Source organism: Lacerta agilis, chromosome 1 (assembly GCF_009819535.1).
Source record: "Lacerta agilis isolate rLacAgi1 chromosome 1, rLacAgi1.pri, whole genome shotgun sequence".
NCBI lineage: Eukaryota > Metazoa > Chordata > Lepidosauria > Squamata > Lacertidae > Lacerta > Lacerta agilis.
The window spans coordinates 81,635,515-81,706,918 of record NC_046312.1 but is presented as its reverse complement, the minus strand read 5'-3'; the positions used below and the strand labels follow the sequence as shown (position 1 = coordinate 81,706,918).

General features: G+C 46.2%; 2 protein-coding genes across 6 annotated transcripts in view; both read right to left on the bottom strand.

Annotated features, from left to right (window-relative positions):
• Positions 1 to 12,940, bottom strand: part of RPS6KB2 (ribosomal protein S6 kinase B2) — a 15,395-nt gene extending 2,455 nt beyond the window's left edge. Inside the window, exons 1-11 of one of the 2 annotated variants that reach the window (XM_033159239.1) lie at positions 12,802 to 12,940; positions 12,394 to 12,428; positions 10,179 to 10,302; positions 8,021 to 8,089; positions 7,783 to 7,930; positions 7,582 to 7,639; positions 4,183 to 4,283; positions 3,725 to 3,815; positions 3,492 to 3,582; positions 2,869 to 2,976; positions 1,561 to 1,623 (exon numbers count right to left, since the gene is read on the bottom strand). In XM_033159239.1, coding sequence (XP_033015130.1) covers positions 1,561 to 1,623; positions 2,869 to 2,976; positions 3,492 to 3,582; positions 3,725 to 3,815; positions 4,183 to 4,283; positions 7,582 to 7,639; positions 7,783 to 7,930; positions 8,021 to 8,089; positions 10,179 to 10,302; positions 12,394 to 12,428; positions 12,802 to 12,876 — 963 coding nt within the window. In that variant the 5' untranslated portion in view covers positions 12,877 to 12,940. Of the gene's footprint in view, positions 1 to 1,560; positions 1,624 to 2,868; positions 2,977 to 3,491; positions 3,583 to 3,724; positions 3,816 to 4,182; positions 4,284 to 7,581; positions 7,640 to 7,782; positions 7,931 to 8,020; positions 8,090 to 9,372; positions 9,479 to 10,178; positions 10,303 to 12,393; positions 12,429 to 12,801 lie in introns of those variants that run through there. The other variant, XM_033159248.1, reaches the window with a different exon arrangement.
• Positions 12,941 to 23,609: 10,669 nt separating this feature from the next.
• On the bottom strand, positions 23,610 to 56,968 carry CARNS1 (carnosine synthase 1). Of its 4 annotated transcripts, XM_033159224.1 has the most exons (11): positions 56,609 to 56,968; positions 45,556 to 45,575; positions 44,357 to 44,609; positions 43,960 to 44,049; positions 33,215 to 33,702; positions 32,718 to 32,919; positions 31,497 to 31,582; positions 30,772 to 31,003; positions 28,906 to 29,177; positions 25,502 to 26,732; positions 23,610 to 25,442 (listed from the first exon to the last, which is right to left on the bottom strand). In XM_033159224.1, coding segments are annotated over exons 2-11 (2,862 nt in total). In that variant the 5' UTR covers positions 45,562 to 45,575; positions 56,609 to 56,968; the 3' UTR covers positions 23,610 to 25,440. The 4 variants fall into 4 exon arrangements, with proteins under 4 accessions (XP_033015115.1, XP_033015094.1, XP_033015100.1 ...); XM_033159203.1 differs by having other exon boundaries at positions 25,370 to 26,732; positions 56,609 to 56,967; XM_033159209.1 differs by lacking the exon at positions 56,609 to 56,968 and adding an exon at positions 56,314 to 56,387 and having other exon boundaries at positions 25,370 to 26,732.
• Between the last annotated feature and the right edge of the window lie 14,436 nt (positions 56,969 to 71,404).

Here is a 71,404-nt window from a genome sequence, read left to right as displayed (position 1 = left end):
TAGCCAGAGAAGCAGGATGGCTGCAGTGCTCATAGACACCACAGTGGCTACCCATCACTCAAACACCAAACAAAAAGCTGACTTCCTCTTGTAAAATTCCCATTTGTGGCCAGGCAACAAATGTAGGCCTTTTCAAGTACAGAATTGGGGCCCAATCTACAGGTTTCAGAAAACGAATTAGAGGTACAGCCTTCTAAAGATGGTGCCACTTCAGAATGTGAGTATTGGATCAGGGACTGGAGTGTTTCCTGCAAGAACAAAATTTTCCTATCTATAGAAGTTAGCACATCAAAGAGAAGATTCTTGGTGCCACAGTCCATGGGTGGCCGTACTGCATGCTTTTTCCTGAATGTAGAGCTCAGTCCTGATTGACTTCAAATTAAATGGGTGACTTGAACAGCAGAACACCATATACGGCTAGGGATGAAAATCAGTGCTCACAAAGTTATTGAGAAATGGTGGTGAAAAGGCTAAGCACAGACCACGAAAGTCACATTACGTTGCCAGATTTCCCTCCCCTTAACATAGTAAGTAAAGGTAAAGGGACCCCTGACCATTAGGTCCAGTCGTGTCCGACTCTGGAGTTGTGCCGTTCATCTCGCATTAATGGCCAAGGGAGCCAGTGTACAGCTTCCGGGTCATGTGGCCAGCATGACAAAGCCGCTTTTGGCTAACCAGAGCAGCGCACAGAAATGCCGTTTACCTTCCCGCTGGAGCGGTACCTATTCATCTACTTGCATTTTGATGTGCTTTCGAACCACTAGGTGGGCAGGAGCTGGGACTGAGCAATGGGAGCTCACGCCGCCGCGGAGATTTGAACCGCCAACCTTCTGATCAGCAAGCCCTAGGCTCTGTGGTTTAACCCACAGCGCCACCTGCGTCCCTCTTAACATGGTACTGCTTACACAAATGGTATAGAACATAACATTGGTGGGTTTCCCAGCAAGTTTTCTCCAACAAGCTTCTCAGCTACTAAAACTGGCATGCAGGCAAATCACCAGATATCAGTAGTACAGAATTTTATGAGCTTGGGAGGGGATAAAGGGAGGGGATAAAGGGAGAGGGATAAAGGGAGAAGAGAAGAGGACAGGAGCCTGTAAAGGACTTCAGGTTGCTTCTATCTGGCCTATCCTGTCCAAAGAACTCAGGACAGATGCACTTAAGAAATGAAAGTACCTCACTGAAATCCTATACCATGAAAAGCTGACTTCTGCAACCTAGATGGTTTCATTTAAGCACATTTGCAGAAATATACTCTGCTTTAAATCATTATTGGAAGAGGCAAAGAACTGCAAGCTGCTGAAGATTTGGAAATGCTGCCCAGAGCACAGACCCCCTCCCTGCTCCACTCCAGAAATTTCACCAGGCAGTGCTCACATATTTTAAAAGGTTAGAAACTTGCCTTTAATATATTCTTATAAGTGTAGATTCTCAGGAATCTGAATTCTTTGCTCAATTCCTGCCCCAGCAGGCCTGGAAATGTGCTACACTTTTGTCTGAGTTCACTAACACCATCTCCATCCGGAGCACAGCCTGCCACTGCCCCCTTGTCCAATTTACCTGTACATCTGCAGCATCGCCTGGCCCACCCCCGATCCTCTGGATGGCATGCCTTTTGAGGAACTGGGAAAAGAGAGAGAATGCATGGAAGAAATATTGCTCGGGTAAGTTCAAAGGGCAGAAGCAGACTCTTGAAGCAGATGGGACTCACAACCATAGCACTTCCACAGTAACCTCCGTTTTATTCTACTCAGGACTCTAGAATGCAGGGTGAGGTTTGAGTCCACTATTATCAGAACACTTTTCACATGAACAGGAGTCTACACAACAACTTCCCCACACACACTATGGCAGCCTCCCCCCATCTAGCACCTCCAGCTGTTATGGACTACAGTTTCCCTAACAGCAAACAACTGGAACATGCTGACATGTCATCACCACTATCCATGGAGGCACAAGCTTCCACCTGCTTCCATCCCCAACACTAGCCAGTACCGGGCACGCGGCCTGCCCCTCCTCACTGCCTCTTGGTGCAATGGAGCACTCGGTGTGAGAGGTGCTGCTGCCCTCCACCCACTACATCCCCATCCATTTCAGCCCAAGTCCACTGGAGCAGGGGATGTGCCTGTATGCTCTGCAGCATCAGCTTCTGCACCAAGTTCTTCCTGAAGCTGAGAGATAGTGGGCAGGCCATACTGGAGAGATAGCTGGCCTCTCCCCCATGACCGGTGATACAGGAAGGGAAGAGGTGGTCACACAGCAGCCAGAGGCAAGAGAAAGGGATGGCAAGCCCCCTCCTCCCGCTTCACCACTGCCAAGCTTAGGAGGAAGATGATCGTCTGCATGGTGGTATGCAAACTATGCACACACATGCACACACACATAGTTCTAGCAACTCTGGGAAGAAGGAAATGGTAGGTCATGTACTGAAAGGTATTGGGCAGTTCTGGTTGATGTCAGCATTGCAGGGGGTTGGACTGGGTGACCCTCAGGATCCCTTCCAACTATACAGATCTACGATTCTGCTCTGGAGAGCCCTTCTGAGCTTGGAACCAAGAAGGGGACAATCACTGGGCTGGTGCTGAACCTCAGGGGTTCCTACCTCCAAAGCTGAGTGTCACATTGAATACAGACACTCTCCCCTCCCCACCCCATCTCTCTCAACAACCAGAAGTTTTGGCCTGGCTGCCAAAGTATGCTGGCCCCACCTACCCCTTACATACCCATACTTATAAGTAATGCATTTCTTAAAGCATATATGCAACATTTGCAAGATGCCCGGGGGAGGAAGGTGTGATAGCAACCTTCGCAACAAGACAGTCAAAATGCAATCTGCAGGGCCCAATCCAATGACAGGTGGGCTGGTACCTTCTTGATCAGGTCACGGGCATCGGGGGTCAAGTAGGGTGGAAGCGCCAACTTCCCTTTCAGGATCTTGTCCATGGTCTTTTTGCGGTTTTCAGCAGTAAATGGCGGCTGCAAGGCAGGGACACAGAGGGTTCAGCACAGGAGGAAGAATCTGCTTGGAAGCTCAAGCAAGTGCAGGTGGCCAAGGTGGGGTGGGGAGAAGGGAAACAGCGAGGGGAAGGCTAAGGGTGCAGCAAGGAAACCGACAGCAAAACATTGGTGCAAACCCCTTGAGAATAGAAGGTGGAGACAATGAAGTTGTGCTAGGCCCTGGGGCAGAGGCATGAAGACACACAGACAAGGAAGCAGCAGCAGTCCCCCCACACCCCTTCAAATGCCTTACTAGACAGTACTAGCTGTGAGATGTTGCCATTCCCCCCCCCCAGAACCTGTTCAGTTGGTTGCTTAGTATCCAAGACCACTGCCAGCTGACCCAGATACAAGGCTACCTGCAACCCGACCCATCATTAACCACTGATCTACAATTCCTCCCTCTCTCCGTCATGTGTGGCATCCCTTCTGTTGACACCCTGTGCCCTGTTGCTTCCAACCCTGCCTTCAAACACAGCATGAGCGAGACTTGCCGATCCAGTGAGCATGTCATACATCAGAGCACCGAGGCTCCACCAATCCACTGCTCGGTTGTGGCCGCTGCGCAGCAATATCTCTGGGGCCCTGGAATGCAAGTGGGGGGGCGGGGGCAGAGGGAGAAATAATATTGTGACTGTAGTCATCTAGATATATTTCCCACCCAAACTGAACCGGAAGAAAGCCTGTGCTGATTTCTCAAAAATGCCCAGGAGTCCAGGTCACCTACATGTATTCTATGGTGCCACAAAAGGTGTGGGTGACAGCACCGTCGTGGATGGACTCCTTACAGAGGCCAAAGTCCGTCAGCTTAATGTGCCCTGCAGAAGAGGAAACCAGGAAAGTGAGTTCCTGTTACTACCTTAGCAGTAACTTCGAGATTAGGTTATTTTAATGTGCTCCGTGTGGGGATGCCCTTGAGGATAACTTGGAAACGTCAATTGGTCCAAAATGCAGTTGCTGGAAACCACAGAAGGGAAGAGTTCTTTTGTTCTTGAAACTTGTGGTGGTTGGGACTCTGATAGAGAACAGGGATGGGGCTCTGTATTCAAAGGCTGAGCGGAGGATAATAAATTAGCATTATTAGTAATAAATAAATAAATTGAGGGTAAGAAGCATACTGAAACCAAGGCACGCACCCACCATCCACGCACACTTCTTTTGCACACTGGGAATACCGCTACCTACCCTGGCTGTTCAACATGATGTTCTCAGGCTTGAGATCCCGGTAGATGATGCCATTAGAGTGCAGGTGACCAAGGGCCAGAGTGATCTCACTCAGATAGAAACTGGAAGAAGAGGGGAAAGTACTCAGTCAGCAGCAGGAACACAAGCCACCCAAACAGTTCAGAATGGGCTTGCCATGTCAATATTTGAGGAACCACCACTCAAGGGTCCCAACAACAGGCAGTGCAAACCACTAACAGAAAGCCTGGTGTCAATCAAAAGGGGGGGGGGCAATCCATCTGTAGGACTGAAGGACCCAACTGCCAAGAAAGCAGCTGGATAGGAAGTTGCATCTTCTGGTACAGCTAGGAATACCTGTTTGGTGCAGGTAAGTCAAGGTTCCTTTTGGCTTGGGGAAGTGGAAAGAATGTGATGATTTCTGGAATTTTAATGAGCAGGGGCAAGGCAGCCCATATTTACTCTGCTTTTGAATTATGGTGCTGGAGAAGACTCTTGAGAGTCACATGGACTGCAAGAAGATCAAACCTATCCATTCTTAATAATAACAACAATAATGATAATAATGATTATATTTATTTATTTATTTATTTATTTATTTATTCATTCATTCATTCATTCATTCATACCCCGCCCATCTGGCCGGGTCTCCCCAGCCACTCTGGGCGGCCTCCAACAAATACCAAAATGCAATACAAAGTCACAAATTAAAAACTTCCCTAAACAGGGCTGCCTTCAGGTATTTTCTAAATGACAGGTAGTTGTTTATGTCTCTGACCCCTGATGGGAGGGCGTTCCACAGGGCGGGCGCCACTACCGAGAAGGCCCTCTGTCTGGTTCCCTGTAGCTTTGCTTCTCGCAGTGAGGGAACTACCAGAAGGCCCTCGGTGCTGGATCTCAGTGTCCGGGCTGAATGATGGGGGTGGAGACGCTCCTTCAGGTATACAGGACCGAGGCCGTTTAGGGCTTTAAAGGTCAACGCCAACACTTTGAATTGTGCTCAGAAACGTACTGGGAGCCAATGCAGATCTCTCAGGGCTGGTGTTATGTGGTCCCGGCGGCCACTCCCAGTCACCAGTCTAGCTGCCGCATTCTGGATTAATTGCAGTTTCCGGGACACCTTGAAAGGTAGCCCCACGTAGAGCGCATTGCAGTAGTCCAAGCAGGAGATAACCAGAGCATGCACCACTCTGGCGAGACAGTCCGCGGGCAGGTAGGGTCTCAGCCTGCGTACCAGATGGAGCTGGTAGACAGCCGCCCTGGACACAGAATTAACCTGCGCTTCCATGGACAGCTGCGAGTCCAAAATGACTCCCAGGCTGCGCACCTGGTCCTTCAGGGGCACAGTTACCCCATTCAGGACCAGGGAGTCCCCCACACCCGCCCGCCTCCTGTCCCCCAAAAACAGTACTTCTGTCTTGTCAGGATTCAACCTCAATCTGTTAGCCGCCATCCATCCTCCAACATCCTCTTAAGGAAATCAGTGCTGAGTGCTCACTGGAAGGACAGATCCTGAAGCTGAGGCTCCAATACTTGGGCCACCCCATGAGAAGAGAAGACTCCCTGGAAAAGACCCTGACGCTAGGAAAGATTGAGGGCACTAGGAGAAGAGGACGACAGAGGACAAGATGGTTGGACAGTGTTCTCGAAGCTACCAACATGAGTTTGACCAAACTGCGGGAAGCAGTGGAAGACAGGAGTGCCTGGCGTGCTCTGGTCCATGGGGTCACATAGAGTCGGACACGACAAAACAACAAACAAAGGCCTACAAGTTCCCAAGAATCCTTTCTGAACATCATTGAGTTGTTTGCTCCAACGTGCCTCAACAGCATAGTTGAGCAATCCAGTATTTTATGCTGGTGTTTATTGCACTACCTCATGCCCTCCCACTTCCAGCAACAGTTAAAGCTCTGGAAGCCCCACCAAAGAATCATCAGGGTTGAGAACAGCTACATGCATTTATAGGGCACTCCTTCCTGTCAGGCCGGAGGCAGGAGCAGCAACATGCCGCTGCACACAAATACAATGACCCTCTTTCATTGGACAACAATGGCAAGAGCTGCCTTATTTGAGAATGCTCGATCTGCTCTTCTTCCCTGTTTGGCAAGTGCTTTTGAATTTCTGTCGCAGCTGCATTTATCCCACTGTGCATTTATCTCACCGTGTGCACTATGGATTTTTAAAACAGCAGCTTGTTTGATGTTATAGTGCAGGCAGGAGATAAACCAATGCCATGGCTGCAGGAGCAGTCATTTCAAGGGAATTGTTGCAGTTGTACCATGCAAAATTTTCCATGGGTTCATCTTATGATGCAGCTGTACGTTCAATGGCCCGCAATGCTGTGGGCAAGACCAGTCACAAGGGGTGTTAGCTTAAAATCACTGCCCTGGCCAGCTGACAATTTTGTGTTGTCTGATGCACTGGACTGTTCCCAGAGGGCTGCCAGTCCTTGAATACGGTAGTTGCTCATGGGATAAATCCCCAAAGAAACAACTCTGAGACTGAAGCTGTAATTTTTAATAGGTACCCAAGTCAGATTAGGTGTGCTCTAAAAAATCCACATAGTAACACGCCACTGTGGATGTTCAACTGACAGTGATGCTTAAAAAGACCAAAACAATCTATTTTAGAATAAATTGTTACAGGTGAAGGCAACAAAAACTCATATGAGGGAAAGGACACTGATTAAAGCAGCACTGCTAAACACACAACAGTAAACTATGCTCAGAAGACTGGGATTTATTTCCCAGTAAACACACAGGGGATTGAGTCAGCAATGGAACAAAGGCAAGGCAGGCTGCACCCTATGATGTTTGTCCTGAGAAGATAAACAACAAAATCTCTCTTTTTTTCATGGATCAAGTAAAACCAGATGGTCCAACCTACTACTCATATGGCAGATTAGTTTAGTAACGTCATCCAGATAGATAAAAAAAGAGAGCCACATTAGAAGACAAGGTTTTTGTTTTGCTTTAAAGAAACCACACCAGGGTCATTTTCCTATATTTATCCTGCATTGTTCAATGAGCACAAAGCTACTGAATTGTCATTGTTAAGGATCTGGGCCAATTTACCATCCCATGTTCAAACAAACGATTAGGTTAGGATTTTCAAACAGTCTTGGCTTTGTTTTGTTTCTAAAGGCATCTCCATTAAACCCATTCATTCAAACCCTACCTACAGAACTGCTGCAAGTGATACAGAGCAGAGATGGGCCACCTCGGCCCCTCCAGGTGTTGTTTGGCTACAACTCCCACAATCCCTGACCATGTGGGTGGCCACAGATTTCCTACCCCTAACATAAGAGATTATATGGCCAGTGTATGAAGCAGGAGAGATCCTGCAGCTAACCCCAGCCCTCCCGACTACCCCCATTCAGTTTAGCGCGGTGCTTGCACTGACCAGGCTGTGTCCTCCAGGAAGATGCCTTCTCGCTCCAGCTGCATGAAAAGCTCCCCACCTAGAAAACACAGGAGGAAGAGATACCATCAGTCCACACCCCAAAATCCACCTGGAGTTGAAGGGATTGGCTCCCAGGGAGTTGCACCAAGCCACTGGGACAGTCCCCTTTCCACTGATGGAGGCTGATCTTTGTTTCCATACCACTGAGACATTCCAGGATGAGGTAGAGTTTACCACCAGTTTGGAAGGCATAGATGAGGTCCACAATGAAGGGGTGCTTGATGACCTCCAGGATATTTCTCTCTGCCCTTGTGTGGGCTGTGTCCTTGGCATTACAGGCAATCTTGGCCTGCAGGAGACACCGAGAGAGAATGAAGGTCCCCCGCTACGGGATGAAACGGGACACATACCCTCTACTGCAAAGAGAAAGGCAGCTTACCTTCTTTAGGACTTTCATGGCAAATATTTTCCCAGCATTTGTGCCCTGCACCTTCCGTACCTGGAATACCTACAGTGGGCACAGAAACAGTAAGCAAGATGATCAGACCGTGGCAGACTGAAGAGAAGAGCCACATGAGGTCCCACCCATTTTCTAGCTTTGCCAGGTATCATTGGCCCTCAGACTCCCACATCATACATCCAGTCTCTGCAACCTTCATCTCCTGTGTGCTCAACCTTTATGTAAGAGAAAGGCATAGGGAACAAGCAAGGCTCATCACACGGCATGCTGGCACAAATCCAGAATGGATCAGGTATATCACAGCCCTCAGTACAGAGCCCTGGGTACTCTGCACACACCTGCTTCAGGGTAGGCATCTAACGACGCTACTGCCAATAACTCACAGCATTGCCCCCTCTTCCCCAGGGGCTGTTTCAGAACTCAAGGGGCAAAGGGTAGAGCAGCTTTTCCCAACCTGGTGCCCTCCAGATATGTTGTCGCACTATAATTTTGCATCATTGCAGACTACTGGCCATATTGATTGAGGATGCTGGGCGTTGTAGGCCAAAAATCTCGAGAGCACCAGGCTGGAGGAGGCTGGGCTAGAGGGAGGGCAATCCTGTCAAGGACTCAAGAAACCAGGTATCTGGAAACTAAACCAGAGAGGCCCCAATCCTGTCAGCTACAGCATTGGAAGCCCACCTTGCAGCATGAGGGTTGCTTGAACATGATGCAATTCCATGATGCAATGATGCATGTGTACATTTCTATGAACTGTGCAACCATGCAGGAAGTCCTTTGGGGAAGGGATGACAGAAGCATCTTTTTTGTCGTACATCTCCTTGAGATGATTGAATCGAAGGCCCTTAATAAAGTACAGTCGTATCTTGGTTGCAGAACAGAATCCGTTCTGGAAGTCCGTTCGACTTCTGAAAATGTTCGACAACCAAGGCGCGGCTTCCAATTGGCTGCAGGAGCTTCCTGCACTCCATTGGAAGCCGCATAAGCGGCGTTGCGACGTTCGGGTTCCAAAGAACGTTCACAAACTGAAACACTCACTGCGGCGTTTGGGAGCCAAAACGTTAGACTTTCAAGGCATTTGGGATCCAAGGTACGACTGTAATGATGGTGATAATGAATAATAATGGGAGATAGATAGATACACAGCCAGCATGTCTGATTTAGCTCCCATCTGACTGCCCAGGGTGAGTCCCCAGCCATAGTCATATACCACACAGTCTATATGACAAGGAAAAGTGGGCATGTTATGGTTTCCCAGTCTATTTGCCTTAGCAGATTCAAGGAAAACAAAAGAAAGTCTTAAATCAACATGACATGGCCTTAACAACAACCTGTATTTTAACTGGTCAACTTTGGCATAAGTCAAACGCTCCCTGCCTCCTACATTTCTCTCTTCCTGTTTCATCCATCTCACTTCCTCCATAAGCCTGAAATTACCTAAGAACCAGATAAACACAAAAAATGGTGATCACAAATAAAACTGAGCAGAGTACACAACAGAAAATTTGTAGTCAAATTGCAGGAAAGTACTTACCTTGGGTAAACATAAATTTTAAAGAGGTGTTTAAAGATCACTACTGCCTCCACCTCACAAGTTACCAAAGGGAGGGCAACCTAGAGGATAGCTCAGCAAATGGTTATTTGCTGGTCATGGAAGGACAAGCAGGGGCTTCATGGGAAATTGTAAAGATTGGCTTCTACTGCCAGTGAGAGGCCACCTGCCAGGTACCCTGGTACCCAGTTGTTTAGGGTTTAAAAGTCAGCATGGAAACTTTGAACTTATTTGGTAGCCAATTGGGAGCCAGTGCAAATATTTAAAAAGTGGTGGAAAGCTTCACATCCTACTAAGCAGCCTGGCAGCTCTTAAATAATATTTGTGAATCTTAGGTTGTTTTTACTCTCACTTTCACACTTATTTTTAATATTTGTTTTTGCAAGTTGCTTTGAGTTGACTTTTCTGAAAAAGAACAACTAATAATTAATAGCAACAAAACAGATTGGTTGTTTTTGTTTTTGTTGCTATTAATTAGTTGTTGTTCTTTTTCAACAACGGGGGACAGGGATATGCATATTCCGAAGCATAACTGCCCTACTTTCCCCACCCTCCCAACACACACCACTCCAAAGCACTGCTCACCTTGCCATAGCCACCCTTGCCCAAAACGCGTAGCAATTCGAAGCAGTGGGGCCCAATACGCTCCGGGCCATTGTTGACAATACTCTCAGAGATTTCAATTTCCTCATAATGACCTGGCACCAGTCTGTGGAAGGGAAAGGAGGACAAGGGAAATAAAGGAACAGGATATGGGGCAAGGCAGAGAAGCTCCTTCAAAGTGAGGTTTGACAGTTATATATATAAAAAGAGTGAAGAGAGCCATTGAAACCACAAATTGTCATATGTGTTCTATAAATGTATAGGCATGTACTCCAAGATACGTTAACTCAAGAAAGTTCACAGAAAGCTAATTTCCCATTCCTCTTTCCCCCTGCAAAGCCTCAAATGATTAAAGCAGGGCCTTACTGAACCATGCAGAATGGAGCATTATTGTAGAGAGGCAGGACCAGGAAATTTACCTTCTGTGAAGTTCCTTAAGTCACGTTACCTTAGAACACAAGCCAAGGGTGTTTAGAAATGAAAGAAAACCACTACTCCTCTGGCAATCTGATAGTCTAGATCAAGGGCAGGCCAGCTGGATCCTTACCTCCCCCACTCACTGCAGGCCAACTCTGACAGGGGAAGAGACTGCGCCTTCAAAGGGCTATAAATGCTGATCAGGGGTTACAACAAGCCTCTTTGAAGACAGTTTTCCTCTGCAAAATACCAGAAGAAAAATATCTGTTTGCAGACATGGTTTGAATCCAAATCATGCTTGCAAACAGGAAACTTTAATGAGGCTAGTTCTCGGCACCAAACAGCTGGTGAGGAACTCTCTAGCCCAGGTGATCCCAGTGAGACTTGCAGAGAGCACCACTTGCCAAAGGACAATCAGGAGTGCACTTCTGGATCTCAATTTGCTCCTTTGCAGCTATATCTTTACCTGCCCCACACATGATGTCACATATGACATCAGGTGTGAAGCAGGTGGTCGTGGTTTGGGGTAAATGGCCACAAAGGCAAAATCAGGACCCTTGCTGAAGTCTAACTAGGCATGTGGACTAGAGGTTCTTCACCACTAAAGAAATGGCCACGTGACTTGATTCTCCTGACAGAGGTGGGAGAGGAACAGCTCTTTCACATTTGTGTACAAAAGGCACATTCTGACTAATCTATACAGCAACTGCTGCTTGCTCACTGGAACAGAACAAAAGTTGAAAACTAAGGCAAATAGGGTAGATAAAGGTTCCCTGATAGACAAAGGTACTGAAGGGTATGGGTACACTGGTCCACACTTTGCTAAAGTCTTGTTACTGTAGCTACAGGCACAAGACTAAGTTCACATACTCAAGATCTCATAACATTCCTAGAATGTTAGCCCTGAACCTACTGCCAAAGAAATATAAACTATCTGTAAGCTATCTGATGGCTAAATGGAATCTCTGTGTCCTGTTAAAAATGTCAAACACTGCTACCATCACCTCCATGCCCTGCTTTGTAAATGCCCTGAAGCATCTGATCTAGCTGAATGTTTTTTGGGGGGAAATATGCTCAACTACATGGGCCTTAGTCTCCAATTCAGCAAGATAGTAAGAGCTGTCTGACAGTGGAATTTGCTGCCAAGGAGTGTGGTGGAGTCTCCTTCTTTGGAGATCTTTAAGCAGAGGCTTGACAGCCATCTGTCAGGAATGCTTTGATGGTGTTTCCTGCTTGGCAGGGAGTTGGACTGGATGGCCCTTGTGGTCTCTTCCAACTCTATGATTCTAAGGCAATCATATTACCTCCAATATATAACCTATTAGAGTGGTAAAGGAACAGTGGATTGCATTGTCAGTGAAAATCGAGTGGCAGTAGTTTTAATAAATTTTGCATGTAGCATCCTGGTTAGCTTTGCTTCTCCCATCCCATCCCTTTGTTGCCACCCTTCCATTAAAAGTCTGACTGTAAGCTCCTTAAGGCAGGGCCTGTAATTTGACTTACACATTGCTTTGAAGTGCCGTCAGTATAACAAAATGACAACATGCCTTTGGGCTTAGGGGAGCCTCTAAGTACTAGATGCCAAGACCATCTGATTAGCTGAGACTACAGATGGGCCCCCTGTGACTCACCAAGGCAATTCTTGCCAGTCTGCCTATCTCTCAGACAAGAAACCTAGACAAGCTGGAGAGGCAAGAGGGACAGGGTAAGTTGGTTGTGGTCAAGGAAGCACAGCAAAATCCTCCCAGGGAGGCAATGCAGAACTTTGTATTATACTCACTCAGAGCCTGTGTGGCGAAGATCTAGGTCCACCTCCTGAAAAGAGGGGTGGGGAGATAGAGAGACAGAGCAGAGGTCAATCAGTACCAGGGAAAATGGAGTGTCCCAGCCAGTGTGGGAGCCGTATTAGGCACTAAGGCTGTAAATAAGCTCCACTGAAGCTCAGAGGAGCTGCCTTTTCAGTAGACATGCATAGGACCGCACTGATGGGCTGCAATCCTATACCAACATGCCTTAAAGGAACCCCCCTTGAACTCCGTGGGGTTTACTTCCGAGTAAGGATCTATATTATTGCGCTATTACTTACTGGCTTAACTTGCTTCTTCCCTCCCTCCTTTCCACTCCCCAGCCTGCCTTCCTTGCTAGGCCCACCCCCTTTTCCCTTCTATCAGTCTCTAACCCGCCTCACCAAGGCCCCCAGTTCAGGCTCCTCCCCGTCGCTCCCCTCCTCCGTTTCCAGGTCGATGTCGAAGACGCCGGCCATAGCAGGGGATCCCCGATTACCCCGGCAGGCCTTCCGGGCCCCGCCTCCCCGCGTGTCGTCATCTCCCCAGCGACGCGGGTGCTATCGTCATCATGGGACCGAGGCTTCCGCCCTTTCTGCGGGAGCGTATCATAGAGAGGCGAGAGAAGAGCGGCCGCACTCGCACCTCACTCCCGGTTTCCTGTTTTAACCGTGCGGGGGAAGTGGTTGTCTCCATTTTACACTGTGAATAACGAGGGCGAAGTGCAACACCTTCTTGCGCGCTGCACACGTGCACCCCTTTCCACACACATACACAGCTGTTTGTGGTGTGCTGACAGAAGGGGCTCCAACTGTAGCACCATAGTCTCTTTTAACCCCACCAATCATCTCGGGTTGCATAGGGAACGCGGGAAGCAGCGTTATACTGAGAAGACCAATGGGTCCAACTAGCTCAGTATTGTGCACACCGACTGATAGCGACTCTCCATGCTTTTTTGGTTTTCTAATAATTTATATACCGCCCTATACCTGTGGGTTTTCCCAGTAGTAATGTACAGCAGTGAGAGCTGGACCATAAAGAAGGCTGATCACCGAAGAATTGATGCTTTTGAATTATGATGCTGGAGGAGACTCTTGAGAGTCCCATGGACTGCAAGAAGATCAAACCTATCCATTCTTAAAGAAATCAGCCCTGAGTGCTCTCTGGAAGGACAGGTCCTGAAGTTGAGGCTCCAGTACTTTGGCCACCTCATGAGAAGAGAAGACTCCCTGGAAAAGACCCTGATGTTGGGAAAGATGGAAGGTACAAGAAGAAGGAGACGACAGAGGATGAGATGGTTGGACAGTGTTCTCGAAGCGACTGGCATGAGTTTGACCAAACTGTGAGAGGCAGTGAAGGATAGGCGTGCCTGGCGTGCTCTGGTCCATGGGGTCACGAAGAGTCGGACACGACTGAACGATTGAACAACAACAATACCTGGAGGTGTCAGAGCAGTTCACAGAATAAAATCAAAATATAAACCACAAAATACATAATAATAAAAACAACAACCCACTCCTGGGGTGTCTCCCAGTCCTACTGGAGATGTTGGGGATTTAACTTGAGACCTGGAGGCAAAACAGATGCCCTGCCACTGATAATAATAATAATTTATTATTTATAGCCCACCCATCTGGCTCTGTTTTGAAGCCGCCCCAGACATCTTGCCTGCTGGGGGAAACCTCAACATGATACTGAATTAACATTTACCTCTCGTTCAGAATGTTACAGCATCCAATCTAGAATAATAAACTTGACCACAACCAGCTTACCCTGCCCTTCTTGCCTTTCAGGCTTGTATTTAGTAAGGCATATATGCTTCTTAAGGTCAGGACAATTTGGGGCATCTTTGCTCTCCATCCTCATCTAGATTTGGGCCTGAAAGGCAAAGTGTGGGTGCATGAAGGGTAAGTTTAAGTCAGCACGTGTGTCATTGCACAGCCTGACTAGTGATCAAGAGGCATGTATGTGAAGACATCAGCCTTAGCTTCTGGTTCTCATGCTTTGTGGAGTTTGAGCCAGTTCAAGATAGCCTTAATTTTGTTGCTAAACCTGCAGGGTTTGTTGTTAGCTGAATTACACTGCAAATCCATGGTGCCCATAAGGGAATCAAAGCTTTCTACTTTTACTAGAAGTTTGTGCTATGTGTCATTTGATATTTTTCTATCTGCACAACTCTTAATTTCTCTGCAAAAATTCCACCTCTTCTATGGAGTGAGGTTGTTCAACAGTGGCCTCTTGTGATAGTTCCAAGTACTGCTATGTTATCCTTTACGCTACGTCTACATGGATCAGAAATTACCGGTAGTCTTGCTGAACCAGAACTCAGAATCCATCTTTAGGTCAACCAAGAATGCATTTGAGAATCTGCTTACTTTTTCTACCATATATTTGTCTGGGGGTAGTATAGATGTTACACACCTTAGATCAAGTTGTGACACCATGCTGCCAGTAGGTTAATGTGCTAATACACCACAGCTATAGCCTGCTTTGGCAAGCTTAGCGAATCTTGCAGCACAAATCACAAGGTATGTTGAGGAAATGAAAGATGTTTAACATATCTGCTGACTGTTGTCTATTTGCATAAACACATGGTAAATCTTAGGTGTGAAGAGCTGTAGCACCGAGAACACAGAATATATTCAATCTTTCCATTCCATCTGCCTGGTTTCCACTCACAGGTGTGACACTTTTGCAAAATACAGTATATATTTGATTGTCAGAATACTTTTCCTGCATGTACTGGAAACAATTTCAGAATTATGTGAGCACGCCCTCAGGGTTTGTTTGTTTTACATGTTCAACATTTTAGGAGTGTGGGTTTGTCTGTGATGTCCACGAAGTCATTGACCATATGAGCATCACTGAACTGGGTAGATGTGTGTGTTTTTTTAAAATGTGCAGAAGGATGTACATCTGCATCCAGGCCCATCATGTGTAACACACAACAAACTGACTGTACAGAGAACTGGATCAAGGTCATTGTCCTTGGAACAGTTCATCTAATGTTCCCATGAGGCTTTATCTAGCTAGAGAGATATGTGGTGTGCAAAATAATGTTCTGAATTAAGGGCTAATACAAACAAGAAAATCAAATGATCAAACGTTTATTCGGACAGGTAGAGGTGCATGTTAGAATTTCACCCCGAGACTTTGTGCTTGTCCTAGCCAGCAAGAAACGCTTTACAAAGGCAAAGTGGTGCAGTTTAGTGTTCAGGTACCTGTGGCCCTAAAGCAGTCTCCAGCAGTTTTGAGTTCTGCGCAGGCACTGAAGTGACTCCTTCCTGCTTCAGCTCTTTGGTAGAACTTAGGCCTCCTAAACACATTTAGTTCTCGCCTTTTCAACAAATCACAGGACAGGTCCTTAACTTTCCTTTCAGCTCTTTGTGCTGGCTCCTTGAGCTTCCTTCTCCAACCCTCTGGTTTGCTTTTCTCAGTTATAACAGATTCCTGGAGCTTTGCTCCTGTCCTGGAGAACTAAATGTTGAAAAGAAGACTCATATCACAGGACTAGACTTCTGGAAAGTTCTGTTCTGTAGAAGGCAACATCTCAGAGAGACTCCAAGGTTGAGAGGAGGTGCCCTCTGCTAGGCCCAACAGATTGCTAGGCTTTGCCGACTGAACAAGGTAGGCCAAGAGATACTTTTGATATTAATTCATTTGCATCCTGGACCTTATTCCAGTCAGTGTTGTAAATAATATGTGTGTTAAGAGGCAACAAACATTCAGTTTTAAGCAACCATTTTGTGAAGATCTCAATCAACCCTTATTGTATTATATCATAATGGTAAGACAGAAACAGAATCTTCAACATACTTTACAGGGATAACAATTTATAACAGGAAAACGTTTAACCACAAAAATTTTAACTTAGGGTGGGGGCTCAGAGTCATAGTTTTGCTTTCTGTGGCAAGGGAGTCTCAGAACCCACCTATATGTTAAGAAAGTGAGATAATCTCTTCCCCAAAATAATTGGGTGGGAGTGTCCCCTTATTCTTCCATTCATTCATATTCACCTCTATTTTTTTTTTTGCTCCATCACTCTCTTTTTCATTTCCCAAGATTTCCTATGTTTCCTTCCTTCTCTGTTGTTTTTTATTCCTTACTCTCTCTCTCTCTGTTAATTCTTACTTTCTTCTTCTATCTTTCATGTTCTTTCAGTTAGAAAAAGTTCAGGGGTGAACAGTGTACCGGCTGCTTGTTCAGTGGGACAAGAAGCTTAGAGTAAACCCTGGTGCTATGTTGAATGCAACTCATAGATTGCCTTGGACCTAATATTCCACTTTTTATTTTTAAGTGTGGTTGTGAACCTATCACCACACATCTGGTTGGACATATATTTGCTTTTGCCTTTCCCAGTGGCAACATTTTATCAGCATGCTTATTTTTTTACACAATAATTTAAATTGTGCTGAAACACCATTTCACAGCACCAAGATGAAAAAGCACTTTAACACAATTTTTAAAAACAAAAACCAGGGGTCCCCCCTCCCATCAGCAGCATTTTAGTAGTTTCTTTCCCACCTCATCTTCTAATTTGCCATTAAACACTTCTAATTTGCCGTCTCCACACCCAAGACTATGTCAAGCTCACTAGAATGGGAAGAAGATAGTGAAAATGTATAGTGACAAAGAGTGCTGTACTCCTGAAATCTGAAAATTACAAGCGTACAAAATTGAACATGCAGCTTACAATAGGATAGCAATGGTTGTGTAGTGCTAGGAGCTACCAGCCTTAGACATACCCAAATACATCCGAGTTCAGTGGAAACTATTGCATAGTAAATGTACTTAAGATTGCAGCCTAGTAAGAGTGTGCTTAACATTAACACATTCTTGAGTTGGTTTGTTTTTAGAAAGAGGCAGTAAATTAAATCTCCTAGGATAGAAAGCTAGAGCAATCTATTCTTCAGTTTTCAAAAACACTTGTGCTGGTATGGGCTTCCTAATTAGACCACTGTGGAGTAGGAGTAATGGCTTATTCGGGACATACTGATGTTTGAGTTAGAAACATGACTAGCTCTAAATTATTTTTTTTAATGTATATTATGTTTGTACCCCCACCTTTCTTCCATCCTGGAGTTCAAGGTGTAATGTACATGGGGTTCTTGTCCGATCTCCCATCAAAGCAGTGTTAGAAACTGAGATACGAAAGCTAGGAGCTAAATGGCACCTTAAACCTAGGTTATGGGCACAACAACGGAATGTCTAGGCGAGCTTTTTTCATAACAAGAATACAAAGCTGAAAATGAACGAACTGCAGCTAAAATATTACATTCATTTTTCACGTGGTCTAGTCCTTCCTCTGCCCCCCCCCCCCGTAATATTCTTAAGAGGGTCTCTTCTCCAGTCTTCAGAGAGTAAGTGGAAGTGGGGAGGCATAAAAAGATCCTCCTTTCCTTCCACTCTACAGTTTTAATCTGAAATCTTAGGCACAGTACTGCACCCAGAGCTCAGAAACTGTTCGCGCTAATGAAATTCCCTGTTGCAAAATGCGCCTAGAACAATGGGAGTTTCAAAGACTGCATCAAAGTACTGACTAGACCCAAACCAACTTAGGTTTAACAAGGTTTTGTATCATATTCCCTTCAGACCATACCTTGGAAGCACATCTACCTTCTGTTACACAACCTTGTTATTCGTCTTTAAAAGATCATTCACGTAATACTTGCCTTTCTGCAATCTGCATTGGCTTTGTAGGGCTTCAAACCACTTCTTTTGATTTAATCCACAATGGTTATGATGCCAAACAACCAAGCGCGTAGTGTACACAGACAAGATTATTACTGCAGTAGCTCTTAGCTCTAAACAGCTCCTGAGTATATAAAACTTCGAGCTGGAAGCTACTATTGCAAAAACAGTGGATAAATTTGGTGTTTGCATTAAAATGATGCCTGTGAATTAGGAGATTGCAGCTAAGTGCTATGTGGAGTTTATTAGTTGGTGTGTGTGTGTGTGTATGTATGTAACTAGAGACATGCATTTGAAAGCTTAGTGGGGAGGGATCCACAGAATTCAGATTCCAAATTGGAGTTACTGGGTCTCATCTGGGAAAATCATGTTTTGGATAGAATCATGAGTCCACTTTACAGTGGATTCCTTTATGAGGTGGTCTGAGTGCTACAGCACTTCCTCTGTTCCCTTTTTTTAAGATCCAGGGAAGTCTGCCAGCCATCCACAGCCTGGAGTGGTTAGCAGGGCTTCTTCCCACTCTCACTCTCAGAGGGAATTGTACATTGTACTGGGACAGACTGGACTTTAATGGGTCTGTCTACCTCTAGAGATCAAGTAAGCTTAGAAGGTTTGATTTTGACATTGCTGTGGAGAAGAGTTAATTGTGCTAGAGAAGTGGAATTAGGAACTACTGTAGCTTTCTGGTAGCCCGTATTTGCAGCTCAAAGCCTCCATTGTTGATGAACTAGAATCAGAAATATTTTTTACTGTAACATGACATAAAATGAAGCTGTAATCTGTGTAACATGATGAGATTGGTTGTCACCTGCTTTCACAGATGCTAATAGATGTTAAGAGGTATCCATAACATTGGTTGAATTCCACATGGAAGCCACTGTTCTATGATGCAATGTCACATGGCTTGGACCTGCAAGCTGAGATTCCTGCATCGCAGGGGGGTTGGATTTTATTAACATATGCAAATATGAGGGTGAGTCAGATAGCTTGGGGAAAGCCTCACATAATCTGCCCTGACCACATGGTTGCAAAATTCACACACCCTGTGGAACTGTATTGCAGAAAGATGACTTCCACATGGGTGCATGTGAAAAGCACAAGTAGCAGGAATTCCACCAGCCATATCAACTCTGATGCCTGTTGCTGCTTTTGGAAAATGGCAACAATCTTTACCTAATCAGAAAGGAGGGGAAATATGTAAACTTTACATGATCAGTGTGTGTGGGGGGGGGGGGTTTGACATTCTGTTACTTCCAGCCGTCTATAAATTCCAAAAACAATCTCCCATGTACTTCAGCAGTTATCACCAGTACACTGAATACAGCTGCACTGTGATGTTGGGATTTTTTCAAAGATGTTAAGACTTGTAGGTATAGATGGGTCCCCACAAGAGTCCTGCTGGATCAGGCCAAAGACTCATCTAGCCTAGCATCCTGTTCTCACAGTGGCCAAGTGGATGGCTGAGGGATGCCCACAAGCAGTACATGAGAGCAGAACAGCACTCTCCCCACTTGTATTCCACAGCATCTAATAGACACACTACCTCTGATACTAGAAGTAATACACAGCCATTGTGGCTAGAAGCCATGGAGAGACTTATCCTCCATTAATTTGTGCAAACCCCTTCAGTGGTCATTACAACATTGTCTAGCAGCAAATTCAGTAGTTTTATGTATGTGTGCTGTGAAAAAGTGATCTATTTTGTGTGTTTCTTGTACTACTTTACTCATACTCAATCTTCTTTGTGGCATTTTTTTTGCCCTATATGAAAGTAAATAAAGTCCATTCCCTTGTCTTCTGAGCTAAACATTTCTAGATGAAACTTATTTCCTTGACTCTTTACTGTTGGATTTTTCCATGGTCGTTTTAGCAACACTCAAGAGTCTTCTTTATTATTACCCTGTTGATTTTACTAGCCTTCTCAGTGGCTTTTGATACCTTGGATCAGATGGGAAGAACGGCTAGCTTTTTGGAGCTGACTTTTCAGTATTTTTTCTTTTTGTTTTCCCACCGTCAAGGAGTTGTCATTTGTGATGCTCGTTGGCATGGGGTATTCCAGACTTTGTGTTCTCATTAATGCCGCTTAATGTCTGCATCATCTGTTGAAGGCACTGGGACAGCCTTGGAATTCTGTTATCACTAGCTAAACAGACAGGACTGACAGGCTGACATAACCAGTGTCTGGAGGTTGTGAAGGAGTGGACTAGAGGGGGAAAGCCAAAGGGATCCAGACAAGATGCTGCTGGTGGGGTAAACCTAATGCTGTGGAAGTGATTAGTGTGCCCATGATAGATGTGGTGGAGATATCCATATTTGAATAAATTTGTAATCTAGGTATAATTCTGGATCCGACTCCTGGATAAGGAAGTATTGGTGGTAGCCAGAGGAAACTTTTACCAATGGTGACTGTTACATAGACTCTGCCACTTTTTGGAGAGGGACTCCCCTACACTTATGCATGCTTTTATAGCTTCTTGACTACTACAATGTGGCCTGTGGGGTTTCCATTTAAGATCACTCAGAAGCTGCAGGAATATGTTCTTGCTAATCTCCTGATGGACTCTGGGAGGCATTAGCATATTCAGTTAGTCTTGTGGCCTCTGCATTGTCACTGTTAGCTTCCAGGCCCAATTGGACTTACCTTTAAAGCCCCTCAGGGCCTGAGACTTGACATGCCTTTGGAACCATCTCTCCCTGCATCAATCCAATAAACAGCCTTGGTTCCGTATACCTGAAGGAGCATCTCCACCCCCACTGCTCAGTCTGGACACAGAAATCCTCCTCTTGAGGGTCTTCTGGCGGCTCCCACACTGTGAGAAGTGAAGTTACAGGGAACCAGGCAGAGGGCCTTCTCGGCAGTGGTGCCCTCCCTGTGGAATGCCCTCCCATCAGATGTCAAGGAGATAAAGAACTACATAACTTTTAGAAGACATCTGAAAGCAGCCCTGTATCAGGAAGTTGTTAATGTTTGCTGTTTTACTATGTTTTTATATGCACTGTAAGCTGCCCAGAGTGGCTGGGGAAACCCAGCCAGATGGGTGGGGTATAAATAATACCCCTTGTATCTTGACTTTATGAAGTCCAAACATCAGCTGTTAAGAGAAGGGACTTTCTGCTTTTTAAAAAGCTGTAAGACCTACTGGTTTTGGCTAGCAGTTTACAATTAACTGCTTACTCATTAGCATGTGTTGTTTTTAATTCTTCAGTTAATTTGTTAGCAGCATGAGGGCAACTGACATGCAGAAACCCAAGACCCCATAAGTTCTAGGAGTAACGTTGGGTGGGCTATCTTTCTACAAAAGTAGGTTCTCCACACCATTGGTAGAGAACCTCTTCCACTATGCTAGAAGCCCCCTTTTGTGTCCTTCACTATGGCATTGAGGCTTATTAATATAGAGACACTGCGGATGTGGTCTTTTTTCTTAATAAACATCATTTGCTGGTTTGGCACTCCAGATATGTTGTCCAGTTCTAAACATTCTGGTGGTATCTCAGTCAATCTATTGCCATATGACTTTATAGAAGTCAGCAACTACAGACTCCTGGCCCAAATCCTGCCTTTAGAGAGGTGGCCCCTGGCCCCTTCAATTACCAGCTTAGATCTGAGGAAGAGATGCATCCATTGTAATGAAGTTGCTTTAGAGGTGGAGCACTGGCCAGCCACCCATCATGATCTTCTTAAAGTGTTCTGCAGAAAGACTAGGTATTCACCAGAGATTTATAGAAATTACATTGTGATCTGAGACATTTGGTAGGCTCCCAGATCAAGTGCCAGTGGTAGCGTGGGTTTTTCCCTGACATGTTACCTAACTCTCTAACTAATAAAGACCGATGTAAGTTTCCTCTTATTCTTCGCCTATGTGGGTTAGCATGCAGCTTGATCAGCTCTCCGTATTCCACCGCTAAAGCCCTGTATGGTATAGGGTTACGCATGCTAAAAGACACCCAAGATTGTGAACATTGTTTCTACCCACGTGGTCAGCAATGACCTTCATGCTGGCACTCCTGCTGAGAAACTAGAGGAGGAGAAGGCTCAAACAGAAGAGAGGATAAAAAGTGGGGAGTGCATTTCAAGGCAGCACAAAAACCTGAAAGATTTAACTGGCCTGACAGCGTGCTGCTTATTCAAAGCCGTTTACAAAGCACACTGATGTGTTTGGTAACCAAGAGAACACAAAAGCACTGGCCCAATGAAATATTTTTATGTGCTCTTGACATTCTTCCTCCCTCCCCGAGTTTTTCTTCCCTTGGCACATATTTTGAGTGAAGAACTAGCATGGATTAGATGTCAAAAGACAGGGCTCCCTGAGTTCTGAGCTCTCCCAGTATCCCTGGCAAGAATGGTTAAGGCTACAGAATGTCAAATGCCTGGGACTTGTGCATTCTCCATGGCTGAACAGAAGTGGCTTGGCAGTTACTTCCTCTTCCTCTCCCTTTCTCCACTGCTCAGTCCCTCTGCCAACAGCACCCCTTACCCCCATTTCATTTTACAGCTTTCGACTTTTTACCCTCCGGCAGTTTCCTGCTGAAGCACTTTTCTCACGCTACATCACTGCCAAAGCATTACAAATTCCATGACAACATTATGGAATTACTTCATGAGCAGAAGTTAATGCAAATGGAGAAAGTTTGCCAGAGCTCCCCCCCCCCCCACCCCTTCCCCTCTCTTCAATATGCCTACTGCATTCCGGTCACGTAATTCGGTTTCTTCATGGTACGTTTTGTATCTAGAATTCAGGAGCACGCTGGTCTTAGTTAAGTACAGAGATTGTTTTGTGAAGAGAAGGCAGGAAATGTGTGGGTTAGATCCAGCAAATGAAGCTTTGGTTCCGATGGCAAAGCCTGAAAAGTGTCAGGCTTCATTCCAAAGCGGCAGAGAAGACTCATTTTTCACAGGAGGTCATTCATAACTATGTAGGCGAGGGGTAGGTTAAAGCAGAACCAAGGTAAGAGAATGACAGCTACACCTACCTCACCCTCCTTATTGGAGAATGTCAAACCCCTCCCCTCGATCATTTTGGTTAAAGAGAGCCGCTCAACTGAGTAGATCTGCCTAAACCTGCAAAGTGCTTAAGACAAAGGGAGAGCTGCTCTTTCCTTTCAGGAATTGGGGGAAGGGGATAAATTCCAGTTCAACTGCTCTAAACACCCTAGGTCAGAGGAGAGAATACCCTTAGGCAGAACAGTGCAGAAAAGAACATCTGGTCTGGGTGCTGAATGAAGCCAGTCTTTGTTCTTCACATAAGATGATGAACAGCCAAACTCTGGAACGCTATTTCCACCCCCCCCCCTTTCGGGAGCAGCTTCTTATAGATGCATCTGGAAGCCTCCCTGAAGTGAACAGGTCCATGGGGTGAGAGGGGGTGTGGCTGTGGAGAGACTTCTCCATCCAGCGAAGTCCTCCAAAATCCACTTGCTTCTCAGCGAATGTTCATTCTCCGACAGGTTTTCTTTCACCAGCCAGTAAGCAATTGGGTATTGAGCTCTGGGGCAGGTGCAAATAACACCTCTGCAGTCTGGATGTTTTTACACGGCATTTTATTGTGGGGGAGGAACTATTATGCCTGCCTGGTTACAGAAGTGTTGGGAAGGATAGGCAGGCAGGAAGGCAGGGTCACCAACCTATGTTAGGAGGGCACACTTAACTAATGGTCCTGCTGTTAGTCACCCAATCATGGGCACCCTGAATCTCTCTGTTCCTGCCTCCCCTCTCCCCCAATGGGATCAATATGCCTGTCATTTTAAGCCTCACAGGCTCCGGAATGTCATCCCAGGCCCTTCAGGTGCTCCATCCTGCAACTGCTCTTTCAAAAGCTGCAGGAAACCCATGAGCTATTAAACAAGTGTGGTAGGCTGATGGACCCTCTAGATGCTGTTGGACTGCAGCTCCCATCATCTCTGATCATTGGCCGTGTCTGGTTGGGGCTGACAGAAGTCATAGTCCAACTGCTTCTGGAGGGCCAGAGTTTTCCACTAGGGTGCTAAACAGACAAGAGATGCTCTTCCACCATGCCAGTCAAAACTGCTTTTGCTTCTTTTTCCTTTATGCTGGTTATAGGCATTTTAAGGATGCTGGTACTATATTGGTAACGTCACTTATTTGGGGATGCTAGGACTATGCACAAAGCATTACTACTTCATAATTCAGAGTGGTGGCAAGGTCGTGGCTTGTTATTGCAGAAACACTCAGGAATGCTGGCACTATGGTTTCTTAGTAGTGTAGGGTCTTCAGGGGCATTGAAAGGGGCTTCCGCCGGAAGGCTGATTATTTTAAGGTAAGTCAGGAGTGCTGGTGCTGTTTTTCACTGGAGATTCTCATATGCTAATGGGTTACTGGTGGGTGCTTGGAAGCGCTGTCACAGCGATATCCTACTGTAGGGTCTCTCTTGGGACACTGCAGGGAGATTGTTACAGCAGTTTCTCTTGCAAGCACTGAAAAATTGGTTGGCAGCTTCTCCCAGCACTAAGCATGCATGTCAGAGATTGCCACCGCATCACTGTTTGCCCTCTTGTTATTTCTATGGTCATATTATGAGCACAGTATTGTGCATGCTCATTAGCTCCTAAAAGGATCACGCGGCGCTAGGATGTTATTGCGGGGGGTTGCAAGTGCTGAGTCAGTGGAACTAGCTTGTTAATGTCTTACATTCTACTGCTCTGTAAACATCTGTTATTGTAGGCTTGCATATGGTCCTTTTGTTACAGTAGGTTGGCAGAGGAGTTTGTGGGACTTTCCCATAAGTAGATGACGTTTGCATATGGGGGTTCGATATTTGGGGGGGGGGGAGAGTGCTCAGAGTCAGCATTGCACTATTTTGCTTTTGCAGGATCACTGAAGTATTGTGGCTGGTGAGGACTGTAGTTTGTTTTTTTGACCCCAGCCCTCTTTCCACTGATTTTGGAAGTATGAAGTAGGATCTCTCCAGGGGATGCCTGGCTATGAGCCAACAACTTTTCCCCCAGCAGAAGAAAGGGAAAGTGAAGAGGCGAGATCTTGCCTCTGTGTATGGTGGTGGGGAGGAACAATGTAGGACCCAAGGTTATAGTCAGGGAATTAAGCAGAGCTGCAAATAAAGGAAGAGATGACTTCAAGAAGGGTGGCAAAGAAGGGTGGGACTCTGCATTGAATAGGACCCCCCCGCAAATGGAGGATGTGAACCCATTCAAGGGTGTGAATGGTGTGTGTGTGGCACTTACCAGAGATGGCACCAGATGGTGCCACGCTCCTTCCTGAGGGAGACAGCAGCCACTTGAGAAAGACTGTAGGAAATAGGGTGTATGTGTAATAATGCAAACCCCAGTGGTGAGTTGGGAGCAAGGGAAGGCTAATTTAGGAGCGGGGGCAGGCAAGGCTCCCTCTCCGGAGCAGGCCCAGGCTCAGCTCCAGACGGAGGGAGCCATATCTCCAAGGCTATTTGAAATGTGAGAGGAAGTGGGCCACAGGGTAGTGTGGGGAGTCGATGCCCAGCACCTGGCAGATGCCTAGCAGCTTGAGGCAGGCCTCGCGGCGGCTAGAGCTGGCACAAGCCACGTTGCAGTAGGGCTCCTCATACTCGCTGGACACGAGCTCGTCATCGAGCAGGTTGAGGCGGATGACGCCACGCTCATGCAGGGCCTGGAGCGTCTCCAGGCTGGCCGTGGACTTGAGGGCCTGCAGGTGCTGCGACACCAAGCACATCACTCCCACCAGGTGCGTGCGGGGGCGCGAGCGAGCAGGCAGGAGCGGGACCACCCCGCAGGCAACCATGACGGAGGCCAGCATGATGTCTACGCCGTAGATCTCCTGAATCCAATCGCGGAGGTAGAAGCCACCCATGCGGGGGTTGATCTCGATGAGCTTGGGGCCGGACGCGGTCAGCTTGAGCTCCACGTTGAACACGCCGTCGGTGAGGCCGCAGCCTAAGCAGCACTGGTAGGCAGCGCGGATGAGCTGCGCCTCACGGTCAGGGGGCAGGCAGGTGGGCATGCAGGCTGCCGTTTCAGTGAAGTTGGGCACCCGGGTGGGCCCGTTGTCAGAGACAAAAGCCCCCAGCATCCGCCCTTCATACATCACCAGATCCACATCGTGCTCAGTGCCGGAGACATACTCCATCAATAGCATGGCGTTGCCCCAGCCCAGCCCGATGCCCGGGTGGTCTGAGTCATCCTGCAGGTCCCTGGAGATCTTGTCAAAGTGCAGGTGGCACTGCTGTGCATCCTCCACCAGCTTGACCCCCACAGCCCCAGCCCCGTACTCTAGCTTCATGACCCCAGGGAAGCTGATGTGGCTTGCAGCCCGCTCCACATCCGTGTGGCTCTCTAGGTGGCAGCAGGGCACGGCATAGAGCGCTGCCGAGGGCCAGCGAGCCCCCTCTTTGCGACGGCGCAGCAAGTGCAGGTGAGTGCGGCTCTTCTGTTTGGCCACGCGCATGGCTGTCGGGGAGCTGCAGCGCAGGCCCAGCCCTTCACACACCAGTGCCGTCAGGACCATGCAGTCGTCCCAGTAGGAGAGGCAGCCGTCCAGGTGCAAGCCCCGCTCCTGCACAAGCCCCAGCAGCCTCTGGGCATGCTCTTCATCCCTCTTGTGGTCTGTGGTGTCATAATGGATGAAGGTCTGCACCAGCTGGGAGGCAAAGTGGTTGGGGTCGGACTCCACCAGGTGGATCTGGGGATGGGAAAGATCAGAGAGAGCAAGAAAGAAAGAGGGGGTGGGGTGGAGATGGAGAGAGATAGAGAGAGTGGGGTAGGAGAGAGGTAGGAGTGGGAGCAGGGACGGGGAAGAAGGAAGGGCAGACACAGAAGGGCAGAGATGCAGAGAAGATGGGAGAAAAATCAGAGAAGCATCACTACTGACAGTACCAGAGAAGGACAGCTCCTTGGGACCAGGCACGGCCCAACAGCCCCCTGGGAAGTAGGCTCCAATCTATGGGCAGCAACTCCCCATCTTACAGGCATCCCATTTGTGCTCTCGGTGGGACAGTTTCCATTGGAACCCACAGGTTTGGTGGCAGGGGAGGGAGACAGGATCTGATCGTTCTCTACATGCCTGCTTCAGCAACAAGAGAATTTAGAATGAGGAAACATTGTCCTCTAGGTGTAGGAGGAGGAGGTGCTGGGGAAGGAGCCTGGCTAGCAAGAGGGCAGAAACAAAAAGCTGAGCCAGGTGGTTGCATGGGTGTGTGTGTGCAAAAGGGAGCCACTCTTCTGCTCTGCATCTCCACTGTGCCTCCTTAAACTGGATTCAGTTTGCATCAGGGAGGTGCCTCCATTCAGCTCACTGGGCTTTGTGAGCCATAAGCATATCCATTGTGTGCCTTTAAGTCTTACGTTACACCACTTAATATAAATAGCTTAAGTAAATAACTAAACAAACAAATAAGCGGATGGGTAAGGCAGTTTCACCGCTGATGATTTTAGCAGGGACATATAGCAACTCCAGAGACATGGGGACATCCAAGCAGGCTCCCACCACCACCACTTTAAAGTAACTCCAGAGCACAGCCATTTTCCAGGAGAATAAAGCATACAGACTGTCCCATTGTGAAGACCGTAGCTGTTGACATAGACTCTGGTCAACATATTTTGTTCAGGGTTTGAACTGCAAAATGGCAGCAAAACTCCAACAGGGGCAAATTCAACCCTCAGAGGAATAAACTGGCATCAAGGCACTTGGGCTTTTGAAAGAAAAATGGGACTAGTTGCTGCTGGCTAAACCGCCAGCTCTCTCCTCTTACCAATTTAGTTTTCATTTCATTACAACATCATCACCACACCACCCACCCACCCACATACTACCCCCATATCTATTCTGCTTGTCAGTCTCCTGCCTATTCAGAGGGGTCCCATTTGTGGGGCCAAGGTAATCTAGAGGTCCCGGAAACAGGATAACCCAGGACAGTTCATTCTTGAAACTGCATTGTACACCCATGTCCTCCAAAGGAGACAATAACCAGCACAGTTATGTCCCAGCACCAAGAATGGAACAGGGTTTCTCTCCTGAGTTTGGAGAAGCCACAAAACTACAATGTTTAGGAAGGTAAGAATGAAAGTCACTTGGGAGATCTTTAGTTAACAAGTGACTAATAAGTCTAATAAATAATGATACAAGGGATGGGAGAGGCAAAGCAGGGGTATTTTATTGAAAAAGCTCTTTTTATGTATCCCTGCTGCCTCAGCTGTAAGGCTCCCATCCCATTTCCTTTAGCCTGTACCTTTAAACAGCTGCACACTGTGGTGGAGATGCAGTGACAGAAGAAGCTTCAGCCTCTGAAGCTTCCTGGCTGCTATATAGAAGGCCAGGAACAAGGAAGCAAGTGCTGCTTGGCAGTGGGCAGGTCACATCCCACAATGGCCGATTCTGGAGCCAGACTGGGATCTTGGGGATCCAGAACCCGTACAGCAGTCGTGCCTCATGTTTGCTTCCTACCATTTTTAAATGGAGGCAAGATGTGGTTAAGAAAGAAGCAGACCTGGCTACGCCTGAAATCCTCAAGAACTCACTTCCATCCCCAGTGACTCGTCCAACTTAAAACTTGGTTCCAGACTGGGCTGTCCGATGCCCTGCTCGAAGTAATCCTGATAAGATGGCCAGCCTCAAGAATAGCGTGACTGGGGAGCAGCAATGCAGCAAGCAGGCCAGCTCCACTGGCGTAAGTGCATAGCACAATGGTGAGCCCTTTTGATTGGCAGGGGGACTGTGCCTTTCTCCCCTCTCTGTGCTTAGATGGCACCCATAAAGTTTATATTATATGGACTGGGGCTTTAAGGGGGGGTGCTGCTCTAGTTAGTCCATCCTGCAGCCTGTGGGGGGCTGCATGGCTCCGGTTTCCGCATCTTACTTTTAGCCCGTAGTCCCTGGCTGCCTCCCAGACGAACTTTTTGCTGACTCCGCCGGCCCCAATGACCAACACGTGTTTGCCCTCCATCAGGTGGCACTGCGCGCGACGCATCATCGTCTCCACCAGGGGGCGTGCTGCCTCGCCCGCTGGAGCCCCCACCACCCGGCCCATGGACTCGAAGATGGAGCAGGTCTCTAGGCACAGCTGCGAGTTCATCTCCAGGGCCACCAGCTGCAGCACCTGTTCCTCTGAGCTTAGGAGAAAATCCACACCTGGAGAAAGGAGAAGCAAAGGAGGCCCTGTCAATCAAGAACATGTGGCTGAAGATCACTGAACTTCTGGTGAGCTCAACCATTTGCTGAATCCCAAGGGTGAGTTGATGGAACAAATAACCCCACTGAAGTAAGAGCTCCTTCATTATACGTATGAGCAGCCCTGGTAGGATCTGCTTAAAAGGTCCATCTCATCCAGCATCCCATTTCACATGGATTGCCAACCACACGCCTCCCCCCAGGAAACCATCAAGGCAGCAGTACTCTTCTGTCACCCACTAGGGTCTGATACTGAGTATCCCACCCCACTTTCTGAACATGGTGCTTTATACAGGGCCAACAGGACAGAATTATCCTCCAAAATTTTATTTTCTTTTTAATTCCTTCCCAAATAATTCCTAATGTGGAATTTGCACTTTTCACTACTGCTGCACACTCTAAGAAGTCATGCCGCTGCTGCTGTACCTCTCGCCCCGCCTGCCCCATCAGTTCCCTTGCCTGCTGCCAGGCCAAATTTGCAGCAGCTGCTGGCTTTCTTGCCTTAGAGGTTGGCAGCTGGCAGCAACCCCTCATTCCGTAAAGGCTGGAGGATTAGACATTGGGTCAATAGGAAACATCTCTCATTGAAATGAACTATTGGGGCAAATGTGTCATAAAGACAGAAAAGGAATGAAAGAGAAGAAAACTCAAAGGTGCACTAAGAACAATGGGTTAATCCAAGTATGGGGAACCTGTGGTCCTCCAGATGTTGTTAGACTCCAACTCCCATTAGCCCCAGCCAGAATGGTCAAGGGGCAAGAAATAATAAATAAAATAAGCAAGGGGAGAAGAGTGTGCATGCAGCTTTTGTACACCTGCAGGCCACTGCCATCAGGCAGTGAGTGAGAGAGAGAGGATGAAAAAGTTTTGCACAGTACACGTCATACAGTGGGAAATAAATCTAAATGAGAATTAATGGTTTCTGATAAGCTGGTCAATGAGATCAAAGTGCAACTAATGAGTGGCAACTGGGTTTGTAATTTTTTTCTGTTTTGTTTAAGGAAGAATGATTGCCATAGGAACCTGTTGCTCAAGAATTTTATTGAGGCAAAGAGTTCACAGAAGGCATTACAGCAGAAGTTTCCACAATAGCAACTCAGGCTCCACCACTGAGCTGCAGAAACTTAAGGGATTGGTTCTTGCACTACCAGAAACATACACTGAAGATCATGGGGAATCATTACTTAAGACAGTTTCATGTCCACATCAGAGGCCGGAACAAAAAGGTGTATGCAACTCTGGGGTTGTGGGATTTCAGGGTCCCAACCTGCCACTGGTTCTAAAGGAGGAATTCAGCACCACACTTTGCCAATCATTCTGCCAGTGCAAGGATTTCTGAACACAAGGGCTTGGCAAGGACTTCCCCATAGCTGATTAAAATTGAGTTTTGCTTGCTGGTGCATAGCTAAGTGCAGTTGCTTCGCACTGCCATCCCACAGATAATGGAGACGGCTTGAGGAACGCTGATAGCCTCATGCTATTCTGGACATTGAAAGTGCAGGGCCCCACAGTGTCTTAGAAGCAGCCTCCGTAATGACTTGACAGGGTAACTCACCAATGATGTCGGTTTGTGCTCGGCGACCACCTCGTTGCTCAACTGACAGGCCAGCTTCCATGTCCATGAAGGCCTTCATGGCTGCTTCAGCCTTCTGCTTTATCTGGGCATGAATGGCTGCAATCTGTGCCTCATCCTTTAGTCCCCACTGATGCAGGCTGCTCTCCAAAGTCTGGGGCACTGTGGCCTGGTGCTTCAGGGGCTTATCTGCCCGGCCCACACCACACACTACCTGAAAGAGAACCAAAAAATGCATGCAGTCTCTCTGGGCTACTGTCATTCAAGCATCCGTTCCTCCAGTTAGTCTTAACATCTCCATACCAACAGTCCAAATTGGAACTGCTCCACCTTCTTCTGTTCATACAGTGGGTTATGGTTGTGTGCATGCAAGGTGTCTGAATTATGATTTCTGGAGTCTTTCCAGGTAAAGGTTAGAGATTGTGGGTGGGACAGCTGATAAAATAAACTAGCCTGGTTCCAAACAAGAAATTATTTTGGAGTCAAAAGATCACCCAGATCTACAAATACCAATCAGTGTTTGTGTGTCTTCCCCACAAAACAGTTTAAAACTGGGCAAAGCCACTTATTTCCTTGCCATCAACCAACAATTTGTTCTCCTGAAAGCAGATAAGAGGAATGGACTACAGGGCTACAATTTTTCTGCCAGTGAGGATTCCTTGGGCTTTCTTCCCCCAATCTGTAGTGGAGCTCTGGGCTTTGGTTACCTTGCTCAGTAGAGGCTGGTCTTTTCGGGATCTGCAGACAACAGCACATATTCGGACTGCTAGATTGGGCCCTGGAGATGAATTGTCTGGAATTGGAGATGTGGGAGAGGGAGGGAGAGGGAGATAGAATATATCAGAGAGGCAAACTGATAGGAGTGGGGCATGTGGAGGGGAGTGAAAAGAAGGGGTGCCTCCAGACTCATCATTTTGCAGGACAGATTCAAGTGGATGCTGGAACTTTAGCCTTGCATGTTTACAAGGTACCAAAGGGCTCTATTGGCTTAGCACAACAAAAGCTCTTTTTAAAGAATTATTTTCTGTGGTTTGGAAAGTGACAGCAAAATGCGGTGAAGTGTGGGATAAATAAATGACCGTTGGAAAGACATGTAAATACCCCCAAAAGCCAATCAGGGATGAATGCAGGACCAATTGCCCTTGATGTATAAAGGTAAAGGGACCCCTGACCATTAGGTCCAGTCGCGGACAACTGGGGTTGCGGCGCTCATCTCACTTTACTGGCCGAGGGAGCCGGCATACAGCTTCCAGGTCATGTGGCCAGCATGACTAAGCCGCTTCTGGCGAACCAGAGCAGCACACGGAAACGCCATTTACTTTCCCGCCAGAGCAGTACCTATTTATCTACTTGTACTTTGATGTGCTTTCGAACTGCTAGGTTGGCAGGAGGAGGGACTGAACAACGGGAGCTCACCCCGTCGCGGGGATTCGAACTGCCAACCTTCTGATCGGCAAGCCCTAGGCTCTGTGGTTTAACCCACAGCGCCACCCGCGTCCCAACCCTTGATGTATAACCACCCCATAAACAACTCAGAACACTTGTCAATAAAGGCCAGATGTAATCAAACCTCTGCATAAGCTTTGTGCAAGCAAACTGGGATGAATGTTCAGTAAACAGGTCGTCAGAAGAGGCCCAAAGTCTGGAGTACAATCAACAATACAACATGATCCTGGAGGATTATCAGATTCCAACATGGTAGCCTCCACAACCTACCCATGCCATCTTTTGCCCACTTTGACCCCTTTAGGAAATAGTTGGTGCAAGGCAACTCAAGTGCTCTTGAGTGGGCAAGAGATGACATGAAGCACAGTCAATGGGAGAGACTCACTTATGGAGTAAACTATCATAATCATGGGCGCTAATTTGGAGGACAGTTCATTATGTGGACCGACCTCAGTGAGAAGGGATGAAAATATATCCCTTACATGGAGAGCCGTTCGTGTCAGGAGGGCCAGGCCGGACCACATGAGCAGTGGGAATGAAGGCCTCCAGCAAAATGCTCTCTTCCTCTTCCAGGGTCTCCAGCAGCGTGAGAACAGCTTGAAGGACGCATCCCTGTTCTGACTTAGCATGGAATGACACAGCTTGGGCTCCGTTCCAGCGCCAGCCTGATGGCTTTACCACCACCTATAGGAAGCACAATAGAGACAACACTTAGGCTCAGAGGGTTATCTTGGCTCAAACTCCAGGAGTGAGGAACCTGAGGCCCTCCACATGTTGCTTTACTGCAAGTTGCACCTACCCTGACCACTGGCCATGCTAGTTGGGGCTGATGGGAGGGCCATCAGTTGGCCACCCCTGCCCCATAGTTTGCCTATCCAGCTGTCCTGGATACAAGAAGTGCACTGCTCTTGCTGTATAATAACGCACCTTTCCAAGCCTCCCTTTTGTAGCTTTCCATCTCAGGTTCAGGGCTCCTCACCTGGCCGTAGGACTCCATGGCGCCACTCTGCAGGAAGGCTGCTATTTCCTCCTGCAGCAGGTTGTCTTGCCCCTCACGGCCGCTCAGCTCCACCATGCGGACACGCTGCTCCTCTGTCACACTTCGCAGAGGCAGCGGGCGCTTGAAAGTGAAGGCCAGGGTGGGGGGCACAGCCACACATGCCTGCTGGTCCATCAGCTGGCGAGTCAGGAGTTTGTCCTCCAGCAGGCGAGCTAGCTCTCCTGAGCCCCCCGTGGGGCAATCGAGGTCTCGGGCTAGTTCTGCCGCCGACTGGCCCTGCACCTTGCAGGGCCCAAAGCAGCCAGTGAAGTAGGTGACACGGCGCGGGGGTGCAAACTCTTCCAGGGTTGTGCGGCCGCCAAGTTCAAAGGTCACGGCCTTGAAGACCAGCAAGGACGACTCTCCCGGGTGGGATTCTGATGGTGCCTTTGAGAGCCAGGCTGGCGACAGGCACAGCAGCATGTTACCTGGGGAGGAGAAGGCAGAGAGCAAACCCAGCCCATGAGCGTGTGCAAGATAAGACTCATACAGCAGAGAAACGTGCCCTGAGCTGGACCAGGGTGGCAAAAAATGTCTCCCCTGCTCAAGGTTCTGGGTGGGGTTGCCAAAATGCGGCAGCCTGCGCGACAGTCGCGTCAGAGTAATCAGCAGCAGCAGCTGGGAGACTTGGCGCCTTACATGCTCTCGGTGCAGTCAACACCCTGATTATCTGCCCCGACAACTGCCTTTGAGCCAACTAAGCAGGACTATATCTTATTGTGGCTCTCTGGAAAGTGTTACTCTGTCACGCTTTCCCATAAGTCACCAATGAATGGAGAGATTGAACAGGGGAAAGGAAATGGAATCATCTGTTGTGACATCATTAGCACCTCTTCTACATTTCCTCCCCATCAGTAGCCAGTGGCACTAATGCTCCATTTATATCACATTAGCAAAACTGGGTCTGTTCATAATGCCAGTGTTTTTAGGGCTTACCGAGATGACAAGACAAATTTTACCCTCTAGAATAGGCCTGGGGGAACCAGTGGCTCTCCAAATGTTGCTGAACTACAACGCTCATCACCTCTGTTAGCAATGCAGGCAGGGAGTGATGGGATTTGAAGTCCCAACAACCCTCTGGAGGGCCACAGAGGTTGTCTAGCCCTGCTCTAGAACCACAGACTTGACAGGGAACTTGGACGACTTCTAGTGCACCCCACTGCAGAGTCTGCAGTGCAAGATGCAATTACAGCATCCCTGGCCGATGGCTGTCCGGCCTCTGCTTAAATACCTGCAGTGAAGAAAGAGCCCACCATCTCATAAGACAAGTCTGCTCCGCTGTCCCGACAGCTTTTACTGCATCAGGACATGTCTCCTAATGCTTAGCTGAAATCTGCTTCCTTGCAATTTCCACCCTCTGGAGCAACAGAGAACCAGTCTACTCCATCTTCTGTGTGATAGCCCTCCAGGTATTTGAAAACTGCTATCATGTCTCCCCTTAATCTTCTCCAGGCGAAATACACCCAGCCTTCTCAACCAGCCTTCACCATTCTGGTCACCCTCTTTGGAACACAACCCAGTTTTAATCTTTAATGGATTTTAATCTTTGAGGGGTTGCTCCACTGTCCAAAACTAGTCAGTAATGCGGTATTCAATCCAAAGTTGAGGAGGGGAGCATGCCCAAAATATAGAAGATATATTATATATATATATATATATATATATATATATATATATATATATATATATATAGAAGATATCTTTAGATGAGACAAAACTTTCAACTATAAATGCATTACTTTACAAAGTTGAAGGCTATTATATGTATATGCTTCTCTGTTTTGGTTTCTCATTTTATGCTTCAATGGCTATCTGAAACTAAAGCCACACCCTTTTGTTTACCTCCAATTCAATGGCAACAGATGGAAGGGTGAGGCATTTCCTTTGACCCACAGAAAAGATATTCATCATGCAAAGTAAAAGTAAACTAAGAGAAACTCTTTACCATCACACTCTACCTTACTGAGATAATATGTGTGTGTTAACCCATAGCACTGGGAGCCAGGAGAAGGACTTCGTATCTTCTAAGGCAGCTATACCTGGATCCAAGCTGTCAGATTATCAGTTTTGTTTCATTAAGACAGAGCTTCAAAATCCTCCAGTTTTGTAACCAAATTCTCATACTCTGGCGGCGGCGAGGCCAAGAGGAGAAAACCTTTCCTCACACAGCAGCACTATAACCCACTTCACCTCCAAAGAAGTGCCTTGCAGTAACGCAGCTGCTCCATCCTTCAGAAATGTCTCACCTCGGGCAGCAGTGACCTGAGGCATATCCACTGTCCCTCATACCTAATCTAATTTAAAGGGATGCAGAGTTCTTAACTCTTAGGCCGCATTCACACCATACATTTGAAGCATTTTGATGCCACATTAATCAGAAACGGCTTCCCCGAAAGAATTCTGGGAGCTGTAGTTTGTTAAGGCTTCTGAGAGGAGAACCCGTTCCCCTCCCAAAGCTACAATGGCAGAGTTCACTGTGAAGAGGGATCTATAGTTTAACAACTCTGGGAATTGTAGCTCTGGGAGGGGAGTGGGGCATCCTGACAACCCTCAGCACCCTTAGCCAGGCATGGCCAAACTTGGCCCGCCAGCTCTTTTGGGACTACAACTCCCATCATCCCTAGCTAACAGGACCAGTGGTCAGGGATGATGGGAACTGTAGTCCCAAAACAGCTAGAGGGCCAAGTTTGGCCATGCCTGCGGGCCTTAGCAAATGACACCTCCCACAATTCTTTGGGGGAAGCAAGCCATGACTATTTAAAGTGGTATCATAGCGCTTTAAATGTAAGGTGTGAATGTGGCCTTAGGGAAACTTTGCCCTTTTCCACTTCAGTTCGCCAGCAGCACTGTGAGAGGCATGCAGCCCTCACTTTACCTCTAAACTGCACTGGCACCCAGTGGAGTACAGGGTCAGATTTAAGGTGCTGGTTTTGACCTTTAAAGCCCTTCACAGCCTAGGACCCTCGTACCTACAGGACCGCCTCTCCTGATATGCCACACGGAGGACCTTAAGGTCCATAAATAGCAACACCCTAGAGGTCCCAGGCCCTAAGGAAGTCAGATTAGCCTCAAACAGAGCCAGGGCCTTTTAAACACTGGCTCCGACCTGGTGGAACGCTCTGTCTCATGAGACCAGGGCCCCGCGGGATCTGATTTCTTTCCACAGGGCATGTAAGACAGAGTTGTTCCGCCTGGCCTTTGGCTTGGAATCAGCTTGATCCCCTCCCCCTCTTTCCTTTTTCCTTCTGTGATGGAACTCCTATTTGGGGACTTCCCTGGCTTTTTTCTAGCCCATGTAGGACCAGTCTGGATAGTTGGCCTTGGTGAAGATTTGATGCTTTCTTCCCCGAACGGTTTTTTGATTTGAGTTTCTACTGAAATGAGGCTGCACTTTAATGTTGTATTTTAATCTTACTTTTAAGTTGTATTTTAATCAATTGTTTTATACCTGGTGTTAGCCGCCCTGAGCCCTGTCTTGGCTGGGAAGGGTAGGGTATAAATATTATTATTATTATTATTATTATTATTATTATTATTATTATTATTATGGAAGACAGGAAGTAGCTTTATACCAAGCCTGGCCACTGTTGCATCTAACTCAACATTGTCACTACACTGACTGGAAACAGCTCTTTAGGATTCAGACAGGGGACATTCCCAGCCCTACCTGAAGATGCTGGGGATTCAGTGTGGGTTCTGGGATCATGCAAAGCAGATGCTCTAGCCACTGAGATACAGCCTTCTAAAGGGCAGTTCCTACTCTCCAGTCTCCCAAACTGATCACGTGGAACCTCAGGATTCCCAATAGTTGCAGGAAGGGAGCTGTGTGTATGTTCAGCATTTGTAGAATCTCTACAGTCAGCCTAACACAGAGAGGCTGAATGAGCACAGCACATGTAACCCTACTTTCTTTGTACATGCACTGTAGTCTGTCAGAAGACCTAAACAGAGGGGTGGGGTGGGGGAAAACCCTTTCCTCATACTCTGCTGCTGTAGGGAAGCAGCACATGCAGAACCCTCCCCTAACTGTTGGGGCAACAACTGCACTAGAGAAGGAAAAAGCTATTCCCACCCGTGTCACACTCTTACGCTTGAGATTCACTAGCCATGTTGGGAACTGCTATTTTAGCTGGTACCAAAATAAGCGGCTACGCTGGGCAAATCTAATTCTCAATGTACATGTGTCGGACAGCACAGAAGACCTTGTCTTTGTACAGAGGTCACCACGTTCCCGTACCATGACAATACTTGCAGAATCGAACCACACAGAATTAAGACACACAGGGAGGAGTGGAGGTAAAGTAGGAAGGAGCCCCTCTCATCACTATGGAGGGCTCTGGACATCAAGCTGGACTGCAGGACTAGAGGTCTTTCAGGTGCAGACCTTTCCACTATTAAGACTCATTTCCTTGCCACCTTAGCAGTGCCCCGTTCCCTAGAAACTTTTGCATCTGTTTCTTTGCAGATAGATGGTTGAAAGCTACTAGGTCACGGAAGCCACTCTTGTATCTGTCAGCTGGGAAAGAGAACTGAATAATTTCAATTCTACAAATGCTCATAGGTTGGGCTAGTTATTATCTCTAGGAAACCACAGCACTTTCAGAACATGAAAAGGGGGGGGGGTATTTGGATACGCCCTGCTATAAACCACACCTTTAATTTTCCCTGCAGCTGGGAGCTGTCCAGTTGGATTCAAAATAAAGGTTACATTTTGAACAATCTCTCTCTCTCTCTCTCTCTCTCACACACACACACACACACACGGGGGGGGGGGATTCTAGTTAAACAACAACATAAAAATAAGATGGAAGTCTTAATTGCAAGCAGATTGTGTGCATTTTAGAGGCTGGATTTCCATGCCCTGAACACAGAAATGGGACCTGATCCTTTCCCAGAACCCAATGCCGCATGTGTATTCTGCCATTGAGAATCCGGCACTTTTAAAGTGTGAATTAGCCCTCGGAATCCCAGCAGAAATGCTGCCAGAGCATTCACTGATCAGAACAAAGAGCCCTATGGGAGGCTGATGGGTGGAGGGATTGTGCCTTGGTGTGGGAGGTTGGAGAGTTGACCTTCTGGTTTATTCCAGCCCTGTTCTTCTATATGCACTTTAGCCAGTGGGAAATCTGAGCAGCTCAGCTGCCACGAGAGCTCTGGTTACCACCAGCCCGTCTCGGCCTCTGAGAAGAGACGGGAAGAATGCCAGGAATACAGCGCAGCAGCTGCCCAAGAGAGTCTCTAAGAAGCATGCACAGCCAGATAGCTTGGTTGAGACAGGATTGCAGCTAGAGACAGCATTCTGATGAATTTGAGGCACTGGGTTTGTAATGAAGTGGTCTGTTACAATGTACTTGTAAATACAATACAGTGGTACCTCAGGTTAAGAACTTAATTCGTTCTGGAGGTCTGTTCTTAACCTGAAACTGTTCTTAACCTGAGGTACAACTTTAGCTAATGGGGCCTCCCGCTGCCGCCGCGCCACCACCGCATGATTTCTGTTCTCATCCTGAAGCAAAGTTCTTAACCCAAGGTACTATTTCTGGGTTAGCGGAGTCTGTAACCTGAAGCGTCTGTAACCTGAAGCGTCTGTAACCTGAGGTACCACTGTAATTATACTGCTGGCTCGGATATACAAATCAAAATTTGTCATGATTAAATCCGATTTCACTGGGTTGGGGGAAAAGATCCAGTCCAGTGCACATGTCACTTCAATAAGGCTGAGAGAGCAATAGTTTGTTTTTATCTATCAAGTTGCCGTTTGTTTGTACAGTGGTACCTTGGGTTAAGAACTTAATTCGTTCTGGAGGTCCGTTCTTAACTTGAAACTGTTCTTAACCTGAGGTACCACTTTAGCTAATGGGGCCTCAAGCTGCCGCAGTGCCACCGCCACACGATTTCTGTTCTCATCCTGAAGCAAAGTTCTTAACCCGAGGTACTATTTCTGGGTTAGCGGAGTCTGTAACCTGAAGCGTCTGTAACCCGAGGTACCACTGTATAGGAACTGTGATAGCAAATTCGCCATCTTCTGGAACTGCCTCTATGCTGAGCATAGTGTTGACTTGTTTTTAACAGGGCTTTTGCATGCCACTGATCAAAAAGTCAGCTTCCATTACTTTTTTTCACAATGGAACAGCTGCACCGTTTCCTCAGGCGTAGGTAACCCATAATCCAGTCCTTCCAGCCTACAGTTTGGTAATGGCCTCTATAGATTGTGCTCTAACCATTTCTTTCTCTATGGTCCATCTCCCCTCTCTAGGAACCCACTCTATCAGTTTAATCAACCCTCCCTTTCCCAAATGGTGCTGCCTTTATACCCATTTATTTTATTTTCCACCCTAAATTGCAATTGAGGAGGGGGAAGGCAATCATGACTGGAGATGCAGCCAGGGGAGGAGGAAAGAATATTTAACCATTTCCCCACATGCCATAGTTCCAAATAAAATTGAAGCTTGGGAAACGGGAACTGATCCCTCGGCTGCAGAATGTTATTTGCACCTGTATAAACTGTGGTTGAAACAAGACAATTTTGGCAACGTTAAGGTGTTATTATATAGATAAGTCTTTGTATAATCATGTTCTTTATTTCTACAGTTAGGTATAAACAGTAGTTTTATTTATTAATATGTATTAAATTAATTAATTCCATGAATGCTAATGATGTGATTACATGTAAAGTGTAATGACACCAGAGCTTGACTATTAGTCCCCAACCTTATGTGAAGTGTGAGAGCTACCAGGATGAACATAAAACTTGATGGGTGGGCCAGGGCGGGGGGGAGAGTGATAAGACTTTGCAATGGTTCTCACAGCTGTTTCCGTGGCAAGAGACAACAGGCTCTGCATAGTAACCATGTCACTTTGTTGCAGCATGTCACTTTGTTGCAGCAAGAACCATGTCACTTTGTTGCAGCAAGAATCAGGCCAATTTTAAAAGTTCAAAAGGAATATGAGCGAATAATCACTTTCTATATATTTCTTTTGTTCCACCGTTTTGAAACTGCTCTAAAAGTTTTCAAAACTGCTATAAAACTTGCTTACCAGTGGCAGAATTGTGACAAGTGTACATACATACAAATGGAGATCTCAAACAACTACCTTCATCCTTTTGAAAAATACTACTGCCTGTCTTCCTGATAATGTATTGCGTCTCTTCCATTTTCTTTGCCTTGCTTTTAAAGACTCCTTTTCATCAGTGTGTGGGTTGTGTGTACGTGTGTGTATGCAAACAACACTTTCCAGACCTCAGTATGCTTCTGGTGAAATAGGCAGTATTGAACAAAAGGTTGTGACATATTAAAACTGTAACCCTTTATTATAGATGGCAGTTGGCAGCATTAGGTTGGGTACAAATAATATACTGTTGATTTATATGGCTTGAGTCCGCAGTCTGAGCCAAACTAGATACGACAAGAGATCCACTGGTATTTCATTCGGATGTCTCCCTGAACTATTAAGAAAGTCTATTTTTAAAGCAAAAACATTTCCCTTCCTTGTCTTAACTTGCTATACTCCATTGTTTGAGACTATTTCCTTCTAGCCAGCTCATATGCTGCAAGTGAGCCACAGTGGAAAAGGGACAGAACTTATTGATGGGAGGAAGCAAAGTTTAGCTCCTGTTATGTATTTAATTTTTTTAAATAAAAAACCCCACTTCTGTCCCTTTTAACCAGAGCACTGCAATCAAATGAATAAAATACAGTGGTACCTCGCTAGACGAATGCCTCGCTAGACGAAAAACTCGCTAGACGAAAGGCATTCGCTAGCGGAAGGCTGACTCACAAGACGAATTTTCCTATGGGCTTGCCTCACAAGACGAAAAAATTTCGCGATCCCCCCCCCCCGTCAAACCGCTCTTCCCCTGTTGGTGCTTCGCAAGACGAAATTTTCGCTAGACGACAGCACTCGCAGAATGAATTAATTTCGTCTTGCGAGGCACCACTGTACATACAACTGTGACCTGCGACAAAATGCTGCAGTGTGAAGTGCTGCTGTTCAGTGTTCCAGCCAGCCAGCCAGGCCTTCTTTCAAGCTCCTCCATTCCATGGTTCCTCATTCTGGTTTTCCACCCTATCCACACCCAGACACTCAGAAGGGTTACTGAGCACATGGAGTCCTCACTGGGCTGACTGCATTTTTTGTCCCCTTAGGGTTTCCTCCCCTGAAGTTTCTCTTTCTATTTCAGCAAACCTTGGGCTTGCTCTGAGCATGCTGACACTCCCTTCTTATATCTCTGTAGTCCTATTTCAGCTACATAGTCAACACCCCAGTTCACTATTTGCCAGCTGGCCTGTCACAATCATTGGGACCTAAAGTACCTTCATAATGTAGCCGGTCAGTTTGAACCAATGTACAGTTTTGAGGGAATAATTGTGTTAAACACATGCAACTTTTCCATAATAAATTGACAAAACATGAAGAATTAAGCAGGTATATTGTGCAAAACTGGTTTGAAGTTCACATCATGATAATTGTTTCATAATATTTGAGCTGGCAATATATCGTGAATCACAATGTGTTTAAGGGCTAGGTGATAGCTGGTTTTCAATGTTGCAATAACTCACCAGCTAAATGTTATCGGTGGCTAAACCTCACAATATCACCAGCTAAACCTCATAGTACCACCAGCTAAATGTTGCAATCTACCACTATGTCTGAAATAAGGATTGAACTACTGTATACAGAGGCGAACAGGACAGCCTCATAACAGCAAAAAAATAAAAAATAAAATAAAATAAATGGCGGCAGTAGCAGTGGCAGCCTGCAAGGCCTTACAGCAGCAGCAGAAACAGCAGCGGACTGCAAGGCCTTGTGGTGGTGATAGTGAAGGCACTAGCGGCAGTGGACTGTGAGGACTTGAGGAAGTGATGGGAGGCAGTGGCAGTAATGGTGGCAGCCTGTAAGGCCTTGCGGTGATGACAGGAGGTGGCAGCCTATGAGGCCTCATGGCAGTGACGGAAAGTAGTGGCAGTAATGGCACTGGCCTGTGAGGCCTCGCAGTGGCGACAGCATTTGGCAGCAGCAGCAGAGGTGGCCTGCAGGGACTCACGGCAGTGATAGGTGACAACGGCAGTAGCGGCATCCTGTGACGCCTTACAGCAGCAATGGGAGATGGTGACAATAGTAGTGGCAGCCTGCAGGGCCTCGTAGTGACACAAGCAGTAGGGTTTGCAAGGTCTCACCATGGTGGCAAGAAGTGGTGGCGGCCTGCAAGTCCTTCTGGCAGTAGTGGGAGGTGGTGGCAGAAGCTGTGGCAGCCTGCCTCAGCAAGGCCTTGCAGTCCACCTCTGCTTCTGCAGTCTCCTGCCACCACCACATGGGCTTGCAAGCTGCTGCTACTGCCACCGCCATAACAAGGCCTCACAGGCTGCTGCCACTTCTGCCACCCCCTGCCCACAGTCATAGTGTGGCTTCACAGGTTGCTGATTATTGTGCCCCTGCTGTGAGGAGGATGCTGCTCCCCCCCCCCGTTGTTTATTCTGCCACTTAGCAGGCCTGCTGGTAGTCCCGGATTATTTGTATTCAATATGACTCATTGCCGTACTTTGGATTGTCCTGAATACCACCATTTGGTAGCCAAGCCCCAAACCAAAAGTGTCATTTGAATGCATTTTGGCTTGCCTGCTGCTGAAAGTGACCATGAGGTGATTGATAATATCATCATTTATCAGTTTTAGACCCATTAAGTAGTAGCAGTTGCCAGGACATTGTCCTGTTCGCCTCTGTGTAATTCCTTATTTCAGATATCATGATATATCAATATATCACGGTGTTTAGCTGGTGATATATTGCAATATTGAAAACCAGTTATCGCCCAGCCCTAGCAGGTATAGACAACTGCTTGCTGTGACAAAAGTTAATTCCAGGTGCCTTCAGCTGGCATGCAGGTAAGTGAAGCGATCCAGTGAGTTAAAAGTTCTTGAAGATGAAATTTAAGCTAAAAGAAAAAAAAATCAACCCCAAAGGAAGTGGATAAATTCAGTTGCAGACACCAGCTGGGGTGGAACTCTGTATGGTAACTCAAAACGGTAAACAGCTCTGGTTCAATACAATTCAAGCTGCACAGCTTCTGTTTCAGAAACAAAATAGTAGTAAGTATCCCAGCCAGCAGCCAGTCAAGACTTGAGGATTCAAGCAACCTCTTCAGGTAGCCCCTCGCAGATAGCTTCCCCCCAATTTGGAGTTTAATTGCTCCTGGTTACCAAAGATAATGACATTTAGCTCCCTTCCCTTAAGGAGAATGTACAAAAAATGGGGTGTGACTCACCAGAGTGACCTTCAAATGTGCTAAATGGTGTCACCTTGGGTGACCATCTCCACTGGATTTTAAGGGCCTGTGTGGCAAGGAAGCAAAAAGGCAGCACCTTCTCTCCTTCCCTCTGCAGATTTCCTGGTTTGCCTCTAGAGGAAAGCACTGCTCAGTTCCTCTACTGAGGAGAAAGGGAATAAGGCTAGTTGCCTCTTACTGGCAAGATGCTTCAGTGGGAGGCAAAGCTTTGGAAATTCATTGACTGCTTGTGGGAGTTTTAACCTAGTGGTCCTGCTGGGTGAGGTGAGGTGGGACACCACTGGACTCATCAGTACTTCACCAGCCATGAGTAAATGGTAAGGATGAGTGAGTCACCCAGCAGGGCCAAGGCAAAGAGACGACCTAAGGCTTTTGGCTATGGCATTAGGATGGAACTCACCAGGACACTGGTTGCCACCTTCCAGAAGCACAGACAAGTATGAAGTGGGAGAGCCCAAGACACAGATGGTTATGTCTGATGGTCCAAACCCTGGGAAAGAAAAGAAATGAATTGGTGACCTGATCCTCATACTAAATCTGGGAATCCTAATGTCCCAGCTCCATGAACTCCACATGCTGGAATTTGAAGATAGAATCATGGTAATTAACTCTGCTCTCTTATCACAGCCCATATCCCAGAGTCATTCTGCAAATGGATTCAGATGAAGCACTGAGGTGGAAACGGTGACGATGCCACCATGTGATCCATCTCTCACATTTACCATTAGTGCGGACGCTCTGACACATTCCAGGTTAAAGGAGAGAAAGGGCAGCCTTCCAGCCAAAGAAGGACTCACCTGTTCGAGGCTCTTTGGTGTGGTCAATTGTCTCTGGGAGCCCCTCCTGCTGCAAGGTGCACTGCAGCAGGTCATAGTAGTAAGCCGTCCAGGCCCGGGCCTGTGCATCCTCAGGGCTGATCTTGCAGTCCAGAGGCACATCCCGGCGCCAGGCACAGCGCAAGGGGCTCAGGGGTGGTAGAAACCCCTGTTCTGCCCAATCCAGTTCCTTGGGAGTTGGAGGTGGCTCAGTGTGGATCTGGTCCAGAGACAGCTACAGAAAGAGAAAGGCAAAGGGTTGGGAAATAGGCCTGGAAAAGGAGAAGGAACTTAGCTGCAGCATAGATCTCACCAAAGGAATGGGGAGAAGATCATTCCTGCCAGTAGCCAGTGGAGAACATCGCTCTTTTTCCAGGCATTTGGCTAGTTAAACTATCTATGGCAGTGATGGCCAAACTCGGCCCTCCAGCTGTTTTGGGACTACAATTCCCATCATCCCTGACCACTGGTCCTGTTAGCTAGGGATGATGGGAGTTGTAGTCCCAAAACAGCTGGAGGGCCAAGTTTGGCCATCACTGATCTATGGTCTTTTAAACTGTGGGGGGTTATTGTTTCTATTTGCTATTATGTTACTTTTTATATATATTGTAAACTGCCCTGTGATCCACAGATGAAGGGTGGTATAGACATTTTAACAACAATAATGCCCAAGGGTCTGTTGCTGCAGTGTGGCACTGGCTGGTTGAGTAGCTGATCCTCAGTGTCATGGAGGACTAAAGAGGCTGGGAACCCACGGGAGAACTGAAGAATTTTCACATAGAAAGGGAAGATGGTACTAGCTAAGTTCTGATGTCGCCCAGACTACACCTAACAGGTTTTTCTCTTCATGTTGTTTAGTCACTACAAAAATAAACGTGTCTCAATGACAGACAAAAAAAGGAGGATATTTTGCCCAGAACAAAGGGAGTTCAACAAAAATGGATCTCACAAACAAGTACCTGGAAACAAAACCAAAAACACCCCCAGAAGAGTAGAAAACAAAAAGGACTATTGAACCAATGTGTTTTGTACTCTGCTGGTTCATCCTCAGGGAGTTACAGAACAGTAATTCAGATATGCTGCACTTTCGAATTACTGCTGTTTTGAGTTTCCCCAAAGAGGGACCATAAGGTCCAAATGGGAGCTATATAAGGTGCAAGGAGAAGAAAGGCTAGACTCACCATCATTCCGGGTGAAGATGCTGCAAGGAAAGAAGAAAAAAGAGATATGTGAATATATTTTTGTACTGCTTGTGACTCAGGGCTATCCCATCTCCAAGGGGGATTATGAATGGTGAAATGACACACTTTATTGTGCTCGGCTGTGAAGGTGCAAGGGCCAGGGAGAAGCTATAATGGAACTACACTGCCTGATTTTGCTGCCCTCAATACACCCATGAGCAAGAGGATATCTGGCTTTTAACTTGCCATCTTGAAATCAATCATGCATCTTTAGCCCATACTGAAAAGAGAACATTCGATTACTTAAGAAATGACAATCTGTTACATGATTTTTCAATGCCCATTTTTGTCTTGCGTGTGCACATCAAAGAACAAAGGCTGTAAGTTTTAAGCAAGGCAACTCCACGTATGCTTCCCACTGCATTCAGCAGGGTTTACTCCCTAGTAAGTGTGTTTAGGATTGCAGCTGACCAGCACTGACAGCAATCAAACAGTGCTGTGCTCATCCCTATTCCACAATGAAGGTTCGCACAGAGAGGACAGTTAGAAAACACTTGCAGCTGGTATGTGCCTGGGGCTCTGTGCTGGGCTTTTGGGTGTGTTTTGGTGCCAGGCAAGTGCCCTGCTCTGTGTATACAGGCCAGGCTGTTTTCTGAGCAGTGCCCTGGGGATCAGTGAGCTGTGAAATTCCCAGTTATTCAAGAAGATTAAGGGGGCATGGGATGAGGTTAGGATTAAACTAACATGCTCACCCACCCTTCCTCCTCGGTCTACTATTGCTGGCTCAGAAGGTTCATGCAAGGCCTCCATTTATCTGGTCTGTCAGTGGCTTTCCTGTCCCGCTAGATCAGTGTTTTTCAACCTTTTTTGGGCAAAGGCACACTTGTTTCATGAAAAAAATCACGAGGCACACCACCATTAGAAAATGTTAAAAAAATTAACTCTGTGCCTATATTGACTATATATAAAGTAATTCTCTTGAATTTTTCAATTTTTCCCATGGCACACCAGGCAACATCTCGCGGCACACTAGTGTGCCGCGGAACAGTGGTTGAAAAACACTGCGCTAGATAACAATTGCCCCAGGACCCAAGGGAAGGCTGGCAGGTTGCTAGAAAGGACCACGGGGGAGTGTAAACATGGCATGTTTACCACAAGTACTTAGCAATCATTTTTAATTTCTTATATGCAATTTAACACACATTTTACTTAGCAAACAAAAATAAATTATATTAATTTAACCAAAATATATTTTAAATTCCCAAGTCATGGTACAACTTTTTAGCGCCCCTCATTTTTTTGGAATTTGAAAAATTCAATGTGCCTTATTGCCTACCCATCTCTACATACCGTATTTTTCCATGTATTAGACGAGGTTTTTTAACTCAAAAATTGTGTGAAAAAACTGGGATCATCCAATACACGGATAGTGGCATGGGGGGGGGGGAGAGAAGCGGCATGCCCGCCAGCCAGCCAGTTGGCAGGAGCACAACTTCCCCCGATGCCGCTGCATGCGGGAAACGATCTAGGGAGTGTTTCCTGCCCGCACCTGCGTGCGGGGAGAAGCTCAACAACTTTGGGCCATCTCCCCTCATTTTCTTAAAATTGAGTCCCCAAAAACAGGGGGGGGTGTCTTATACATGGGGGCGTCTTATAGATGGAAATGTATGGCACTTGTGCACAAATGCTCTGCGAATGAAGTGTGCAAATGAAAGTTAACTTGATGCGAGTTTCTCCATTTCCCTAATGTATATCAGCAGCAGCACATTATTACAGAAAGGCAAGCTTCATCTTGGCCTCTAACCCTCCATGATGCTTTCCTGCAAGACTGCATCATGGTGCCAAGGTCATCTAGTCCTTTTTGTGCAACAAACACAGTCATCACCTTTATACGCTTGCTGGTAACTGGCAGTAGCCCCAACCCGGAGCTTCAATATTACTACAAGGTTCCTGTGCCTTTAATAATTTTGAAGACAAAGGTGTTTGAGCAGCTGCAGCTTCCTTTGCACAGAAGCCTAACCTGTCTCACAAAGTCATTATGTAGCTACACGTTGTTTGTTTAAGGAACATATATCCACCTTTAGCTTCAAAAAGAAACCAACGTGGCTAACAGCTTTTACTTAAGCCAGTGTTTCTTGCATCCTCTGGAGTAACTGTCTGGTCCACAAGCTTCATTCAGGTGGTCTGAGGCATGTCCACGTTATGTAGTCATTTTGTTTTCTAATTGTATTTTTATTGCCTATTGTATTTCTTATATTGCATTTTATTGTATTACAATTTGAATTCTATGGCACCCTTAGAAATGTGTATGACTAAGCAATATATAAGCGTCATAGCAATTTTCAAATGGTCCATGAGGGGAAAGGTACCACTGGCTAAGTCATTCTGGCACAGAGCAACTTTCTCCTCCTGATTCGTAGGAAGGATGTGTTGATAGTAAGCAATACTGCTATGGCCCAAGCAACAAGACAAATATATTTAAGGCAGGATTCCCGCATTTGTTTCCTGGCTCTCAGAGGTTCTAGATAAGCTCCTCCGACATACCCATTTGAGGCAACATCACCATTCAAACAAAACCCAGCTAATGATCTGATGAAGCCACTTTCTGGGATATTACCGGTAGTTCAATTTTTTTCTAAACACCAAATTCTCCAGAAGCAATTTGAATTGCTATTCCAAAGCAATTATTCAAATATAAAATAAAAGGATGTCATTTAACAACAACAACAAAGCTTGTACAGCTTATCTACTTCTTATTAGTTTACCCCTAGGATCTCCAATGTGGTGCCCATGGCACTCACAAATGGCCCTTAACCCTCCCGTTTTTTGTTATTTTGAACAGGGGCATTTGTGTTTGGCAGGGACTTACCTGCAATGCCAGTTTTATTTGTATTTTGGGGAGGCAGTTTTACCTGTTTGGAGGGAGGTGGGGTCTGAGCATCACCTGTGGCACCCACAGCAGTTACTGCAATTTCCAAATATGTCTTCAGGTCCCAAGAGATTGAGAACTCTTGATTTAAATAACTACTGAAACAACCATTAATGCTTGAGATAACCATTCCCTAACAGATGGGCTTGCTGTGATCAAGAGGTTTTAACAGCTAGACTTCCCCATTCTTTGCCACATTCTGTTTATGAATATTCTTATTAGGCACATGGAGACTACTTATCCCCATTCCCTTTGTAGGTAACATGAGAGCCACTGAGGATGTGAGCTGAAACAGCATGCAGGGGGGAAAGTACTTCCTGGTCCACTGCACTTTCCCCTAGCCTGTAAGGCATCACTTTCCCTCTTCACCCCATCTATTCTTGGATGCTACTCCCATACATCCAGATATGTTAAAGAAGTACCTGGGAAACAATCAGAATCTGGAAGAATATTAACAAACATGTAGGGTAATTTCCACCAATAAAAACATCAACTCTAGCTCCAAGGTTTCTTATAAGCCAGAGGCAATCGTATCTCTGCAATGATGAATCCCACAATAAAGGTATTGGTTGCAGTCCTACTCACAGGACACTTGAATTCCAACAGCACCAGTGAAATTGTACTCGTTGGGGATGATGGGAATTGTAGTCCAGAACATCTGGAGCATCCCCGGTTAGGGATGCCTGGTGTGCCATGCTGCTGCCACACCCTTCCACAGATTGGCAACATGACACACTATGCACTGTTTTACAGCAGGGCTGGTACCTTGGAATTTAATGGACAAAATTACCACTGATCTGACGGTAGACGATTCCTTTCATGTGGTCACCATCAAATCTTTGAATGTGGAATTCTCCCAAGCGACAGTGTAATTATAGCTTTAAAATGGATAGACAATCTAGAAAGGAACACAGCAAGATGCCTTATATGTTTGGTCTGCTGACCTTAGTAATGGCAACAATCGCCAGCAACGAGAAGAGCAGTAGCACCCCGATACGGCCTCTACAGCAGCAAGTCTTTTAAATCCTAAATCCCTGAGTCTTCACTTGCTGTGAGTCCCACTGATGAATCAGGGATCAATTTTTAATCTGTGATTAAAGCTTTAGTTGATTAATCTCACCAATTAATCAATTAAGGCTTGAAGCTCTACCTACTTAGTGCTCTAAATTTGGCAAAATCTTGCTTCCAAGTCTAGCTAGGGTAGAAAGGATTACTTGAGTCTTCAATAATTCAAGTAATTAATTCATTAGTAAATCCATTAATCAGTTTTAAAAAAAAAAACTGGGGCCCATTAGTAAGATTTTAATCTAAATTGAACTATGTGAAATGGGTATTCTGGCAAAAGCAGAGTTGTAATCCCACACATATTGAACTTAATCTACAAAGGAAGAAGTAATTCTGCCTGTGTGATTTTTGTCAAGAGAACCTGTTACCTACTACAAAGAATATCAGTTTGAATTGACAGCTAAATAATCACTGAAAGCCCAAGGGTTAATTATCAGTTCACTAGGTGAGGCAAGGGAGCATAGAGTCAGGCTTCGTTTTAAGGGATAGATCCCTTTAGACTTTGGGGGAAATGTCACCTGCATTTCTGCCAGGACTGTGCAGCTGCTTTGCTGCTGCAGAACTTACTAAGAAAGGTGAACTGCAGTTTACACATTAGCTGGCGGAAGTTTGGTGTTAACTCCAATTTATTTCCCACTGGAAGCTCTTGCAGTAGCACAAACATCCCTGTGTTACGGTTATTTTAGGGTTGTGCCATCGCATGCTTCCCTTTGAACAGAAATGGTTGAACGGTGGAGTGTGGCTCTGCCCTACCCCATCCTGTCACTTTGGGGTTGCCCAGTTCTTTATTACACCCAGGCAGAAAAGTCACGTCTCGTCTTCCAAGACACATCAGTGTCACCTCACAGCAGAAGTGGGCAAATCCGGCAGCAGTTTACAGCCCACCTCTCAACTTTCCCAGAAGTGTGAAGCACTCCTTTCTGAAGTGCATGGCCATCCTATGATTGGCTGGGCTTAGCAACCTGTCACTCAAAGCCACCTTGGCGTAAAAGACCATAAATGCATGGTCCATGTGGTCTGCTGCCCCTCTTGCCACCAATGCCAGACCATTGTTCTGTTAGCTTTGCCTGGTGTGGGGTTAGACCAACATCCTGGTGTGCTGTTTGATTTTCATTTTGATTCTGGACACTCGCTGTTTTGGATTTGTGAATTTCTGGACACACTCAAGAGCTGGCTGTCCCCGCCTCCCGCCCCTGCATTGGTTAAACCTTCTCGGTTAGTTGTTAAAGTACCTGGAATATCCGAAGAGGAGATGGGCTGAGGTGGCCAAGCAGGGGAGCTGGAATTCAGCTGGTTGTTCCTTTACTCCTGAATAGACCACCTTGAGGCAGTGGGAATCCCCTTGCCCTAGGTGACATTAAACAGGTGGTGGCAAGCAGAGAGGGAGGGGAGGGGAGGGGAGGAAGGAAGGAAGGAATGTCACCTGTTACTAGAGGACTACTCTACGGGGTTGATGTAGCAAGCAGTGTACTGCCCTCCACCACAGTGAGTAGCCATTCCCAATACAGCAGCCTAGGTGAGCAAACACCTGCTCATGGCAGGAAATGGTATTTAGGATTTATGAACTCTCCCTGTATGAGACACAGAGTATGATACATCATCGACTGTCATCTACTGTTTTCCTGCCAGGCATATTAAACTGGATGGGTTGCAAATGATCTTGGCAGCAAGGCTGACAGTTTTTTTACTGGCCCCACAAAGCTTTTGACATTAGCAGGTTATCATGATGAGATCTCCAGGTCTTAAAAATTTATTTCCCCCTTTCCCCCCCTGTTGCTCAACCTGCTGCGAAGAGCAGATGAGGCCAGTTTTCATTGTCCGTTGGCATCTCTGAGTTTGGGTGACAAACCACACATATTGACTCACTTTACCAAATGCAAGGTGTGCTTTTAGTCTGGAACTGCCCTAAGCCTACTTTATCGAGCTAAGTTAAGTTTAAATGACCACCAGGAGACTGAATGGTTTTCCCAAACCATCTGGGGATGTGTTTGAATCTCTCCTTAAAATGGAAAACATTCATATTAGAAGTTTTAGCTTGCCGTTTCATTGTTATGAAAACCTAATTCATAAATTGGTTGTTTGGGAAACTGGCATTGAGTAATGTGCTGGTGTAACTTGGTGGTTGGTGGCATGTATGTCACATCTGCAGTGCGGCTGGAAACAAAGGTTTACTTCAAATCAAATGAATTCCAAGTAAAAACTGGGTAAACAAACTGAGGTTAACACCTGACTCCACAAAGCAGCCTCCTATGCTTATGCAGCCTGCGCCTGTTCATCAAGGGTGGGCAACTCTTTTTGTCCCCTTTCCAGGGTTGCATTCCCTCAGTGTTATCTGACAAGGGTCACATAATGGCAGTAGGCAGAGAGAGACTCTTTTTCCTTTTTCTCTGTGTCTGTCACCTGCTTTCCCACTCCTTACCACTTGCATGAAACTAGGGTTGTGTACACACTGTATCTGTAAGCACATTCAGAATACCTTATTTCCCTCAAAGAATTCTGGGTAATGCAGTTTACTCCTCACAGAGGTACAATTCCCAGCAACCCTTAACGAACTACAGTTCCCAGAATCCTTTGAGGAAAAGAATGTGCTTCAAAGGTGCTTTAAAGGTATAGTGTGTATATATTTGCATCTCTCTCTCCCCCCATGCCATGTTTAGGAAGTTTATTTGTGTCATTTCTATTCCATCTTTCCTTCTTCAAGCTCAAGATGGAGTACTTGGTTCCCCCCCACACACACATTTTAGCCTAAGAAACTGTGACTGCCCCAAAACTGTCCACTGAGGGGGATTTGAACCTGGGTATCTCCCCAATCCTAAGGTGACACTCTGAACTGCTATGCATCTGCTGATGTGGACTCTAGTCCATGAAAGCATATGCCACAATAGATTGATTAGTCTTTAAGGCACCACAGTGTTCTTTGTTGATTTTGCTCCAACAGGCTAACCCAACTTCCCCTCTGGAAATTATCTGAATGAAAAAGGAGAGCATTTTTTTATGATTTCCAAAAAGCTACACTACCTGGAGGTGCCTCTTGCTTGCCACAGGCAAGGGGTAAGTTGCTGCTCCCAACCACTGGCTTATCAGCAGCTTTCTCAATTGTTTGCCTCTTATCTAAAGTGAAAACAGGGAATGATCTGCGACCATTCAACAACTTTGTGTAAAGTGTTGGCTGCAGCTATCATGTGATGAGTAATGTAGATTCAGTAAAAATCCGAGTACTTGTCCGAGGAAAAATAACTTTGGATTTTAATTATTTGAAAGACCGTTCTTTATTTCAGCTCCACTTGCAAAATCATTGGCTCTTCAAGCCTGCATCTAGGACTTGGAATGGCATTGGACTGAGTGTCTATTATTTGACTGCTGTCGACTATTTCATGAAGTCAAGAATGCCACTATGTAGAGGACACCTACTTCCTTTTTTTATTATTTCATTAGGGTGTCATTTCTTAGCAAGAGCAAGAGTGAAGGGTAGGTTGCCTTTGGTCCCACAGAAATTCCTGGGGCCAAACCCAGGGCCACGGTCAGGTGTGGGAGTCCCTTCCCAATCCCTGGAGCTTTACAGCCCAGCTCCTCTGCTTTGTTGCTGCCTGTTCACTTGCCCTATCCAGGCAAGCGGTGAGAAAAAAGGGCAGGACCATGCTTTGTCTTCCCCCTCTATGTGATGGTGTGTACTAGGACCCAGAGGGAGAGGCAAACTAATGGGTACCAGCAATAATAGAGAGGAGGCGGCAGGTGCATTGAGGGGGACCCACTGAAAGGACCATGCCTAACCCCCCTCCCTCAAATAAAACCCCTGGAAGCAGTACAGTAATGTGTTGGACAAGCCTTGCAGCAAAGCCAAGCTTCTCCTGTTGGCCACCAGCTATAACTGCAGGCATATCCAAATATTAGCAACAGTTGCTACCTAGGACGGTCCATGACTCCATCTTGCTTGTCTTAAGAATCAGAGTTGATGCTTGAATAACTGATCTGCTGCCTACTTAGCACAGTTTCCTTTAGAAACTTGACTTTTGACAGCATTTTTCTTTCATAGTTACTTCTACTTTATTTCTGTTTTAATTTTGTTTAAGGTATAGCTGCAGGCTGACTGATGTACCAGGATTACCACCCAAGGGAATGTGAATTATTCACTATTATAGGACCCTTTGCTACCATTCTTAAAATTTATAGCAATATGTTATAACTGGTTTTTTAATGTCAATTTCATTGTTTCACAGTAAGAGGTAACGAAATTAGCTGTTCATTAGTTGTTCTAATGAAGTTAGTGCTTTAAATATACTTTACCATTCCTTGAAAATATTTCACGGGGGTCAACTGACTAAAACCTTTTTTGGGAGTGTCATCCCAATATTACCTTCCCAGGATGCAACAGTGCCACCACCCAAAGTTTAATATATTTTTTCACCTGAGATTACATATTCCTTGGGGTGTGATAACCACAAGGCACCATTTCATTTCCCTCCCAAGATAACATCAGAAGGGTCTCCACGGTGAGAGAACTTGAGATGCAATGGGCACCAATGCTGGGGACCTCTAACTATGAACCCTGAAATTTGAGAGTGAAGTGGATAATGTTGGATTTCTGGGTGTTAACCACAAACTCCAGATTCATGTATCAATTTCTCAGTTTGGGGGGCCCTACAAAACACAGAGTTTGCCCTACAAAACCATACAAAAGGTCTGGAGGGGACCCCAATTTCAGGGTTCACAGATGATGATGCCCTCAAAGCACAGTAGTGGCATTGTGTTCATCTAATAAAGGAACTTGTATATTGTGATTTTTTAAAAAAATAAAAAATAAAATTTACTCTGTGTTGTCGTTTAGTCGTTTAGTTGTGTCTGACTCTTTGTGACCCCATGGACCAGAGCACGCCAGGCTCTGTGTAGCGATCAGCAACTTGCCCCGAGACCATGTGGTGAAGAGAAGGATATAAAGTCCCTAAATAAACAAACTTCTATCACTTCCTGAATGCTGTTAACAAGTCCATCGGAGACCAAGTTCATGGAAGACAATCTTACTCAGCTAGGAGTGATCGCCAAAGAAGAAAAGACAGAGATCCCTATTGTGTTAGTTTATTCCACATGGGGATACTTTACAGCCAATGGTTTACATATAAACAGTGGAATGGCTTCCCCACAGTTGGCAACTGCAAGGTAATATAATTAATCAATCATTACCTGCAGACCCAACAGCTTCACTGAGGAGAGACACCCATGGAGCGCTCCTGTTCTTTAGGACTTTTATGTAGGGGCTGCATCTAGGGACATAAGGTGCTGCCTTTTACCAAGTCAGACTTTTGGTTTGTCTAGCTCAGAACTGTCTGGCCAGCAGCAACTCTACATCTTTCAGGGTTTCTCCCTGATCTACCTGGAGATGCCAGGGATTCAACCTGGGACTTTGGCGTGCATAGCAGAAGCTCTCCCCACCCGCTGCACTTTCCCAGCCTTCTCTCCAAGCTCACTGCTGCCTTAATTTCTTGTGCCACGCTGCCCCTAGCACCCACTGCTACAGGCTTGGAGACTCACAGACAAGAACTCGCTTGGCAGGTCTTCAACTCACTGGCCGGAAGAGGAAAGATGTCTCCTATCTATTTGATCTGGTTGGGGGAAATTAGGCCACAGGCATGGGGAAAACAATAAACAGAAATACCTGTACATTGTCAAATTCACTGAGGAAGGATTACGGCAAGGGCACATCTTTCATGGAGCCTGGGCTGTGGCATGGATCAAATGGCTCATATGCAGGGCTTCTGATCCCCTACCCTAAGTCCACTTAGCCACATGGTAGAGGACGACTGTGGGGCCCTTGTACATGGCGCAAAGTCTGCACAGCTGGCTTCCAATTTTAGTAAAGGGGAAGAATTCCAGGGTTGTTTCAAATTTCTCTCTGTGCATATAACATGTGTGTATTTGTGTTAAATTATCTCTCTCTCTGTGTATCTCACTTAATGCCAAAAGAAACTTCCTTCTTTTCAAATCAAGCTTTCCAAGACTCCCATGGGGAATGCAGAAAGTTGCCTGCCATCTATGTTCTAAGCATAAGCCCATGGCACTTCCCAGCACCACCTTCCTTTTGTTAGCACACACCAAGGAGAAAGAGGGAGGGCTCTGAATGTATACCCCCCCCATTTCAGCTCCTGCTTATGTGCAGGAGAAATAGTGCGTCCAATCTTCAAGGGGAGGTGAGAACTGACGTGGGGCGGTGGGGGGGGGGCGTTGTTACTCCGGACCGTTTAATCGAGCAAAAAGAGAAAAAAAATACAGGCGACGATTTCGCGTGCCGATATTCCTACACCAGTGTAAGCATCAAGATGCCCGCAGGCTCCCTTGAAGCCAGTGCCCAGTTGCATCAGCTGGGGATCCTAGCCTTCCCCAACCTTTTTTGTCTATAGGAACTTGATGCTTTTATTCCCCAGCCAATTCTAAAAAAGAAAAGGAAAGGAGGGGGGGGGGACGCCCAGGAGCAGGGCGATTGGCGGAGACGGACTGTGTGGGCGGGACTTCGGGTCAAGCAGGGACCCCGCCAGGCGCTCGAGAAGCCCCTTTCCCTGCCCCCCACCGCCAGGCAGAAGAGCAGCAGCCTTACTGCACGTCCCTCAGCTTTGTGCTTCCCGCAAGCAACCCGCCTCCCGTCTCCAGTCTCCCTCCGCGACCTGCAGGGCGATCCGCGCGTTTCTCGCGCGGCAACAACAGGCAGCAGCAGGCATAATAAAAACAGGTTGCACCAATTCCAGGTGGTCCATTGTAACCGAGGGGAGACTTACATGAGAAGGGAATGGCATGACTCCCGCTCCGTCCGTCCTGCTCACCAGGCGCACCGCAGTTCTTCAAGCGAGCCCCGCGCGTGCACACACACACACACACGTGGTCCCGGCCGACCCCCTTTCTTCCCCGTCCTCTCCAGCAACAGGCTGCGCCAGCGCCGCCCCCTCCCCCAACCCCCCGATCCGGGCCTCACTCCGGGCGGGAAAGGCGCCCGAGACCCACCCGGGGCTGGGAGAGAAACCCAACGTCCACCCCCGCCGCCGCCGCCGCCGCCGCCCCCTCCCCCCACGTTACCTTGTTGCAGCGCAGCGGCAACCGCAGCTCTCGTGCAGCTCTTCGGGCGATGCTGAGGCCGGGCAAGCGGCGCGATCCAGCGCAGTCCGATGGCGAGGGGCGGGGTGGAAGGAGCCGGGGAATGTCCAGGGATTAACTCCGGCGGGTTTTATATAGAAACGGAGCGGGCATGCCCAGTAAGGCGAGGCAGCTTATCGAGCATCGGGGCAAGGCGGGCAGGCACTCGCCAGCGCCGGAGACACACACAGCCATTGACCGAAGCAGATAGGCGCTCCCGGGGGCTGGGAGCGAGTGAGCGCTGGGGTGGGTGTGCGCGGGAGCGTAATGGGCGCGAGGGGGCTGGCAGCGCCTCGCAGAGGTGGCGGAGGAGTGCTATGCAAAGCGGAGGTGGGAGGGGTTCCACCCGAGTTAGCGCGGGGGGAGACGCCGTGCGGGGGAGGGGAGAGGGGGGGCCGGAGCCGAGGAATTTCTTGCTGAAAGAGCCCATCCACTCCCATGACGTGCGGCAGATAAACGCGGGGCTGTTGCTAACCATTTTGTAGCCCTCCTCTAACGAACGCCAAGTGCTTTCTTGGTGAGGAGCCCGTTCACTCTCCCTGGGTTAAGCAAATCTTATTATGCCCATTTTACAGATGGGCAACCGAAGTGGCTTTCCTAAAGGTTGGGGGGCGCGTAAGGCACACGTTTTTATTATTATTTATTCCATTATAACCTTTGTGCTCCCTTCCTCCAAGGAGGGTGTTAGCCACACAACAATCTAGAGGGATGGAGGGAGCGGCTTACTCATGGTTGACCCAGGAGATTAGAAACCACCACAGTGACATGCCTAAGAAAAGGAGGCACACAGGGGCGTCGCTGGGGAGGGGCGGTACGCCCCCAGTGATAGGGTGAGCAGCGGCAGGTGGGGGTGACAAGCGGCGGCCCCTCCCACCACTCCCACGCGCCGCCGCTCCCTCCGTCACCCCGGGAGCAGCAGCGCTGCACGGACGGGGTGCTCGCTCGGCCGAGCGAGCACCCCGTCCGTGCAGCGCTGCTCCTCCCAGGGTGACCGGTGGTGCGTGGGGAGTGGTGGGAGGGGCCGCCGCATGTCACCCCCACGCACCGCCGCTCGTTCCGTCGCCCTGGGAGCAGCAGCGCTGCTGCTCCCAGTCCCGGGGCGACGGAACGAACGGCGGCCCCTCCCACCACTCCCACGCGACGCCGCTCCGCTCCCTACCCGCTGGGCTCAGGGAGCGGAGCCCGGCCGGGGGAAAGGACAGGGGCAGGCCAGCTGGCCCAACCCCTCTCCTTTCCCCAGGACGGCTCCGCTCACGGAGCGCAGCGGGAGAGGGGCGGGCCAACTGGCCCGCGCGGAGGCGTTCCGTGCGCATGCGTCATGACGTCATGCGCACGGAGCGACGCCCCGCCCCCATGGGTGCCGCTGGGCTTGCCGCCCCCAGCAGCCCAGCGGCTAGCTACGCCCCTGGAGGCACAAAAACACCTAAGGTCGCCTGTTCCACAACCCCTGGTGGGTGGCTAAAAACCAAATTCGAGACTGGGAGTTCCAGTTCTGCACAGAAATGTTACAGGAGGTTCCTCTTGCATTTCATGACCTTTTTGGCTTCACAGTTTTATCTTTCACCACCTGGTCCCACGTGTATACAGCTAGCACATATTGCACACAATGTAGCAGGTTCTAGTTCACAAGAGTGGAGTAGCAGGATTCAAACAGAACAAAGCCAAAACAAAAGTGTTGGCAAAAAATATGACACCATTGCATATACAGAAATTGCAAGACTATACTGGATTGAACTTTGTTAAAAAGGTGAAATATCTAGGGGTGAATCTGACTCCAAAGAATATAAACCTGTTCAAGGACAATTATGAAATACTGTGGAATGAGGTTAAAAGAGATTTAGAGATATGGACTAGGTTAAAGTTGTCCCTGATGGGCAGAATAGCGGCCATAAAGATGAATGTGCTACCAAAGATACTGTTTTTATTCCAAGTGATACCGATTATAGATAAGCTGGACTGTTTTAAAAGATGGCAAAAGGACTTATCCAAATTTATCTGGCAGGGGAAGAAACCTAGAATAAAATATAAGATTCTGATAGACTCTAAGGAGAGAGGTGGATTCTCCCTGCCAGACTTAAGGATCTATTTTGAAGCTGCAGCCTTTTGCTGGTTAAAGGATTGATTTAAACTAGATAACACGGATGTGTTGGACTTGGAAGGACACGATAATGTATTCGGCTGGCATGCTTATCTTTGGTATGACAAGGTTAAGGCCCATAAGGCTTTCAAAAACCACATAATTAGGAATGCCTTGTATCAGGTGTGGATCCGAAATAAAGACTTATTGGAGAGAAAGACCCCTAGATGGATATCCCCAGTAGAGGCCAAGGCTTATAAGAGACCTAACATGTCTGCAAAATGGCCAAAATATGCTGATTTACTGCAACAAGAAGGCCAAAGCTTTAGGTTGAAAAGTTATGATCAACTTAAGGAGGATGTTACTGACTGGTTGCAGTATTACCAAATAAATGAGGTTTTTAAGTTGGACAGGAAAATTGGCTTTCAAGTAGAGAAATCTAAGTTGGAAACAGAATTAATAGAACCGAACTCTAAAAACCTTTCCAGAATGTGTAACTTGTTGCTAGAGTGGCATACAAAAGATGAAATGGTTAAATCTGTAATGATTGATTGGGCAAAAGATGTGTGTCATAACATCATGTTGGAGGACTGGGAGAGGCTGTGGAGGGAAGGTATCAAATTTACTGCATGCAATGTTTTAAGAGAGAACATTATGAAAATGATATATATAACACCAGTTAAACTAGCAAAGATGTATCATGGATTGAGTAATGAATGTTGGAAATGTAAGAAAGTGGAAGGTACCTTCTATCACATGTGGTGGACGTGCCCAAAGGTTAAGGTCTTCTGGGAGAAAATTTACAATGAACTTAAAAGAGTGTTGAAAAACACCTTTTCTAAGAAACCAGAGGCCTTCCTGCTGGGCGTAACCAATCATGAGATACCCAGAAAAGATAGAGTGTTTTTTATGTATGCCACAACAGCTGCTAGAATTCTGATTGCTAAAAATTGGAAAGGTGAAGAGCTCCCGACAGTAGAAGATTGGCAGATAAAGTTAATTGACTATATGGAACTCGCAGAACTGACCGCGAAGCTCCGAGACCAGAGGGAGGAGAAGGTGCAAGAAGACTGGAAGAAATTTAAAGACTATTTGAAACAACGCGAAAAGTTGGACATTTGAAGTGAAATCAGTGAATATAATAGGTATTAGCTATGCAATGTTAGGATAAAATAGTACATAAGAAGTTATGATTTTGTTTTTATACTAGAAGTTATGATTATGAATAAGTTGATAGAGATAAGATAAGATGTGATTTTAAGATTAAGAAAATGGTGAATGATTGTTAAAATAGTTACAAAGTTACTAAAGTAAATTAGAACTGAACGCAGAAGAGAGAACGGAGGAAGTCCCCTGAATAAGACTTGAAATAAGATTAAGATAGTTAAATGGTTTTTGTAGTATGTATTTTCTTTTTGTTTTGTAATTTGTATGTTTGTATTGTTTTTATTTGTTTGTTATTCTTTTTGGAAAATCAATAAATTCTTATTTAAAAAAAAATAGTTCACAAGAGTGTCTGCCACAATAAATCACTTTGTTTTAGATAAATGTGGATTACCCATATATTAGTGAACTGATAACAACTTAAGGGTTTTAAACATCTAAGCATGTGAGCAGATCCAGCTATCACCTAAATGCAGCAAGGAAAAACTGAACTTGGTTGCGCTACTGCCATCTTAGCATACATTAATAAAGCGGAGCGACAGTTTCTATGTATGTATATAAGCTACATACGGTGTAGCTTATATACTTCCCCAAGTACATCCAACTGAATATGGGGTTGTTGAGTGCAACTTAGAGTGCAGTTTGAACATCTAGGAAATGCTGCCTGGAAGTTGGAAACATGCTTCATAAATAGCATCATGGATTCCATGGCTACACAGCGTGTCCCTGGAGCATAGGCTGTGATAGGGCCTGAGTGTTCTGCAGGAAATGTGTGTGCAGCACAGGAAGGGCACAGACAAGCTGAGGTGGGGGTCACACTGGGACAGTGAGACTTGAGATGCTGCACTGCAACCAGGCTATTGCACTGAAATGCACTATATTAGATAGTCTGCTGCTTTTGTTAAGAATCCCTGAAAATGAAAAGGTGGACATTTCAAAACCCATATGATGGTGATGACTGAATTTATTTCCCATCCTTCAGCAGCAGGTCCCAGTTCATATTACAATTTATAATTCAAAACAAGTTTGGGGAACCCTGGGTTAGAGAGATAAAAAGCAGGTATTATTTTTGCTAAGACCAGTCTAGGCTGCTTCATCTTTCTAGTACGTATGCACGGTGCTTCAAATTCCCATGCCTGTGGAGTATTCAGAATGCTGGCAAAATTTTATTTCTGCTCATCTTCTGCAGGAGTATGTTTAGCACTGTGAGCAGCAATGGAAGTATACATATTTTAAGGGTTTGGGGATAAGGTAGCATTTATTTATTTATTGAGTGGGGTTATTAGTTTCATTTTTGTTTTATTATGTATTTTGTATTTTCCTGGTGTGAACTGCCCTGGGATCTTCCAATGAAGGGTGGTATACAAATTCAATAAATAGTAATGATAACAGTTAAAACAAATTATAGTCACAGGAAAAGAGTAATAATAATAATAATAATAATAATAATAATAATAATAATAATAATAATTTATTATTTATACCCTGCCCATCTGGCTGGGTTTCCCCAGCCACTCTAGGCGGCTTCCAACAGAATATTAATATACAATAGAGTGAGCCCTAAAAGCATATTTCTCAAGTGCCAAACGTTAGGCTAAAGAGGTGTATCTTCAGCATTTGGAAGAAGCTCCTTGGAGTTGGCTGGGAGAAGAGGCTCTATATCACAATGCCCTGCAGGTCACATACCAAACCAGCACCCCTTTGACTCCCCATAGCTGTTCAGCCAGGGAAGCCTCACCATCTCAGTCCTACTTCTCACCTCCTAGAGGGAATTGCTGGTGTTAATTACCTCTTCCTCCAGCGTTCCCTGACAACATGGGTTGCCTTTTCACTGTGTCAATTGCCCTTCTAGCTGTCAATCAAGATCACATCCATTAAGAAGCATAAAACGTGGCATTGTGCTCACATTCTTTGTCACTCATCTTCCAACCACCTCCAAAGGCTACCAAATATGGAATCAACCTATCTATCACATGTGGCTGGGGCAATTTATACCATGGGTATAAATAATAAAATGATGGTGTTGATGATGATGTGTTCAAATTAACAGCCCATCTTCATGTGAATTGTAGCCAAAGATTAGATGTTAGAGAAGAGGATAGTAAAGGAGTATTTCACTCCATTGCTTACTCCCAATTTCTGTCTGTTCAGAGTCTAGGAACATCCCTCACATCATCAGCACTGTGTACTGGTAATGACATTATGACAGACTACTTCCTTTCCTTCCTTCCTTCCTTCCTTCCTTCCTTCCTTCCTTCCTTCCTTCCTTCCTTCCTTCCTTCCTTCCTGTTTTCCATAGTTTCTTGACACACAGTTTCATACGCAATATAATGCCAAATCTGCAATTATACCATACCCATGCGTGCGGGCAAATCTGTCTGTTTCAATTTCTCATTTTTAAATTCTTAATTTCAGTTCTCAATATTTCAGCCTCAGTGTGTGATTTTTGTAAAAGGTCCTCATGAAAATGCACCAGCTTTTTGTTGCAAATGTGTCCTAATATACACATTTGTGCATGCACTATTGTACAATACTGTTGGACAATACAGACATTTTCGCAAAGTCATTTTCCCTAATGCAATGTGTTTTGTCGGTTTATTTTCACTAATATATGCCTGTATATGGGCACTTTATTTTGTAGACATTACTTGGTTGCAGAACTGCATTGCAAAATTCAGAGAAATGCAAATTTGAAAGGATGGCTCCGTTTCAGTCCCCATACTATTTAAGAAAGTGTGAATTAGGTAGGTTCAGCTTCAAATGTAAATCGAATCCCCCCTCAATCCCTACTTGGGAGTAACACCCACTGGATTCAGTAAGACTTATTTCTGAGTAGACAGTCATAGGATTAGGCTGCATGTGTCAATACTGTAATCTCTCATATGCAGCCATAATGGGTTAGATTTCTGCAGAAAGAATGGCAACATTTCTGTGCTATAACCTAAACACTCTTAACTGTTACAACACCCGCTGTGTTCATAAATAACTCAATGAAATGCAATTCTCGAAATGTGCTTGGGATATTTGAACAGCTCTCAGCATCCAGATAAGTCTGCAATTCCCATAATTCTTCAGGAACAGCCTGCATCCTCATTTTAATGTGTTTAGCATCAAATATAACTGTGCACAAAACAAGTGGTAGAGAGTATAAGCAATAGCTTTAACCATGGCCATATATGAGAATTTGGGGCTGCTATTGTTTAGTATAAGCAGATGCCCATAATAAGTACAGGTTAATGAGGGCACTGCTCTGCTCCTGTTTATCTTAAGGTCAGTGGTTCCCAACTGGGGGTCTGCATAACCCACCCAGGGAATCTGTGGCACCATTCACTTAACAAAAGCTACCCTAGAGACATAAAAAAATTCAAAAGTAGAGGGTCCATGGCTTGGCTTTTGAAAAACAGGTGGTCTAATTGGGAAACACTGATCTAAATGATTATATGACCTCAGATCCACACTTTAGTTTATGATTGGATGCCTACCACATATACTTTTGCAAATTGTTTTGAAGTATTTTTATCTTCTGAAACAACGAAAGCCCGTGAAACCATTGGGGGAGAGCCAGAACTCAGTGGTAGAGCAGCTGTCTTGCATGAAGAAGGCCCCAAATTCCATGCCTCCAGGTACGGCTGGGAGAAACGTCTACCTGGAACCCTGGAAAGCCACTGCCAGTCATGGTAGACGGTACTGAATCAGATGGACCAATGATCTGACTCAGGATAAGGGAGCTTCCTGTGTACCAATATTCAAAAATGATTTTCAGTCTACATTTGCAATGGTTTGATCCAAACAGATGGATAGTTCCTACCTCCTAAGTGTCTTACTAGCTTTCCAGCATTATTCCCTTACTTGGATCTTGTAAAATAATGTGGAATAGAAAGCTTAATCATAGCTAAACCCCTTCACTGGATTATGCCACACACACCCAAAAAAAACTTACACAGAGCATCTAAAATCGCTGCACTCCACCTTTGCCAGAATAAAAAAAAAAACATCCAAGAAATGCATAGCTGAAGGTCAAACTTGTCTTCTTACACAAGTAGACCTCATAATAACTTAATTGCTTCACTGGACCAAGGTCTAAGTCTATTTCAGAAGGCTAGTCAAAATCCAAAAAAACTCTGTGACTGGCTGAGTTAGATGGGTGGGGAGAAAGCTTGAAGTACTGCATGAGGTCCTACTGCTCCCTCCCCAGTTGTCAGCAGTCCTGTCGTAGGCATGGTGAGCTCACCAGAGTAACACTTTGGATTGTGGCCTCTGTCACCAATATCAAACAGCCAGGTGCACTTTAGACACTCTCGGGCAGGGCATGAGGGAGGAAGCCTTCCTCTAGGTTTCATCCCCCAAAACTGGCAACCAGCGGCATGCTTCATTTGAAAAAAAACATCCTGCAGAAACAGGCATATGCCATCTAGGACTCAGATATGGCTTGCAGGATCAGCAGCCTCTCCCAAGGCCTGTACACCAGTAGTCCACTTTTATATACCCAACAGTTATTCCAGGACAATAGCGAATAGCTCATTTGGTAGAGCAAGAGACTCTTAATCTCAGAACCCTGGGTTCAAGCGCCATGTTGGGTGAAAGATTCCGGAATTGCAGGGGGTTGTCCAGATGGCACCTGAGGGTTCCTTCCATCTCCACTTTCTACGAAATCCTTGCTGAACGGGAATTCTAACTGCAAGAGCATACCACTAATGTTGTCAGGAGCATATACATGGCAAAGGGACACAGGAAAAGCCAAGGTTCAGCAAATCAGTCCTCTCTTGTTCCCAACAGTTGCCAGCCAGATTCATTTATTCATCACACCATAATCAGGATGGTTACGCAGCTACCATGTGATGTTGAGCACTTCTACTGTAATGTCCATTATTGGCCAGGAGGACTAGAGATGGGATACTGAGTAGATGGGCAAGTATGGGCAGTTCAAAGGATTACTGTCCAAAAATGACCCGTAATGTAACACCCTAGAGATTTTGGCCATGGGAATAAGGCTTAGGGATTTACATGCTGCATTCTGCCTTTTTGCACAAAGTTGGATCGTCTCCAGTCCACATTCATCTGCACTTGCTTTGGGGCTCCTGCACAACAAAAAGAGTCTGAACACCCAATAATACAGAGATCACAAGAGACTCCTTGTGAGGAAATGGAAATTTTAGGGGCCGGTGTTTTCTCAAGGCAGGAGATAATCCAAATGAAGGCAAACACATGCATACAAAACCTTGGTACTAAAGTCTTCAGCCTCAGCAACGGCCTACTTATGTAAGCCACACAGAGGGGGGTCAGACACAGGTAGATTTGGGAAGCCAGTGCAAATTGCTAAGCTGTACCAGGGACTTTCTGCCACGTGGCCTGGGAAAGGAGCTTGTCTGTCCAATGCCAGATTTGCACCCATAATAAAGGAAGGCTGGCCAGAATGAAGAGTTGTACTGCTTTTTTTTCAGACTAGATAGGAAAAGACTCTGAATCCCTTTGAAAACAGAAAACGAATGGATGATTTCACTTCATACTTTTGGCCCCAGGAAGGAAAGACAACCCAAATTCCATCTTTGTAGCTCTGTGAAAGGTAAACAAGTTCCCAGGATTCTTTTGGGTGGGGTGGGTGTGCTTTGAATGTACAGTGGTGTACGCAGCCTCTGTTATACACAAGCCCTTTCCCAAACAGCTCCAGTCATTTGCATCAGGTCATGAAAAAGTAGAAAGCAAACATTCTGGGAGAATGGAGGGCCAGTACTATGCAGAGAGCAAGCATGCCCAGATCTGCCATAAAACTGGCTGCCTGCCTCAGCTGCAACTATGTGCATAAGATGACTCTTGTGCCTAAGTAACAAGTTATTAGGACAATTTGGGGCACATTTTCTTCCTGTACTGAATGATTGCCAGAGGGGTGCAGGTTGACAGGTGCCGTAGAGGAAATTGCCAGCATCCACACAGTTCGGAATGTTGGCAAGATACGTCCCCCAGGACTCCCTGGTGCGCTGGGAAACAGGAATTTAATTAGGCTGGATATCGGGTGGCAGCCTTGGATGCAGAAAAGAGGAAAAGCACAACACCCTTCCCATTACAAATCTGGGTGTTCCAGAATCATTAGTGCTGCAAGTGATACTTCTGAGGACCAAACAAGACCCAGTGGTTGAGAGGGGTGTCAATGGGGTTAAGAGATGAAGGGCACAAGGTTCTACTTTCAGATGGATGATATCAGAGTTGCTTTGCATCAGGCTCCCTTTGCTCTATTCCTGGCATAAGGGGGTGTGGTGGAGTCTGCCTCCGTAAGCGATGGAATTCCGTTTCAGGATCCGGCTCAGGAGATTAGACTCTTTTTTCTGTCTCCATGTGCAACAACCTTGAACATGTCCTCTGTTCAGTTCTTGTAAATGTAAGGCGAGGATCAGGAAACACTTTATGAGTTAAGATCCTTCATGTCAAAAGGCTCAGGCATATCTTGTTGTTCCTGATCAGATCTAAACAAATAAATCATTTGCCAAAACAGAGAAATCAAAGACCAAAAAACCCTTCCTTGAGGGAAGGTTAACCAATGTGGTGTACTGTATTTCAGATATAATAGACTACAACTCTTATCAGCTCCAGCTAGTATAGCTAATGGGCATGAATTATTGGAATTGTAGTCTGCAACATCTCAAGGGCGCCATGTTGGTTATTGTAGCTTTAACGAAACTGGCCCAAATTCAGCAGGCCCTGAACTACACACAGAAACAGCTTCCTTTTACCATTGCCTACAGGCGTAGAGAGCAGGTTTAGGAAGGATGTGACTGGGATGTCAGAGGGTTGCCACCTGTGCCCATTCTGCAGGGCTCCTGGGCCTTCAACAGCTGCCTGGCATGCAGAAATTCAACAGATTCAGATTTTCTTCAGCAAGAAGATAGAGTGTTGAGGAATGTTCACACAACCATTAAGCTTTCTGTGTGAACTGAGACTCTGCCATTCCTCCAATGAGCTCAGGTCAGCTTTCATGGTTCTTGCATCCCCTTTTGAGAGAGGTTAGGGTGAAAAGATGCTGACTGGCCCAAGGTCACCTCAGTGAGCTTAACGGCTGAGTTAAGATTTGAACCTGGATCTCCCCAGCGCTAGTCATAACACTTCAACCACTACACCACACTGGAACACCACACTTATGCCCAGGTTAGATTAACTGAAGAGTAGAAGCAAGTTCTATTCAAGGGTTTCTTAATGAAATAGGAGTAAGAAGCAACTCAACAACTAGGCACTATATTAAAAACTAAGTGTTAAGGAATGAGCTAGGGCTGCCATACGTCCGAATTTTCCCAGACATTACTGGGATTTCAAAGCAGAATTGACGGGAGGGGGATTTCTGAAAGGTAGTGCTTTGTCCTGATCTACACACATAAAACAAATTCACGCACAGGCATCTTCCAAAAACCCAACCCAAACCCAAAAGTTCCATGCCGATTGGCAAATGGTTAACGTGGGCTGTGCTTTTGGGGGGGGAATGGGACGGGACACAGGGGTACACATACCCCTAAACATTTTGTGAATCTTTGTACTTTTGTCCATTTACTGTATTTATTGTTCCCGATTTGAATTACAAAATGGTGATTTTCTTGAGTCAAAATGAGAGTACCCCTAAACATTGGATAACACAGATAATGAGCGTCCCTAATGCAGAACTGCATCATTGCAAGAGAGTTGCAACATTTAACATCAATATTGCAGTGCTTCAATAAACTCGAAGAGGAGAGTGACAACTGAAGAAAGAAAAAGTAGGCTACACATTCTTCTGGAAAGGTCTACCTGAACAAGAACGTCGAATACATGGAGTAGGTTTTGCTATCAAAAACCATCTTGTGAAGCTCTTGTCAGAAGTCCCTATTGGCATTAACCCTTCTAATTAACCCTTGGCTTTTAACCCTTCTAATAAAACTCACCAAAAACCAACAGGCTACTATTCTAAGCGCTTATGCACCAACACTGGATGTTAATGAAGACATTAAAGAATAATTTTATTCTCAGTTGGATGCTATCCTATCAAGAGACGGCTAAGGAGGACAAAATTATTCTCCTGGGTGATTTCAATGCAAGAGTTGGACAAGATTTCGATCTGTGGCCTGGAACTATTGGGAAAGGAGGAACTGGCAACAGCAACCAGAACGGAATTTAACTTTTGACTGTATGTGCAGTGCACAACCTTGTTATTACCAATACACTCTGCGCGAGCGCAGCCTGTTGTTGGAGAGGACGGGGAAGAAAGGGGGTCGGCCGGGACCACGTGTGTGTGTGTGTGCACGCGCGGGGCTCGCTTGAAGAACTGCGGTGCTCCTGGTGAGCAGGACGGACGGAGCGGGAGTCATGCCATTCCCTTCTCATGTAAGTCTCCCCTCGGTTACAATGGACCACCTGGAATTGGTGCAACCTGTTTTTATTATGCCTGCTGCTGCCTGTTGTTGCCGCGCGAGAAACGCGCGGATTGCCCTGCAGGTCGCGGAGGGAGACTGGAGACGGGAGGCGGGTTGCTTGCGGGAAGCACAAAGCTGAGGGACGTGCAGGAAGGCTGCTGCTCTTTCAACAAAAAGATAAATTTTAAACATCATGGAGGCACCCTCAGTCGAACCACTGGCACCTCTTAGACTATGAAAGATTCCATCAACGATGTCTCTGAAAAATTCTACATATCACTTGGGAAGACAGACGAACTAATGCCAGTGTACTGGGAGAAGCAAAGATCACCAGTGTTGAAGCAATGATTCTTCAACATCAACTTCGTTGGACTGGTCATGTTGTGCGGATGCCTGATTATCGTCTTCCAAAGCAACTACTCTATTCCAAACTTAACAATGGAGGCTTAACACCAACAATTGGGAAACACTGGCCTGTGAGCCTTTACCAAAGGTGTCATGGACTTTGAAGATGCTCGAACTCAGGACGAAAGGGAGAAATATGCTAAGAGGTTTGGCAAACCCTCACCATGATCAACTCCCGCCTGGAAACCTATGTCCCCACTGTGGAAGGACATGTGGATCCAGAACTGGCCTCCACAGTCACTTACAGACTCACTGTTAAGAGCGTGTTCATGGAAGGCAATCTTACTCGACTATGAGTGATGGCCAAAGAAGAAGAAGACCTCTTTATGCAAACCTCAGCAAATAGCTGTGTCCTGATTGGCTAGGCATTTCCAATTTCAAGGAGATAAGACTATTTGGAGAATTGTTGAGTGTCATTGTCCTACCTAAAACTGTTTTTCTCTGAATTGGGGGTGGAGTTGTGCCATGAAAACTGTGAACAGACTTTTCCTTTACAAACCATTTATTGCTATCAGTTTTCTGTAAAACTGAATGGAACCATTCAGGAGCCAGGATTCTAAAGCACCTCATTTTGTTCTTTTTCTTTCTAACTCTTTTTATTTATAACTCACTGTCAGAATGGAGAGAAAGCATTTCTAAACAACAGCAACAACACAACTGCATCAAGGCTGCTGCACCATCATACCATCTCTTCTCCCTATTTGGGGGAAAGCAATGATTATTAAGAATGATTAGCACAGCACTGTCTTCTAAGCTGTACACAAACATCATGCTAATGAGTCATCACAGCGGTCCGTGGGGTAATGAGACTTTTGTTCATGTTTCCTGAAAGGGACTGCAAGCAGGGTGAAATAGTATCGAGTAATTTACTCAAGGGAAGCAACAACCAAATAGGCTTCTGCAAGCAAAGTAATTTTTTCTCTTGGAAAGAAGTCACACAGTGAGCACACTTTACATGCTGAGGACTGGGCTGCAAGAGCTTCACGTTTCAAGTTGCCATGCTTTTCTGTGGCAGGGCTCCTGTGACTTTAAGAGCTGCGTGGGAGACAAAAATTCAACAAAATAGAAAATTCTTTCCAGTAGCACCTTAAAGACCAACTGAGTTTGTTCTTGGTATGAGCTTTCGTGTGCATGCGCACTTCTTCAGATACACTGAAACAGAAGTCACCAGATCTTTAAATATAGGTTTAAGGATCCTTAAATATAGGTCAACAGGTTTTCCAAACCTATCAGCTGATCACCCATTCCCACAACCCTTCTGAGTAATACCCCTCCCCACTCCCTCACTATATTTAAGGATCTGGTGACTTCTGCTTCAGTGTATCTGAAGAAGTGTGCATGCACACGAAAGCTCATACCAAGAATAAACTCAGTTAGTCTCTAAGGTGCTACTGGAAAGAATTTTCTATTTTGTTTCGACTATGGCAGACCAACACAGCTACCCACCTGTAACTGAAAAATTCAACAGCCGTAGCGCACCATACCAGGAAAGACTGTCAAACTTCTGTCTGTCCCACAGCTGTAACTTAAAGCCTTGATATACCACCCTTCATTATCAAATTCCAGGGCAGTTTGAAACTTTAAAACAACAACATACTAAAATCATAAATACAATAATCTGCTAGTAAAGGCACCAAGAGCTCTGCCAGAAGAACATGGCAACCCTAGAGATGCTGCAGCCATAGAAACAGTGTCAAAGCAAGCAGCAGCAACCACCAGCAGCCTCATCCCCACTGCCTGCCTGCAAATGTAATGAGCTCCCATAGGCATTTCTGTGCTGGACGAGGGAAGGAAACTTTGTCACTGGGAAGTAGAGGTTGCGTCAAAAACTGTATTCCCCATATACCCACTGGGATTCCTTGCTTCCTTGCTAGTTAAGAGCTTGACCTGTCCAGTAAGACCTAAGTACAGCCCCATCCGAGACCCATGGCAAAAACTATGTGGCCAATCCAATCTCATTAGACATGTTCTGACCCATCACAGTCCTTACAATCAAAAATTCCAGACAGCCATGTTAGTGCTGACTTTGTTGTGTCCCACACACAATGCCCTGTCACATGATTTGGTCCTGCACTAGAGTCACAGCCTTTTGGTAAGAGGTCATCAGCTGCATAAATGTGGTTTTGGATACTTCCTTGAGATTTACAGGTGCTAATGTTCAGACAATTTGACTGGCTTCTAAGAACACTTATGATGGCTAAATGCAGGGGTAGGCAACCTAAGGCCCATGGGCCGGATGTGGCCCAATCACCTTCTCAATCCGGCCCGCAGATGGTCCGGGAATCAGCGTGTTTTTACATGAGTAGAATGTGTCCTTATATTTAAAATGCATCTCTGGGTTATTTGTGGGGCATAGGAGTTCGTTCATATTTTTTTTCAAAATATAGTCCGACTCCGGCCCACCACATGGTCTGAGGGATGGTGGACTGGCCCACGGCTGAAAAATGTTGCTGACCCCTGGCTAAATGTCTTAATGCTTCAATACTGGAAGGAGAAGTCTTCCCCGCATACTGCAATTGTGCAGTGGACATGACTCAGGCAGCAACAAATAAGGTGACTTTCCATAAACATAAGAAATATAGAATGTTCTCGAATATTTGGACTCCTTATACAGTTCTATTTGCTTGAATGTCTAACACTGAGCTGGTCTGGACCACTAGCCTTTCCCCACTCCTGCTCCTTGTACACATAGGACTCATAGCCTTGTTTTATTATGATTTAGTT

Bases quoted from the DNA above. Each gene is read 5' to 3' on its own strand.
- CARNS1 (XM_033159224.1), bottom strand. The intron at 33,703-43,959 runs GTGAGTTCCATC...TCTCCTCCCCAG, and splicing joins AGGTGGCAACCAGTGTCCTG to GTAACATGCTGCTGTGCCTG. The intron at 26,733-28,905 runs GTAAGATGCGGA...TCCCATCCCCAG, and splicing joins CCAGGGACTACGGGCTAAAA to ATCCACCTGGTGGAGTCCGA.